The 64,429-nt window shown below is 46.8% G+C and overlaps 1 protein-coding gene across 2 annotated transcripts; it reads right to left on the minus strand.

Moving 5' to 3' along the window:
* Window positions 1-30,127: 30,127 nt before the first annotated feature.
* On the minus strand, window positions 30,128-57,508 carry MZT1 (mitotic spindle organizing protein 1). Of its 2 annotated transcripts, none has more exons than XM_068132375.2 (3): window positions 57,251-57,500; window positions 31,412-31,557; window positions 30,128-30,884 (listed from the first exon to the last, which is right to left on the minus strand). In XM_068132375.2, exons 1-3 carry the CDS (start codon window positions 57,300-57,302, stop codon window positions 30,762-30,764), a joined length of 321 nt encoding a protein of 106 aa, XP_067988476.1. In that variant the 5' UTR covers window positions 57,303-57,500; the 3' UTR covers window positions 30,128-30,761. The 2 variants fall into 2 exon arrangements, with proteins under 2 accessions (XP_067988476.1, XP_067988477.1); XM_068132376.2 differs by lacking the exon at window positions 30,128-30,884 and adding an exon at window positions 30,908-31,305 and having other exon boundaries at window positions 57,251-57,508.
* Window positions 57,509-64,429: the final 6,921 nt, after the last annotated feature.

Genomic DNA, 64,429 nt, shown 5'->3' on the forward strand with positions numbered 1-64,429 from the left:
TCTCAAATGTTGTACTTGTGTGCTTCCCTCTCTCTCCTCATCTTGTCTCCCGCTCCCTTTATCTTATGTTTTGTGTGTCAGTTTGTCTTTTTGTGATTAATGTTAGCTCTTACACGAGCTTACACGATCTTGTATACAAAAATTTGGATTGTGAGAAGAACATAGATTCAAATTTGGGCAAAGATTCGGATGTTGTTCGGGATACTAGAATTTTTTTAAAGTGACAATTCACCATTGAGAGACAAGGCCAAAAACGATAGAAAGCACGATATCTCAAAAAGTTATGGACGGATTTGGACGAAACCTGGTGGACAGGTTGGATGTGTGACAAGGAAGAATTTTTTATAGATTTTTGTTGAAGATCTGCATCCAGATCCGAGAATTTTATAATCTTTAAGTGATTCTTCATAATTGAGAGACAGAGCCCATAACGATATATACCATGATATTTCAAGAAGTTATGGACGGATTCGGACAAAACTGGTGGACATGTTGGTTAAGTGACAATAACAAGTCGATTCGATTTTGGTCCAGGTCCAAATCCAGATCCAGCCTATCAATGGGATCCCAAAACGTAACCTTTTCAGCCGAGCAGGGGTATGCTCTGTCCCGAGTGCTGTTCTACTTTTCTCCTGCTGTTCGGGTAGTCCTAGTTTTTTTTACCTCCAGGTTACCTCCAGGTTTGTCCTCCTCCTCAATCTTATTTTTTTGATTATCCTCCGCTCCAGCTTTGGGCTTCGGTTTCCTTTTATGAATTGTTGTAATTGTCCCGTTTCTTTCCTCAGTTGTTCTCTCTGTGTCATTGGTCTCTGTTTCCATGGTGATGCTTCGTCTATGTTTGTATGGCCAGGTTTGTTCTTCTTACGGCGTTGTTTGCCTGTTACTTTTTCCTGAATGAGTGGTGCCGCTGCAAAGCACACATTATTGATTTCCTTCAAGAGGGATGATTTTCGTATCATTTCTCTGAGTGCTCGGTTTGTTCAACTTCCTAATATTTTTGGCAGTTTGTTGTTTCCTCTTCTATATTGTTGTGGTCTTTCCCTGAGCGGTATCAATCTCATATCCTCTATTTTGTTAGCCAACCCTTCTTCCAGTCTACGCTGCTCACCATTGCCATGTTCTTCCTCTTCTCTGTTCAGTTTTTTGCTCAGATGTTCTCTCTTCTCTTCCTCCTCATTAACATAATATACCATTCTTGCTCTCATTCCTTCTGTCTGTGCAGGTGTCATCTTGTTTGGGATAGTGGGTTGGATTTGTTCCCTTTCCATGTGTGTGTGTGTGTGCGTGTGTGTGTGTGTGTGTGCGCATGTGTGTGTGTGTGCGCGTGTGTGTGTGTGTGTGTGTGTGTGTGTGTGTGTGCACGCGCATGTGTGTGTGTGCGCGCGCATGTGTGTGTTATGGGTTTGGCGTTAGGGTCTCATTCAAGCACTTATTTTGTATGACTGCCATTGTGATGACATTAGTTGTGAATTCAGGAATCCACTTAACAGAGGAATGCACGAGAATGCTGTCATCATACACCCATCTTCAAACGCTGATTTGTTTTTTTACCTCCGCCATCGAAATAAATAATGTTTTCACCCCTGTTTGTTTGTCGATCTGTCTGTTTGTGAGCAGGATATTTCAAAATATTTTGTGCGGATCCGCACGAAAATTGTTGGACAGGTTGGTTGTGTGATAAAGATAAATTGATTCAATTTTGGTGAAGCTCCGGATCCAGACACTATAGTCAGGTTCACCATGTCAATAAATTATATTTCGTTCAAAATCATGGTAGATTAGCAAACCTATACATTTTTGGAAAGGTTATAGCATAAGGAAACTGTTACATATTTATGGGAATGTATGTGAATTCCTATTCAGGTCTTTGCTTATCAATGTGTAGTCGATTAAGGGTTGTTGTGGTTGGAGGGTCAGGAGCCCTTCTGGAAAAAGAGACCGGAAACGGAAGAAGAAAAGACACGAGGTGGAGAGAAGCGACGAGTCTTCTTCCTCGCCCCGCTCCGACGAGAGGTGGGACCGATATTGAGCCGTGTGGAAAAGCGGCGTTCCCGAGCCCGTCTGGCGAGAGGAGTTACCGGGACGGATACCTGCCCGGTGGACACGTCAAGCTACCGTGTGGCCGTGCACCGACCCAGCGTCTGGCACCGTTCGCGGCACCGTCTACAAAGACGCGTACGGGTCGCACGTTGGGGCCTAACCCGCGTTGCAAACGGCGTGTGGCTTTTGCCTGCTGTACAGTACCCGCTTCGCGTGGCCAAGAGGGGGCTGCAACCTTGGTTCCCGGTACGATACATGCCCGGTGGGAAAACGTCCACCCGGGGTTCGTTCAACCGCCCGAGAGCGGCGAAGCCGACCATCATCTTGGTCAGGAGGGGCCCAGAGACATTGTGAGGGACAGAGACCAAAGGGGGTCGTGAGTACGAAAGGGGACACACGTATGTAAGATGGCCATCTTAATCATCTAGGGGATTGATTGATTGTTGAGTGTGAATTGTGGATGGTGGATTGCTCGGGGAATATATCCTTGATTGTATCATTGAAATTGTATGGTATCATTACCCTTGAAATATATCATTGAACATCAGTTTTCTCTTGGGTGGAATTCATAGGGATTGCGTTGCGAAAGCGCATATATAATACTACTTTCTGGCGAAGTTCCTCTCACGGTCCGGGGGTCACCGAGACCAGGTAGTCACCGAGGGGACCATGTAACAGAATTGGGGGCCCGTCCGGGATCTAAAATTGTATAAAATAATAAAATAATATTTTTATTAATAAAAATTTATTAATTAAGTATTAATTGGTAAATTTTGGGGAAATTGGGGGTAAAGTATTGGGTGAAGGTTAACAGGTGTTAACGATAGGCACCATGGCGTTTGTGGCACAGAACTTTGCGGTAACCCCGAGTGAGGCACAGTTCCGAGCGTTACTAAAGTCGGACCTCTTGAAATTGGCCAAACATTTTAACTTGGAGGTCCGAACTAATTTGAGGAAGGCAGAGTTGCAGGCCACGGTGATACAATCTATGGTGGGATTAGGAACATGGGACGAGTTAGCCTGGGAGTGGCTACCCGAAGAACCAGAAGACGTTGAGCTCCGGAAACTGGAGTTGCAATTACGGAGCCAGGAACGGATCAAAGAAGAAGAAAGGAAAGCAGAAAAGGAAAGAGCAGAAGAAGAAAGGAAAGCAGAAAAGGAAAGAGCAGAAGAAGAAAGGAAAGCAGAAAAGGAAAGAGCAGAAGAAGAAAGGAAAGCAGAAAAGGAAAGAGCAGAAGAAGAAAGGAAAGCAGAAAAGGAAAGAGCAGAAGAAGAAAGGAAAGCAGAAAAGGAAAGAGCAGAAGAAGAAAGGAAAGCAGAAAAGGAAAGATTAGAAGAGGAAAGGAAAGCAGAAGAGAGGAGAGAAGAGAAACAAGCAGAGGAAAGGAGAGTGGAACGAGAACTCCAGGAAAGGTTAGAAGGGAGAAAAGCAGAGGAGAGGAGAGCTGCAAGGGACCTCGAAGCAGAGGAGAGAAAAGCGGAAAGGGAATTAAAGGAACGTGACATGGAGCTTCAGCAAGAAATTAAATTCAAGGAGCTGGAGTTAATGAGAGAACGGGGAGAGGCACCACCCTTGCTGACGGGGTCGACACCTAACCAGAAAACCTGGGATGTGGGCAGACATGTGAGGCTGGTTCCACCGTTCAGTGAAAAGGAAGTCGCGAAATTTTTTCCACACTTTGAGAAAGTGGCTCGACAATTAAACTGGCCGGAGGAGGCCTGGACCATACTAGTGCAAAGTGTGCTGGTGGGAAAAGCTCAAGAGATTTATTCGGCGCTACCAATGGACCAATGTGCAGATTATGAGGTACTGAAGAAGCACATCCTCAAAGCCTATGAGTTGGTTCCGGAAGCTTACAGGCAAAAATTCAGGAATGCCAGGAAGAGGGAGAGTGAGACCCATGTGGAGTTTGCCAGAGTGAAAGAAAACATGTTTGATCGGTGGTGTGAGTCAAAAGGAGTCGGGAAAGACTTCGAAACATTGCGTGACTTGATCCTGGTGGAGGAATTTCAGCAGTGTGTCCACGAGGACATCAAAGTGTACCTGCAGGAAAAGAAAGTACCAAAGTTGTGGGACGCAGCCACCATGGCAGATGATTATGCCTTAACCCACCGAATAGGGGTCCACGAACCTAACTCCTCGCCTAGATCTCCGCAGGGGAGGTGGGGAACAGCAGGTGCGGAGAACGACAATACATGGCGGCGGCCTCGAGAGGATTATGGGGACAACGCGGATACCCCACCTGTTCGAAATCAGAGGGATGCGGGCCCAAGACAAACTTATATTTCGGGGGGCCCGAGGCAGACCACGAGTTTTTCCTCCGGGCCTACTTGCGCTTTTTGCAAGAAACCTGGACACTTGATGTCCAGTTGTTACCGCATGAAAAGGGAAGACCCAGAGTGGAGTCCGACTATTACGACTCCAAATGCAATGGCCATTGTGAGAAATCGCCATCAAAAGGGTTACCAACCATTTATTTCAGAGGGGTTTGTGTCACTGGATGGAGCCTCGACTAACCGGAGACCGGTTAGGATATTGAGGGACACAGGAGCACATCAATCTTTAATGCTTGAAGGCATTTTGCCATGGTCCGAGGAGACGGCAACGGGGGATAGTGTTCGTTTACAGGGGATCGGGGGCGGTGTTAGTGCTCCACTTCATGTCATCCATTTGGAGTCCGATTTGGTGTCAGGACCGGTCACCGTCGGTTTACAAGCCACGCTTCCTGTAGAGGGTGTATCTGTGGTTATCGGGAATGATTTGGCCGGGGGTCAAGTTTATGGTAACCTGAGGGTTGGTAAAGAGCCCAGCAGGGAAAATAACACCACACCAGCTCGGGATGGCGACAAAAGTACCAAGTTATTTGTAGGGGGACTGAACTTCAAAACAGAGGAAGAAGTTCTGACCTCTGTCTACAACAGATATGGGCCGCTGGTGGAAGTGCGGTTGGTAAGAGACAGGGAAACGCAACAGTCAAGAGGGTTCGGCTTTGTCACGTTTGCAAGCACAAAAGACGCCAGAGAGGCAGAGAAGAATTGGAATGGCAAGGATTTGGAGGGTCGGACCATAACAGTAGGGAAGGCATTTCGTAGGCGTCGAGAGGTCTACAGGAGAGGACAACTGGGCGGTAGTTTTGGTGGTGGCCGCAATCAATATTATTATGGAGGCTCCCTGAGTTACGGCAGCTCCCGAAGGAAGGATTGTCAAAGTAGTGGCCGAGAAGGAGACCGCTATTCATGGGACTACAGGGACAAGCGGTCCCACCATAATTATTAGGGAAGTTCTGAGAAGTTGAAGCACTGAATGCGGCGGAGCCGCCGAGCCAAGATTCCTACACGGATTAACCGTGAACGCCGTTCCTAAAGGCGTCCATGTAGTGAACTTTCATGCACGGACTAACCGTGAACTCCACGTTCCTCAAGGCGCCCATGTAGAGAACTTTCCTGCACGGACTAACCGTGAACTCCACGTTCCTAAAGGCATCCATGTCGTGAATACTCGGCTTGGCCTCCCGGAAAAAGTGCTATCGAGTTGCTTAACTTTGGATCTTTGATCAACCCCTTAACCTTCATTCACAAGAAACGGACAGTCAAAGTCAGAGGGTCATGAGATGGAGTTTGGCTTGGCAGGAGTCCAACGGGAAATTGAACATGTAAAGGGCAGGGACAATGTCGTTGCTGGTGCTTAGTCCAGAGTGAGTTAATCTGGGGGGGTTGTGGTGAAATTTTGGTTGCTTTATTTTTAAGTGATAACTGTGCCCGGGGGGAACTGATAATGTGGGGGGGGGGTTGAGTTATCTGGTTGGTTTATCCAAGTTGGCCGGCAAAGAAAGTTTTCGCTGGGTTCAAACTTTCTTTCTTGAAGGGGGGGAGTGTTACATATTTATGGGAATGTATGTGAATTCCTATTCAGGTCTTTGCTTATCAATGTGTAGTCGATTAAGGGTTGTTGTGGTTGGAGGGTCAGGAGCCCTTCTGGAAAAAGAGACCGGAAACGGAAGAAGAAAAGACACGAGGTGGAGAGAAGCGACGAGTCTTCTTCCTCGCCCCGCTCCGACGAGAGGTGGGACCGATATTGAGCCGTGTGGAAAAGCGGCGTTCCCGAGCCCGTCTGGCGAGAGGAGTTACCGGGACGGATACCTGCCCGGTGGACACGTCAAGCTACCGTGTGGCCGTGCACCGACCCAGCATCTGGCACCGTTCGCGGCACCGTCTACAAAGACGCGTACGGGTCGCACGTTGGGGCCTAACCCGCGTTGCAAATGGCGTGTGGCTTTTGCCTGCTGTACAGTACCCGCTTCGCGTGGCCAAGAGGGGGCTGCAACCTTGGTTCCCGGTACGATACATGCCCGGTGGGAAAACGTCCACCCGGGTTTCGTTCAACCGCCCGAGAGCGGCGAAGCCGACCATCATCTTGGTCAGGAGGGGCCCAGAGACATTGTGAGGGACAGAGACCAAAGGGGGTCGTGAGTACGAAAGGGGACACACGTATGTAAGATGGCCATCTTAATCATCTAGGGGATTGATTGATTGTTGAGTGTGAATTGTGGATGGTGGATTGCTCGGGGAATATATCCTTGATTGTATCATTGAAATTGTATGGTATCATTACCCTTGAAATATATCATTGAACATCAGTTTTCTCTTGGGTGGAATTCATAGGGATTGCGTTGCGAAAGCGCATATATAATACTACTTTCTGGCGAAGTTCCTCTCACGGTCCGGGGGTCACCGAGACCAGGTAGTCACCGAGGGGACCACGTAACAGAATTAAAAATCAACGTTTACATTTGGAGAGATACCTGTATGGCGGCCATTTTGGATTTTCAAAATGGCCACTGTAAAATACATATTTTGTTCTATTTCTGCCTCTAATTACCCTAAAAACTTTTTAAAATATACTAAACCTATATTTTCAGGGACAACGAATCCAATGAAAGTATCAAATTAGTGCTATGGGGAATGGTAAGACACGAAGCAAAGGTTTTGAATTGCAAAATACTGTCTTTATATTCGCGATAAGTTGCATAATCAAATACATGTTATCATTTTGTACAGGCAGTTAATAACATCAAAATGTGTCACAATAATTCATATCACCAAACATACACAGGCAGTCAGCAAAATCATATATACACATGCAGTCAGTATAACTTCACATCTACACAGGCAGTCAATGACAAAATATACACAGGCAGTCAATGGCATCAAACATACACGATTACAGAATATGCCATTTAGAGATCGTCATCACTGTCCTGTGTGTCGTATCCGACAATATAGTCCGCATCGTTTTCACAGTCCGTTCCACACAAGCAAAGGTCGGTCAAATTGATTGGCAAATCGAATTGGTCGAATGGTCGATCGAATCGAATTGGTCGAATGGTCGATCGAATCGAATTCGATGAATCGAATCGAATCGATCGAATTGGTCGATCGAAGCGATTGGTCGAATGGTCGAATTGGTCGAATGGAATTGGTCGATTGGTCGAATCGAATTGGTCGGAATTGGCAAATGTAAACATTGATTTTCAGATTTTCCATGTAATAACGTTTCCAAAAATGTATAGGTTTGCTAATCTACCATGAATTTGAACGAAAAAACATGGTGAACCTGACTACTAGAATTTTTAAGTGATTCTTCACCATTGAGAGATAGGGCTAAAAACGATACATAGCACGATATCTCAAAAAGTTGTGAATGACTGATGACAAAACTAATTGGATGAGTTGGTTAGGCGACAATAACAAGGTGATGAGATTTTGGAGTTCTGAATCCAGATCCATATCAGATCCGACCTATAATTGTGAAACAAAACGTATAAACTGTTCAGCCTGGCCTCTCCTTGATAGGTTGTTGATAGCCTACATCTTCCCCAACAGAGTAGTATCATCAGCATACCTTAGGATGTTGATTCATCTTCCTCCAATCCTGACTCTCCAGCCTTCATGTCATCAAAGTTTGATTTCCTCATGATGTACTCATTATACAGATTGAACAAGTAAGGGGACAGAATGCATCCCTGTCTGACCCCTGTCTCTCCATTCTTACAGTAGATTCTTATTTAGTATACATGATTCTTATCTGACGTATCAGGTGGTCCTCATATCAAACATATCAGGTGGTCCCCATATCAGACATATCAGGTGGTCCTCATATCAGACATATCAGGTGGTCCTCATATCAGACATATCAGGTGGTCCTCATATCAGACATATCAGGTGGTCCTCATATCAAACACATCAGGTGGTCCTCATATCAGACATATCAGGTGGTCCTCATATCAGACATATCAGGTGGTCCCCATATCAGACATATCAGGTGGTCCTCATATCAGACATATCAGGTGGTCCTCATATCAAACATATCAGGTGGTCTCCATATCAGACGCATCAGGTGGTCCTTATATCAGACATATCAGGTGGTCCCCATATCAGACATACCAGATGGTGCCCATACCAGGTGGTCCTCATATCAGACATACCGGATGGTCCCCATATCAGGTCGTCCTCATATCAGACATATCAGGTGGTCCCCATATCAGGTGGTCCTCATATCAGACATATCGGGTGGTCCCTATATCAGGTGGTCCCCATATCAGACATATCAGGTGGTCCTCATATCAGACATATCGGGTGGTCCCTATATCAGGTGGTCCCCATATCAGACATATCAGGTGGTCCTCATATCAGACATATCGGGTGGTCCCTATATCAGGTGATCCTCATATCAGACATATCAGGTGGTCCCCATATCAGACACATCAGGTGGTCCTCATATCAGACATATCAAGTGGTCCCCATATCAGACATATCCCCATTTCACTCAGCATAATCCACATCAATTTTTGATCAACACAATCAAAAGCTTTGCTATAATCTATAAAACAGAGATACCGTACACCTTCCTTTCACATTCCCTTTTTCCAAGATCGACCTCAGATTTGCTATTTGATCTCTAGTACCTCTTCTTCTTCTGCAACTTGCCTGCTCAACGGGCATTCCTCGTTTAATTAAGTTTTCTATTCTGTGTTGAATGATCTTTAGTATTGTGTTGTGTGTGTATATATGTGTGTGTATTTGTGTGTATATTTGTATATGTGTATGTGTGTATGTATGTATATGTGCATGTGTATATTTGTATATGTGTATGTGTGTATATGTGCATGTGTATGTGTGTATATGTGCATGTGTATGTGTGTATATGTGCATGTGTATATGTGTGTGTATGTGTATGTGTGTATGTTTGTATATGTGCATGTGTATGTGTGTATATATGTGTATAAGTGTATGTGTATGTGTGTATATGTGTATGTGTATGTGTGTATATGTGCATGTGTATGTGTAATGTGTATATGTGTATATATGTGCATGTGCATGTGTATATGTGTGTATATTTGCATATGTGTATGTGTATGTGTGTATGTGTGTATATTTGTATATGACTATATGTGTATGTTCGTATGTGTATGTGTATATGTGTATGTGTATATATGTGCATGTGTATATACGTGTATGTGTATGTGTGTATATGTGTATGTGTGTATATGTGTAAGTGTATATATGTGCATGTGTATATATGTGTATGTGTATATATGTGTAAGTGTATATATGTGCATGTGTATATATGTGCATGTGTATGTGTATATATGTGTATGTGTGTGTATATGTATATGTCTATGTGTATATATGTGCATGTGTATATATGTGTATGTGTATATATGTGTATGTGTGTATATGTGTAAGTGTATATATGTGTATGTGTATATATGTGTATGTGTATATGTGTAAGTGTATATATGTGTAAGTGTATATATGTGTATGTGTATATATGTGTATGTGTATATATGTGTATGTGTGTGTATTTTTGTATATGTGTGTATATTTGTATATGTGTATGTGTATGTGTGTATGTGTGTATATTTGTATATGACTATATGTGTATGTTCGTATGTGTATGTGTATATGTGTATATATGTGCATGTGTAAATACGTGTATGTGTATGTGTGTATATGTGTATATGTGTAAGTGTATATATGTGCATGTGTATATATGTGTATGTGTATATATGTGTAAGTGTATATATGTGCATGTGTATATATGTGCATGTGTATGTGTATATATGTGTATGTGTGTGTATATGTATATGTCTATGTGTATATATGTGCATGTGTATATATGTGTATGTGTATGTGTGTATGTGTGTATATGTGTAAGTGTATATATGTGTATGTGTATATATGTGTATGTGTATATGTGTAAGTGTATATATGTGTAAGTGTATATATGTGTATGTGTATATATGTGTATGTGTATATGTGTAAGTGTATATATGTGTAAGTGTATATATGTGTATGTGTATAAATGTGTATGTGTATATATGTGTATGTGTATGTGTGTGTATTTGTGTATATGTGTGTTTGTGTATATGTATATGTGTATGTGTGTATATGTGTGTATGTGTATGTACATGTGTTACACAGATGTGAATCCAGTCCTTTCCAGGCCTTGTTGAAATGGCCACATTTTGTTTTCCGCAGTAGTTTACGAGTTCAATGAAGCATCCTTTCTAAATGTCATCCCACCTTAAAAGGCATCACCGAATTGTGCGCGGGAGCGCGTTTTGCCGAGAATCTAATTATTTTTGACAGTTAATTTTCTTCCCGGAATTTATTATCATATCTGCATATCCATCTCATTGTAGGATGAGTTATACGCGCGGCATAAATGTCCAAAAACACTCCGGTTGATGTAAAATATTGTAGCAATATTTTTGCGTTTCAATACACCTTCCTAATAAATTGCTTGCTGTTGGTGGTTGCGAAAGTGACTTGTATTGATGCACTCGGCGGAAAGTACCATTGATTAGTATAATCGTAAATCAACGTCCAGGTAAAGGGAAAGTTTGGATTAAGTTGCCACACTCTCAACTTGTCTTCTGTCGTTGCGACGGTTGGCCGAAGACGTTGGTTGGCCGAAGACGTTGGTTGGCCGAAGACGTTGGTTGGCCGAAGACGTTGGTTGGCCGGAGACGTTGGTTGGCCAAAGACGTTGGTTGGCCGGAGACATTGTTTGGCCGAAGACGTTGGTTGGCCAAAGACGTTGGTTGGCCGAAGACGGTGGTTGGCCGAAGACGTTGGTTGGCCGTAGACGGTTGGCCGAAGAGGTTGGTTGGCGGAAGACGTCGGTTGGCCGGAGACGTTGGTTGGCCGGAGACATTGGTTGGCCGTAGACGTTGGTTGGCCAAAGACATTGATTGGCCGAAGACGTTGGTTGGCCAAAGACGTTGGTTGGCCGAAGACGGTGGTTGGCCGAAGACGTTGGTTGGCCGAAGACATTGGTTGGCCGGAGATGTTGGTTGGCCGAAGACGTTGGTTTGCCGAAGACGTTGGTTGGCCGAAGACGTTGGGTGGCCGAAGACGTTGGTTTGCCGAAGACGTTGGTTTGCCGAAGACGTTGGTTGGCCGAAGACGTTGGTTGGCCGAAGACGTTGGTTGGCCGAAGACGTTGTCCGGATGAGTAAACGTCGAGAACATAGCCGATCTTACCGCCGAAGGAACCTGAGTTCAGTCTCCACGAGTTATCCACCGTAAAGGCTTCTGGGAGGAGATCCGTGAGCTGTTTACTGTAAGTATAAGAGTTGATTGCAGGGATGGAAAGGGGATGGGGGATGGGTGGGGGGTAAAGAATGGGTGAGGGGAGGGGGGATGGGTGGGGGGAAAGAATGTGAGAGGGGAGGGTAGGGGGGATGGGTTGCGGAAAATAATGGGAGAGAGGAGTGGGGATGTGTGGGGGGAATGAATGGGAGAGGGAGGGGGGATGGGTGGGGGGAAAGAATGGGAGAGGGGAGGGGGGATGGGTGGGGGGAAAGAATGTGAGAGGGGAGGGGAGATGGGTGGGGGGAATGAATGTGAGAGGGGAGGGGGGATGGATGGGGGAATGAATGGGAGAGGGAGGGGTAGATGGAGGGAAAGATAACTGAGAACAGAGTTGTTTGTTCTTCTTGGATCGAACTCGAGCATGTCGGCATGTGAAGTGTGCTTCCCCAACGACTGAGTGAAGACGCACCTGGGCTGGAAGGGTTCAATTCCCTCCCTTTGCGCCTCGGAGCTGCTTTTATCAGCAACTGATGCATGTGGATGAGCAAAGTGCAAAGAAGTACATAAAACAGGACGACGTATGTGATGCTTCTCTATAACGATGGAACATGTGATGATTAAAAACATGTCGGTGCACAATCAATATGAAGGTGCAATGGCATCCTGGGATCATGTCTCCAGAACAAAGGTTGTTGTCACGCTTTCACAAATAAAGGACAAGGATGTGGAATGACATGTGTTACGGGGTCCTCCCCTATCCCCTGGTCTCGGTAAACCTCCGAACCCCGAGAGGGTCCCCGGCAGAAAAATATGTTATCATTTGTTGAAATTAATCAATAATGAAACTCTCAATGAAACCATCAAATGAAACAATCAAATCAATAATGAAACCACACCAAGGGTTATGAACAAATATAATATTAAAAGCACACCAAAAAGCACCCTACAACAATGGGGGCAATCACCCTTGCAATCCAATCTTAAGATGGTACCCCAGCTCAGACTCACGGCACCAAGGACTGAAGCAGAGCCCTTCTCAATGTCTCTAGCACACAACGGTGCTCCCGGCGTAGAGGCAATGGCGATGAGGTGGGAATGGAGATGTAGGTAAGGCGGGGACCGTCACGTGGTCCCAGCCAACCCCAATTGGCAGTGGAAAGAGGAATCCCCAAAGACGCTATCCAAACGTGCCCCTACACCGTGCAGTCGCGAACCGCACCGTATTCTTCAAAGGCCGCTGTCGCGCACCCACATCCTCGGCAAACCACCGGAGGATTGGACCAGCAGACGCGACTAATCAAGGGTCCGCGAACGACACGTGAGGTCCCCAAAATGGCGGTATCTTCTTCCTCGGGTCGCAGCCGCTAGGCGAAGATTCTCCGGAATCTCCCACCTGTACCTGGCTTCACAGGCTTTTCCACGACACCAGCGGTATCAACGATCGCACGAGATTCCTTTCCAGGACTCAAAGTTCCCTCTCCGTGGACGCTCGACCAAGCTGGGTGCGGAGCTGTTCCCAAACGCCTCGATTTTTTTCTCCGCCTTACGCGCTCTTCTTCCTCGCTCCCTTTTGCCTTCCGGGTCACCATCCGATTTCCGGCCACATTTTACCAGGAACGCTTTTAAACCTTTCAACCACAATAACCCTTACTGAGAACCAACAATAAGAATAATACCAACAATAATTAGGGCCGAATCCGTAACACTTCCCCCCCTCAAGAAAGAAAGTTTGAACACAGCGAAAACGTTCTTTGTAGGCAAATTGTTGAAACCAACACAAGCAATCAATATTTCCCCAAGAATAAAGCAACAACTTCGAACAACTTACAGAGATTTCCAAAGTTAATTCACTTGGGCCAAAGCATCAGCAACGACATTGTCCCCGCCCTTTACATGTTCAATTTCCAAGTTACCCCTGCAAAGCCAAACTCCATCTCCTCGACCTCTGATTTTTACTTTTAGTTTCTTTTGAATGAAGGTTAAGGGATTGATCAAAAATCCAAAGTCAAGCAACCCGATAGCACTTTCTTTGGGAGGCCGAGCTGAGGGCCAGGTTCCATGGTGGTTGGGTGGTGAGACCTGGACATTTTCACTACATGGACGCCTTTAGGAACATGGAGTTCACGGTTAGTACGTGTAGGAAAGTTCACTACATGGACGCCTTTAGGAACGTGCAGTTCACGGTTAATTCGTGTAGGAAAGTTCACTACATGGACGCCTTTAGGAACGTGGCGTTCACGGTTAATCCGTGTCGGAATATTGGCTCGGCTGCTCCGCAGCATTCAGTGCTTCCACTCTTTCTGACTTTCCTAACAATCACGGTTGGACCACTTGTCACTGTGGTCACATGAATGGCGGTCTCCTTCTCGGCCACTGCTCTGATAATCCTTCCTTCGGGAGCTGCCATAACTCTGGAAGCCTCCATAATAATATCGATTGCGGCCACCACCACCACTACTCCGTGGTCCTCCTCTGTAGCCCCTTTGACCCCTAGGAAAAGCCTTCCCTACTGTGATGGTCCGACCATCCAACTCCTTGCTATTCAGATCCTTTTCTGCAACTCTGGCATCCTTTGAGTTTTCAAACGTGACAAAGCCAAACCCTCTTGACTTTTGTGTTTCCCTGTCTTTTATCAGCAGCACTTCCAAAAGCGGTCCATATTTGCTGAAGGCAGACTCCAGAACCTCTTCCTTTGTTTTGAAGTTCAGTCCCCCTACAAAGAGCTTGCCAATATTGCCTCCATCCCTGACGTGCGTGTGCCGACACTTAGTCTCAGGGTATTTCCTCTTCTCTTCAGGGCGCTTCCTACTAGGCTTTTCAGCAAACATCGGGTTACCAGAAACTTGGCCACCGGCCAAATCATTCCCGATAACAAAAGATACTCCTTCTACAGGAAGAGTGGCTTGTAAACCGACGGTGACCGGTCCTGACACCAAATCGGACTCCAAATGGATGACATGAAGTGGAGCACTAATACAGCCACCAATCCCCTGTAAACGAACACTATCCCCAGTTGCCGTCTCCTCGGACAATGGCAAGATGCCTTCAAGCATTAAAGATTGATGTGCTCCTGGGTCCCTCAATATCCTAACAGGTCTCCGGTTAGTCGAGGCTCCATCCAGTGACAAAAACCCCTCTGAAATAAATGGTTGGTAACCCTTTTGAGGGCGATTTCTCACAATGGCCATTGCATTTTGAGTCGTACTAGTCGAACTCCGCTCCTGATTTTCCTTTCCCAGAGCATAACAGTTGGACATCAAGTGTCCAGGTTTATGGCAAAAAGTGCAAGTAGGCCCGGAGGAGAACCTCGTGGTCTGCCAAGGCATGGGGGCGGTGGTCTGCCTCGAGCCCCCCGGACGATAGGTCTGTCTTGGAACCGCAGTCTTCTGATTTCTAGAAGTCGTGGTGTCAGAGTGGTCCTCATTTTCATCTCGAGGCCGCCCCCATGGATTTTCATTCCCCGCCCCTGATGTACCATAGCTCCCCTGGCTAGGTCTGGGCGAGAAGTTCGGTTTGTGGAACCCCATCCTGTGTGTTAAGGCATAGTCATCTGCCATGGTTGCTGCCTCATACAACTTTGGTACTTTCCTTTCCTCCAGATGTACTTTAATGTCCTCGTGGACAAACTGTTGGAATTCCTCCACCAGGATCAATTGTCGCAATAGTTCGAAGTCTTTCCCCACTCCTTTTGAATCACACCACCTATCAAATATGGTTTCTTTCAATCTGGCAAACTCCACATGGGTCTCACTCTCCCTCCTCCTGGCATTCCGGAATTTTTGCCGGTAAGCTTCCGGGACCAATTCATAGGCTTTGAGAATGTGTTTCTTCAATACCTCGTAATCTGCACATTGGTCAATCGGTAAAGCCGAATAAATCTCTTGAGCTTTACCCACCAGAACACTTTGCACTAGTATGGACCAGTACTCCTCAGGCCAGTTTAACAGTCAAACCACTTTCTCAAAGTGTGGAAAAAACTTGGCTACCTCCTTTTCATTGAAGGGTGGAACCAGCCTCACATGTCTGCCAACATCCCAGGTGTTCTGATTCGGTGTCGAACCAGTCGGCATGGATGGTACCTCTCCCCGTTCTTTCATTACATCCAGCTCCTTGAGTTTAATTTCCTGCTGAAGGGCCATTTCACGATCCCTTAACTCCCTTTCGGCTTTTCTCTCCTCTGTTTTTTTTTTCCTCTAAACTTTCCTGGAGTTCTCTTTCAACTCTCCTTTCCTCTGTATGTTTCTCTTCTCTTCTCTCTTCTGCTTTCCTTTCCTCTGCTTTTAATCTTTCCTGGAGTTCTTGTTCCTCTGCTTTTAATCTTTCCTGGAGTTCTCGTTCCTCTGCTTTTAATCTTTCCTGGAGTTCTCGTTCCACTCTCCTTTCCTCTGCTTTTTTGTCTTCTAACCTTTCCTGGAGTTCTCATTCCTGTTCTGTTCTTTCCTTTTCTGCTTTCCTTTCCTCTGCTTTTTCCCTTTCCTGGCTCTGCAAATGCATCTCCAGTTTCCGGAGCTCCACATTTTCTTGCTCTTCTGGTAACCAATCCCAGGCTACCTCTTCCCATGTTTCTAATTCCACCATAGATTGTATCACCACTGTCTGCAACTCTGCATTCTTCATATTAGTTCGGACCTCCAAGCTAAAATGTTTGGCCAATTTCAAGAGGTCCGATTTTACTAATGCTCTGAACTGTGCTTCACTAGGGGTCACTGTAAACTTCTCTGCATCAAACTCCATGGTGACTACTGTTAACACCTGTTAACCTTCACACAAGAAATTAAAAAACAATTTTTTGGGGGGAAAAATTTGGGAATGTTGGAAAAAGTTCCAAATTTGGGAATTCTGGGAATGTTAGGGAATTCTTTCCCGGACTAAACTTAGGAAATTTTAGATCCCGGACGCAGACCCAATTTCGAGCCCACGAGTCAATTGGACGAGCCCCCAATTTCTGTTACGGGGTCCTCCCCTATCCCCTGGTCTCGGTAAACCTCCGAACCCTGAGAGGGTCCCCGGCAGAAAAATATGTTATCCTTTGTTGAAATTAATCAAAAATGAAACTCTCAATGAAACCATCAAATGAAACAATCAAATCAATAATGAAACCACACCAAGGGTTATGAACAAAATATAACATTAAAAGCACACCAAAAAGCACCCTACAACAATGGGGGCAATCACCCTTGCAATCCAATCTTAAGATGGTACCCCAGCTCAGACTCACAGCACCCCCAGGGACTGAAGCAGAGCCCTTCTCAATGTCTCTAGCACACAACGGTGCTCCCGGCGTAGAGGCGATGGCGATGAGGCGGGAATGGAGATGTAGGTAAGGCGGGGACCGTCACGTGGTCCCAGCCAACCCCAATTGGCGGTGGAAAGAGGAATCCCCAAAGACGCTATCCAAACGTGCCCCGACACCGTGCAGTCGCGAACCGCACCGTATTCTTCAAAGGCCGCTGTCGCGCACCCACATCCTCGGCAAACCACCGGAGGGCTGGACCAGCCGACGCGACTAATCAAGGGTCCGCGAACGACGCGCGAGGTCCCCGAAATGGCGGTATCTTCTTCCTCGGGTCGCAGCCGCTAGGCGAAGATTCTCCGGAATCTCCCACCTGTACCTGGCTTCACAGGCTTTTCCACGACACCAGCGGTATCAACGATCGCACGAGATTCCTTTCCAGGACTCAAAGTTCCCTCTCCATGGACGCTCGACCAAGCTGGGTGCGGAGCTGTTCCCAAACGCCTCGTTTTTTTCTCCGCCTTACGCGCTCTTCTTCCTCGCTCCCTTTTGCCTTCTGGGTCACCATCCGATTTCCGGCCACATTTTACCAGGAGCGCTTTTAAGCCTTTTAACCACAATAACCCTTACTGAGAACCAACAATAAGAATAATACCAACAATAATTAGGGCCGAATCCGTAACACACGTCACGAGGACGGAGGAAAAGGGGGGACACAGAAAAACACTTAAACATGATTTAAACATTATACACACTCATTTTACCAAACACACTCATCTTACGAAACAAACTACAAATCACACTCATCTTACCAAACAAACTACACATCACACTCATCTTACCCAAACTACACAACACACTCATTTAACCCAAAATACACATCACACTCATTTAACCCAAACTACACATCACACTCATTTAACCCAAACTACACAACACACGAATTTAACCCAAACTACATAACACACTCATTTAACCCAAACTTCATAACACACTCATTTAACCCAACTACACAACACCTTCATTTAACCCAAACTACACAACACTCATTTAACCCAAACTTCATAACACACTCATTTAACCCAAACTACACAACACACTCAATTAAACCAAACTACATAACAATCTCATTTAACCCAAACTACACAACACACTCATTTAACCCAAACAACATAACACACTCATTTAACCCAAACTACACATCACACTCATTTAACCCAAACTACACACACTCAATTAACCCAAACTACACAACACACTCATTTAACCAAAACTACACAACCCACTCATTTAACCCAAACTACACATCACACTCATTTAACCCAAACTATACAACACACTCATTTAACGCAAAATACACAACACACTCATTTTACCAAACAAACTACAGAGCACACTAATTTAACCCAAACTACACACACTCATTTAACCCAAACTATACAACACACTCATTTAACCCAAACGACACAACACGCTCATTTAACCCAAACTACACATCACACTCATTTAACCCAAACTACACAAGACACTCATTTAACCCAAACTACACACACTCATTTAACCCAAACTATACAACACACTCATTTAACCCAAACGACACAACACGCTCATTTAACCCAAACTACACATCACACTCATTTAACCCAAACTACACAAGACACTCATTTAACCCAAACTACATAACAATCTCATTTAACCCAAACTTCATAACACGCTCATTTTACCCAAACTACACAACACACTCATTTAACTCAAACGACACAACACACTCATTTCACCCAAACGACACAACACGCTCATTTAACCCAAACTACACAACACACTCATTTTACTCAAACTACACAACACACTCATTTAACCCAAACGACACAACACGCTCATTTAACCCAAACTACACAACACACTCATTTTACTCAAACTACACAACACACTCATTTAACCCAAACGACACAACACGCTCATTTAACCCAAACTACACAACACACTCATTTTACTCAAACTACACAACACACTCATTTTACTCAAACTACACAACACCCTCATTTAACCCAAACTACACAACACACTCATGCAACCCAAACTTTCGAGTGGTAGCCAGTATGTACTTTAAAAGGTGATACTTTGTTATGTTTCTTTTGTATAACTAAGTCGTTACATTTTGTTCACATAATCCTTAATCCAATCGGAGATGTACCTGTACAGCAGGTTCGTTCATGCACAGTCGGTGAACTCAGGTGATGGAAATGTAAACATCGCCTCCCGTGGAGTTATTTATTTATCCGGGGGCACGGGATGTGTGTGTGTGTGTGTGTGTGTGTGTGTGTGTGTGTGTGTGTGTGTGTGTGTGTGTGTGTGTGTGTGTGTGTGTGTGTGTGTGTGTGTGTGTGTGTGTGTGTGTCACTATTACTGGAGTAAAATAATCCATGACAGGTCGCGCTTTTGGAATGCTAATTGAAGCAATAGGTCTTACCTTTGAGATAATGCTTTATTATAACGTCACTAATTTTATCTACGTCATAATCACCAACGAGTGCGACGCAACCACAATCGGCCTAATGAGCGCAAATTACTTCATTTAGTTCGAGCCGTAGAACGTCACGGCAAACATTCTCGGGTGTTTCGCACACTCACCTGGACACCTAGAGCTGTGTTGTCCCTATACATCACCTTCAGTTGTGTTCTCCCTTTGCCCTACCTGAGCTGAATTGCCCCTATACCTCACATGGAGCTGTGTTGTCCCTATACCATACCTGAACTATGTTGTTCTTGTACCACACCTGGAGCCGTGTTGTCCCTGTACCTCACCTGAGATGTGTGCTTCCCTATTTATTCTCCACCTGGAGCTGCCTTGTCCGTTGTCCCTTTACCCTACCTGAGCCTTGTTGTCCATATCGTACGTGTATCTCCCGTTTTCATCCGCATCGACAAGGAACGAACTCTCATCCCAAGAGTGACACCCACTACATGTTCAGGTGTACCAGCGAGGGGACGCGTGTTCCTGTAAACGCTGTTCTCGGGTCTTAATTACAATGATATCGCGTCGAGGAGCCTCAGCGCACGTCGCTGTCAGCGTTTTCCATGAAAGATTATCCGCAAAGCCTCCGAGAAAAGGAACCTTATTAATCCCGAGCTGTTGTCCCACGGCGCGCATCGCGGCCTTCTTAACGGGCCATCGTGGACCATTTCGCGCGGACGACCGCGAAACACGCCGAGCTAGTCCAGCGGGGAGTGGCACAAAATAGAATATAATAAATAAAAAATATAATATAATATAACATAATATAATATAATAAAATAAAATAAAATATATTATAATATAATATAATTAATAAAATATAATATAATATAATAAAATTAATAAAATATATTATAATATAATATAATTAATAAAATATAATATAATATAATATAATATAATTAATAAAATATAATATAATAAAATATCATATAATAAAATTAATGAAATATAATATAATAAAATATCATGTAATAAAATATCATAGAATAAAATAAAATATAATAAAATAAATATAATAGAATATAATATAATAAATAAAATATAATACAATAAAATATCATATAATAAAATTAATATAATATAATATAATATAATATAATAAAATTAATAGAATATAATATAATAAAATATCATATAATAAAATAAATAAAATATAATAAAATATAATACAATATAATATAATAAAATAAATGAAATATAATGTAATAAAATATCATATAATAAAAAATAAAAATAAATAAAATAAAATAAAATATAATATAATATAATAAAATAAATAAAATATAATATAATAAATAAAATATAATAAAATATAATAAAAGAAATAAAATATAATATAATAAAATATAATAAAATATCACAATAAATAAATAAAATATAATAAAAGAAATAAATCTAATATAATAAAATATAATATATAAAATAAACTAAACTAAGTAAAATGAAAAAAATCACATCAAATAAATAAATATAATAAATATAATAAAATATAAAATATAATAAAATAAATAAAATATAATAAATAAAATATAATAAATAAAATACGTATAAAAATAAATAAAATAAAATAAAATATAACAAATAAAGTACGTATAAAAATAAATAAAATAAAATAAAATATGAAATAAATAAAATATAAGAAATATAATATAATAAATAAACGAAACGAAATAAAATATAAAACAATTTATATATATATATATATATATACTGTATATATATATATATATATATATATATATATATATATATATATATATATATATATATATATACATAAATAAAATAATAAAATTAATAAAACATAATAAATAAAATATAATCAAATAAAATAAGTAAAATATATTAAATGAAATAAAATATAATAAATAAAAATATATATAAATGAAATATCATAAAATAAATAAAACATTAAATAAAATAAATAGAGAGACATGGGGATGCGACTTGGTTCGGGGAAAGAGGCTCCTCTGTCCAGTAACACAAGTTGCAGATTCACCGTCACATGGTTCTTTCTGCCTTTGCAGGGATGGGTCTGGGGGGATTGGGGGGGCGGGGGCGGAGGAGGGGTACCGTATACACTGAGTGGGGGGAGGGGAGAGTTCTCCTCCGAACGTAATGCGATCTGAACGACCCCCCGAGGGATAACTCGTCCCGATTGCCTTCCGATCACAATGGCGGTCATTTATCCGATCGTCTCTGTTCCCTATCACCGGAGCGGAGCGCATCCCGCGGCGTGACCACGTCCTCGCTCCACCGCACCGGCTCGTCGGGGAAACACAAAAAGCGCCGCGTTTATTACATCTCCTCGTGCTGACGAGTGAACTTCGCCTCATTTGGCTCCCACGGCCAAAATTCATTACCATTATTCCCATTATTCTTCCTTTTATATAGGAGGTGAGCTATCGTCGGCATCATGGCTAAATTCCTGCCCCAACTACTTAGTCGAACGTCAGGCTTGGCCAGCCGGTTCGTGAAAGACCTGGGCCAAACATCCCCCGCCCGCAATCCCCACAAGAACGTGGGGGTGTGGGAGGACAGACAATCTCGTGCACCGCAACCTCGCGTTCAACTGCTGACACTGGAAAACAGGTCCGAAGATGGCCGGTTAATAGGCGCCAAAAATTACAAAATTAACTTTTTAACCACTTTCCTATTTTCTGGCCTCCCGTCGAGAACCCACGTGACGTGATGTCCGCGCGCGCATTTTCCCACGTCCCTCGGTTGGGCGGACAGCGCCCTCTCGCGTGCGCCGCGGACACATCGCGATCGCACAATTGCTCATCCTCATCCTCAATGTCGAGGAAGTGGAAACGCTGCCAGACCCGAGCTGCTGGTACGAGGCGTTAATGCGTTCACTGTATTCATTACCATAGAACGAGGCAGAACGAAACACGCAATCAGCCGAGGAGTGTGCGGAGATAATTGAACTCGGACTCGCTGTTAATTTTGAAAGACATAACGTGATTGCTTTTTGTTCCCTGCGATATAAAAGTGACTTCAAGGACAATTGATTTATTTTCTTTCACAAAACGCTGCGCGGCCGAAATGGACGATAAATTGAGGTGTTTGCTGCGCGCGAGGCGACGCTGAGTGAATGATACACCTGGACTCGTCTCGGTCTAGTCCGAGAGGGATCACGGGGGATCTCACGAGGCATTCGGGGTTCGACACTTATCTGCCGATAGTGGTATCAATTCAAGACACCGGTGCCGCGCGGTCTGGGGATGAGACCCCCTCGACCTTCACAATGGGCCCGAGTTCACTTTTCAGCAAAGGCTTCGACACTTCGTGTTCCAGGCATTGAGGGTCATGAATGAGTGAGTTTGAGATATTTGGTCCACAATTGGACGAGGTCTGGTGGGATTGCGAAGATTGAGCCTCGAGGGGAACTGGCTTGTGTATTTGAGAAGTTGAGGAATCAAGGGGCACGATCTGGTGTATTTGAGAAGCTGGTTCCTCGATGGACACAATCTAGTGTATTTGAGAAGTTGAGGAATCAAGGGGCACGATCTGGTGTATTTGAGAAGTTGGTGCCTCGATGGACACAATCTAGTGTATTTGAGAAGTTGAGGAATCAAGGGGCACGATCTGGTGTATTTGAGAAGTTGGTGCCTCGATGGACACAATCTAGTGTATTTGAGAAGTTGAGGAATCAAGGGGCACGATCTGGTGTATTTGAGAAGTTGGTGCCTCGATGGACACAATCTAGTGTATTTGAGAAGTTGGAGCCTCGAGGGGCACGATCTAGTGTATTTGAGAAGTTGAGGAATCAAGGGGCACGATCTGGTGGATTTGAGAAGTTGGTGCCTCGATGGACACGATCTCGTGTATTTGAGAAGTTGGAGCCTCGAGGGGCACTATCTACTGTATTTGAGAAGTTGGAGCCTCGAGAAGCACGATCTGCTGCATTTGAGATGTTCAGGCCTCGAGGGGCATGATCTACTGTATTTGAGAATTTGGAGCCTCGAGGGACACGATCTAATGTGATTGAGAATTTGGAGCCGTGAGGAGCACGATCTAGTGTATTTGAGAAGTTCAGGCCTCGATGGACACAATCTAGTGTATTTGAGAAGTTGAGGAATCAAGGGGGCACGATCTGGTGTATTTGAGAAGTTGGTGCCTCGAGGGACACAATCTAGTGCGATTGAGAATTTGGAGCCGTAAGGGGCATGATCTAGTGTATTTGAGAAGTTCAGGCCTCGAGAGGCACGATCTAGTGTATTTGAGAAGTTGGTGCCTCGATGGACACAATCTAGTGTATTTGAGAAGTTGGTGCCTCGATGGACACAATCTAGTGTATTTGAGAAGTTGGTGCCTCGATGGACACAATCTAGTGTATTTGAGAAGTTGATGCCTCGATGGACACAATCTAGTGTATTGGAGAATTTGGAGCCTCGATGGACACGATCTAGTGTGATTGAGAATTTGGAGCCTCGATGGGCACGATCTAGTGTATTTGAGAAGTTGGTGCCTCGATGGACACAATCTAGTGTATTTGAGAAGTTGAGGAATCAAGGGGCACGATCTGGTGTATTTGAGAAGTTGGTGCCTCGATGGACACAATCTAGTGTATTTGAGAAGTTGGTACCTCGATGGGCACGATCTACTGTATTTGAGAATTTGGAGCCTCGAGGGGCGCAATCTACTGTGTTTGAGAAGTTGGAGCCTCGAGGGGCGCAATCTAGTGTGATTGAGAATTTGGAGCCTCGAGGGACACGATCTGGTGTGATTGAGAAGTTCAGGCCTCGAGAGGCACGATCTGGTGTATTTGAGAAGTGAGATCGTGATCACACGATGATTAGGTCCATCCAAAATGGTGATGAACACGGTCACGGTGTCACAAACCACCACAGCATGCGTAGATCCCGACCGCTGGGGTCGTGTCGTGACCTATGAACTCATCCCAATGGAAAATACCGAGTGATCACACGAGACAACCAAAGCATCAGATTAGGCCAACACATTCCGAGAGTGCTACTGTTCTGATGTAAAGTCTCATGGACCGACGATGTTTCACAAAGAAATAAAATACATACCACAAAAACTACAACAGCACAAAAAGTGTGAAAGAGCGGCTCATGGTCTTCGGGTTACTAAAGCCCCGTCTCATGTCCACCTGCACCCCAGTACCATCTGGAATTGTCGTGGTGATGGAAATGCACCACATTGATGTTATTTCTGTTCCCATATTAAATGCATGGACTCAGTTTGTTGTTGTTGTTACCTCATGTCTGTCTACCCATGTCTACCTACCTGTCTCTTTGACTGAGCAGAATATCTTAAACCATTATGGATGGATTCGGACAAAATTTGGTGGACATGTCGGCTGTGGGACAACGACGAATTGATTCGATTTTGGTGAACATCTGCATCCGGATCTTTTGATTTTTAGCTCAACTGGAACAAAATTCTGGCGAGCTTATGCGATGGTGAGTTGTCCATCAGTCAGTCAGTAAACACTTGCAACTTCTTCTCCGAAACCGCTGAAGGGATTGTGACCAAACTTGGCACAAATTATATTTGTTGTGTTGTGACTAAATTTTGTTCACGTCATTAAAAAAAAAAGTCGGGGTCGAAGGGGGTGCACCGGGGTCAAAGTGGATCCAGGGTTGACACTAGGTATTTGCTTTCTTCTCTGAAACTACACACACAATTTCGATGAGACTTGACCACAACCTTCACCACTCGTGCTGTACCAAAGTTTGTTCACGGCATTAAAAAAAATCTGCCCCTTGGTGGTATACGGGGGGGGGGGGGGGGGGGGGAAGGGGGGTGGTGGAAGGTTGAACCCCAAAATAGGTATTTGCTTTCTTCCCTGAAACTACACACACGATTTCGATGAAACTTCACCACAACCTTCATTACCCGTGATGTACCAATACCTTTAGTCAGTGCAGTATACTGTTTATTCTACCAGGTGAGCGCCAAGGGTATTGCCCCTATGTTTTAAATGATTCTTCACCATTGAGAGGTAGTGCCAAAATGATATATGACATTATATCTAAAAAGGTTTTGGCAAGATTATGATAAAACGCGGTGGATGAATTGGGTAGGTGACAAGAACAAGCTGATATAACCGGCCTCTCAGTCACACGTATGGGCACTGCTATGCCGCGAGGAATCACGAGTGCTGGCCCCGCTCTGCCGTGGGGCAGCACGCGTGTGGGCAACACTCCTCTGCGGGGCGGCACGTGTGTGGGCAACACTCCTCTGCGGGGCGGCACGCATGTGGGCAACACCCCTCGGCGGGGCGGCACGTGTGTGGGCAACACTCCTCTGCGGGGCGGCACGCGTGTGGGCAACACTCCTCTGCGGGGCGGCATGCGTGTGGGCAACACTCCTCTGTGGGGCGGCACGCGTGTGGGCAACACTCCTCTGCGGGGCGGCACGCGTGTGGGCAACACTCCTCTGCGGGGCAGCACGCGTGTGGGCAACACTCCTCTGCGGGGCAGCACGCGTGTGGGCAACACTCCTCTGCGGGGCGGCACGCATGTGGGCAACACTCCTCTGCGGGGCGGCACGCGTGTGGATAACACTCCTCTGCGGGTCGGCACGCATGTGGGCAACACTGCTCTGCGGGGTGGCACGCATGTGGGCAACACTCCTCTGTGGGGCGGCACGCGTGTGGGCAACACTCCTCTGCGGGGCAGCACGCGTGTGGGCAAGCCTCCTCTGTGGGGCAGCACATGTGTGGGCAACACTCCTCTGCGGGGCGGCACACGTGTGGGCAACAACTCCTCTGCAGGGTGGCACGCGTGTGGGCAACACTCCTCTGTGGGGCGGCACGCGTACGGACAACACTCCTTTGCGGGGCAGCACGCGTACGGGCAACACTCCTCTGCGGGGCAGCACGCGTACGGGCAACACTCCTCTGCGGGGCGGCACGCGTGTGGGCAATACTCCTATGTGGGGCGGCACGCGTGTGGGCAATACTCCTCTGCGGGGCGGCACGCATGTGGGCAACACTCCTCTGCGGGGCGGCACGCGTGTGGGCAACACTCCTCTGTGGGGCGGCACGCGTGTGGGCAACACTCCTCTGCGGGGCGGCATGCGTGTGGGCAACACTCCTCTGCGGGGCGGCACGCGTGTGGGCAACACTCCTCTGCGGGGCGGCATGCGTGTGGGCAACATTCCTCTGCGGGGCGGCACGCGTGTGGGCAACACTGCTCTTCGGGGCGGCACGCATGTGGGCAACACTCCTCTGCGGGGTGGCACGCGTGTGGGCAACACTCCTCTGCGGGGCAGCACGCGTGTGGGCAAGACTCCTCTGTGGGGCGGCACATGTGTGGGCAACACTCCTCTGCGGGGCGGCACACGTGTGGGCAACAACTCCTCTGCAGGGTGGCACGCGTGTGGGCAACACTCCTCTGTGGGGCGGCACGCGTATGGACAACACTCCTTTGCGGGGCGGCACGCGTACGGGCAACACTCCTCTGCGGGGCAGCACGCGTACGGGCAACACTCCTCTGCGAGGTGGCACGCGTGTGGGCAATACTCCTATGCGGGGTGGCACGCGTGTGGGCAATACTCCTCTGCGGGGCGGCACGCATGTGGGCAACTCCTCTGTGGGGTGGCACGCATGTGGGAAACACTCCTCTGCGGGGCGGCACGCGTGTGGGCAACACTCCTCTGCGGGGCGGCACGTGTGTGGGCACCACTCTGCCATGAGGCGGCACGCGTGCGGGCAACACTTCTGTGGGGCGGCACACGTGCAGGCAACACTCTTCTGTGGGGCAGCACGCGTGTGGGCAACACTCCTCCACGGGGCGGCACACATGTGGGCAATACTCCTCTGCGGGGCGGCACACGTGTGGGCAACTCCTCTGCGGGGCGGCACGCGTACGGGCAACACTCCTCTGCGGGGCGGCACACGTGTGGGCAACACTCCTCTGCGGGGCGGCACGCGTATGGGCAACACTCTTCTGTGGGGCAGCACGCGTGTGGGCAACACTCTTCTGTGGGGCAGCACGCGTGTGGGCAACACTCTTCTGTGGGGCAGCACGCGTGTGGGCAACACTCCTCTGCGGGGTGGCACACGTGTGGGCAACAACTCCTCTGCAGGGTGGCACGCGTGTGGGCAACACTCCTCTGTGGGGCGGCACGCGTATGGACAACACTCCTTTGCGGGGCGGCACGCGTACGGGCAACACTCCTCTGCGGGGCAGCACGAGTACGGGCAACACTCCTCTGCGGGGCGGCATGCGTGTGGGCAATACTCCTATGCGGGGCGGCACGCGTGGGCAATACTCCTCTGCGGGGCGGCACGCGTGTGGGCAACACTCCTCTGCGGGGCGGCACGCGTGTGGGCAACACTCCTCTGTGGGGCGGCACGCGTGTGGGCAACACTCCTCTGCGGGGCGGCACGCGTGTGGGCAACACTCCTCTGCGGGGCGGCATGCGTGTGGGCAACACTCCTCTGCGGGGCGGCACGCGTGTGGGCAACACTCCTCTGCGGGGCGGCACGCGTGTGGGCAACATTCCTCTGTGGGGCGGCACGCGTGTGGGCAACACTGCTCTGCGGGGCGGCACGCATGTGGGCAACACTCCTCTGCGGGGTGGCACGCGTGTGGGCAACACTCCTCTGCGGGGCAGCACGCGTATGGGCAAGACTCCTCTGTGGGGCGGCACATGTGTGGGCAACACTCCTCTGCGGGGCGGCACACGTGTGGGCAACAACTCCTCTGCAGGGTGGCATGCGTGTGGGCAACACTCCTCTGTGGGGCGGCACGCGTATGGACAACACTCCTTTGCGGGGCGGCACGCGTACGGGCAACACTCCTCTGCGGGGCAGCACGCGTACGGGCAACACTCCTCTGCGGGGTGGCACGCGTGTGGGCAATACTCCTATGCGGGGCGGCACGCGTGTGGGCAATACTCCTCTGCGAGGCGGCACGCATGTGGGCAACTCCTCTGTGGGGTGGCACGCGTGTGGGAAACACTCCTCTGCGGGGCGGCACGCGTGTGGGCAACACTCCTCTGCGGGGCGGCACGTGTGTGGGCACCACTCTGCCATGAGGCGGCACGCGTGCGGGCAACACTTCTGTGGGGCGGCACACGTGCAGGCAACACTCTTCTGTGGGGCAGCACACGTGTGGGCAACACTCCTCCACGGGGCGGCACACATGTGGGCAATACTCCTCTGCGGGGTGGCACACGTGTGGGCAACTCCTCTGCGGGGCGGCACGCGTACGGGCAACACTCCTCTGCGGGGCGGCACACGTGTGGGCAACACTCCTCTGCGGGGCGGCACGCGTATGGGCAACACTCTTCTGTGGGGCAGCACGCGTGTGGGCAACACTTTTCTGTGGGGCAGCACGCGTGTGGGCAACACTCCTCTGTGGGGAGGCACGCGTGTGGGCAACACTCCTCTGCGGGGCGGCACGCGTGTGGGAAACTCCTCTGTGGGGCGGCACGCGTGTGGGCAACTCCTCTGTGGGGCGGCACGCGTGTGGGCACCACTCTGCCGTGAGGCAGCACGCGTGCGGGCAACACTCTTCTGTGGGGCGGCACACGTGCGGGCAACACTCTTCTGTGGGGCAGCACGCATGTGGGCAACACTCCTCTGCGGGGCGGCGCACGTGTGGGCAACCCTCCTCTGTGGGGTGGCATGCCTGTGGGCACCACTCTTCTGCGGGACGTCACACACGCAGGCACCACTCTGCTGTGGGACGTCACGCGTGCAGATACTGAACGCCCCCAGTGTCATGTGTGTGAGCACCACTCGGCCATGGGGCATCACACGTGCGGGCATAGCTCAACCATGGGGCATCACGAGCGCAGATACTGCACAAAACCAGTGTCATACGTGCAGGCATCACTTGGCATGACGCGTGCAGGCTCTGTTCGGTCACTAGGGAGGTAACCCATGCCCACGGGACATCACTCCTACGAGCACTCCATGGCCATAGTACATCACAAGTGTCGGCACCGCTCGATCACAGGAATTTACTCATGTGGGTACCTTGTGGCCACACGACGTCATTCGACGCAATATTCCACGGCCACGAGCATCACTCATGTGGGAACCACACAGCCATGTGACGTCACGTGCAGAAACCGCATGACGTCCCGTGTGCAGGTACCGCGCGGCTGCCTGACATCACGCGTGCAGACAGCATGCATGGGTGGCAGGCATCACGCAGCTGTGGTATTTCACATGACATCACATGACTGACTGCCTGACATCACACATGACACAGAAGGAACCGCTTCATAGTTGAGTTTAAGTTGAACCGAGGGCGAAAAGTTTCAGTTTGACTCTGATCCTTCTTACAAATTTTATTAAAGATTGGAAAATAGTTTGGTACAAAATGTTCATAAAAGTGAATTGTTGATGAAGTGAAGTACTATTTATTGATGAAGTAAAGTGCTGTTATCAGCATGCGCTCGTGAAACGAAAAGCAGGGTTACGTGATCGGTTGCATACATGTGGCATGCGTGTCTGCATTTTTTTAATTAATTTTCTCGCCAACTGTTGGTCTGATTGACAAGAAATTTTATCACAGGAGCGCCTACGCCTGTATAATTTTTTATGACAATTATGTCACATGGTACGGGCGCCATCTTGGAAAAAATCAAAAAAACTTGCATCTCTATATCTCCGAAACCACTGCATGGAAAAATTGAACCGTAGCTCACTGTATTGAACAGAACTCCACATAGGGAATAAGTGTTGTTAACGATGACATCAATGGTGCCTTAATTATGAAGTCACAATTCGACAGGGACAACGCTTAGTCTGATCAGTTTGAAATTTATTGAGCGTGATCTATGCAACAATTATATCAGAGAATATAAATTTATGATTTAATCGCTCACGTGGTCTGACAGCCATATTTGATCAAAGAAAAAAAACTCTTCAAAAACAGAAGAGTTAGCTCGGACCACGTTGACTGTGCAGGGTAAATAACCTATGAATACCATCTAGTTGATGAAGTGCATTGTTGTTGAAGTAAAAAAAAAAAAAAAAAAAAGCTCAAGTTATGCTGCATGTAGTGCAAGTTCAAATTTCTTGTATTTTTTAGTTTTGTTTGAATTTTATTAATTCATGTTGGAGGTAAAAGGTCAGATTGATAAATAATTCTTTGGTTTTGTAGGTTAAGAATTGTGTAGTTTATGTGAGGGCTGCAGGTTTGATTCTCACCCTTTATAGTTTATTTAATCACTCTAAAATTTTGATTTTTAAAAAAAAACAATTCCCTGAATGGCATGTCATGGAGTTTTTAAAGACAGGTCTTCACTCGAGTGGTGTTGGTTCGAATCACACAGCTGCTCCTTTGGTGGTGGCCTCTTGACTTTGTAAGTCAGCCGCTTAAGGGGATGACAACGAGGTGGGTCGAGATGGTGCCACATCACTATTCTACTCTTCTATCCCTCCCTTTGCAGGTCGGTCACCTCTGAGCACTCATCCGAACATCGCGGCTTCTCATCCTCAATGAGCCTCAGGTCCGTTGAGCAACTCGTGAAAGAGGCTGCTTTGCTTGCCGCTACCTTGAACGGAGGAAAGGTGCACAGATGTTTCACTCATTTATTGCTAAAAGAGACAGATATTATCTTTGACAGAATGTTATCAAAAGGCATTCGTGGATTGCAACAAATTAATTGCAAGATTATATTTGATAAATACGGTCCATCAAACCGCGTTTATGAACTCGTTCCTTAATCCGTAACTGCTCTCCTCCTCTTGTAAACTCACAAACTGCAAAAGTAATGTCTCAATACAATTTACACTTCTCATGAAAGATTAAACAGAACAAAGTTATAAGTGCTTTCTTAAGGTCTTCAAACGGTTTGAGAAAACATTGTGGATCGATGCTGATCGTTAAAGTTGGACGCCATTAAAATACCGCTATGTTCAGTTAAAGCCGGAGATAATTCAGCAAGGCCTTTTTTCCACAGAAACCTCTTCAGCCTATGGGGTGCGGAGGGGGGCAGCAAAATGGAGGAAACGGGAAATTGCAAATGGTCCTTACATCAATATGACATTAAGATATAGTAAAAACACAATCACACCTTACCTGCAAAGCATGCCGTTCCTGTCGAAGCTGTCTGATGACATTCGCCAAAGCCTCTGGGTTTATCCCTTGCTCACACAGTCGAACACAGATGCAGAGAGTTTCCATGTCCAAGCCAGTGTTAAGCAGGCCAGATATTTCCATAAGAGCTGAAACACACATCGTGTAAAGTGGAGCATCTTGCTTGGGAAGCACGAATCGGTAAAGCTTCGGATGATTTCAAAAAAAAAACGTTTACATTTTACAAACACCTGACGCAGTGTCTGTTCCCTCCTTCCAAGAGGGGCAATTCCATTGCTGTGGAGTCAACGTTAACACTTTAACGACGTGGTGTTCATTGCAATTTGAAGGCATTTCATCCACCTTGTAGCCTTCAAACATTTTCTTCCATATTGTCTGTCCTTGTCCATTGACGATATGATTATTTACACAAACACAGCAGATCTTATCGATGTAATTAACAGCTGATAGGCTAGCTCAGAGGTACCTGGCATGTGTGCTCACCTTTGACCTGCGTGGTCTAGGTTTCATTCCCAACCAGAGGAGAAACAGGCCAGGCGATACCTTTTATATGCTCTGCTGGGTGTCATACTAAAATACGCAATTTGGTGTCTGTGTCTCTGTCTGACTGTAATACATCCTGTCCTTGGACTAACTCCGTGGTGAAGTGCATAAAAAGCTTATTGTGGTGTTTCATTGCACACACACACCGGAAGTAAAATTATTATAACCACAACCTATTCTGTCATATCTGTCCAACGTATGATTACCTTTTTAAACAGTCGCTACACTGTTGTTTCATACGAAAATGAAATACATTTGCAGGAAAACCGACGTCCTTGAAGCATTTTATGCTTTTCACGTCCCCCAAAAACAACCGGAACACAGCTGTCTCGACTGGCTAGACCTCGAGGTAGGCCCCTGGCTAAGCCGCAATGATATTTAGCTAAAAAGGTACTTAAATGAGTCTTTATGCATGAATGATGTCTCCAAATACCTGTCTGATTTTTCTAGCCATCAGTATACATGGATTGTTTATAACTTGTATCTTGGGACCTCATATCTGATTTCTCCCAGCCATGACTTCAAGTGTGATGTGCAATATTGCCCCCAACACCAATCGTGATCTATACTCGATGCATAAGCCCATTCCAAATGGTCGCTGGGGTTGTTTAATAATCGTCCGAAGGAAAGTTGGGGAAAATTGGATGCATATATTATATTTACACATGGGCAGTGTATAGGCTAAGATGCGCTGGTCCGCACACCTACCGGAACGATAATGTATTATAAGCACAAATGAATCAATTCTATCCAATGATAATGGCACAATAATAATGATAATGGCATAATATTAACGTTTTTACAAAATAATAATATTATTAATAACTAGAATGGCACCCGGTAGAGTGCTTACCTTCTCCAGGCTGAACAGTTTACGTTTTGTATCCCAATGATAGGCCGGATCTGGATTAAGACCTGAACAAAAATCTAACTGACTTGTTCTTGTCACCTATCCAACTCATCCACCGAGTTTTATCATAATCCATCCACAACTTTTTGAAATATACTATATGTCATTTTTGGCGCCGGTAACGAATCACTTAAAAGTTAAACAATTCTTGTAACCCGGATCCGAATTTTCACCAAAATGGATTCAATTTCATCTTTGTCACACACCCAACCTGTCCTCAGAGTTTCATCCAAATCCGTCCATAACTTTGAGATATTGTGCTATGTATAGTTTTTGGCCATATCTCTCAATGGAGACGAATCACTTAAATAAATCTAGCATCCGGACCCAGATCTTCACCAAAATCTAATCAACTAATCCTTGTCACACATCAAACCTGTCCAAGTTTCATCCAAATGTCCATAACTGTTTGAGATATTCTGCTCACAAACGGACATACAATAAAGATGTCGTGCACAGCACAGTACTTGCAGAATCCAAAAATATATGTAATAAACAAAAGTAAATAATAAACAATAGATGCCATGGAAACAGCAATTTGGTAACTTGGAAAATTTGACCTATGAAGAAGTGTTTTAAATGATGTAATGTTGCACAGAACAAATATGTTTGGTGCATTTTCTAATTGTCGACTAATAGGTGTTTTACATGTTTTGGATGGTATTGACCTTGACATTGAACTAATTTTGATCAGATTTTGTTTTTGGGAGAGCGAAGTCAAATTCGTTATTATTGCTCTACACTCAAGACATTTGGATTTGAGATCAAAAGATGAATATGAGGCACAGAATGCCGGCTTTTATTTCTTGGTATTTCTATGTATATGTATACATATGTTTTACCATCGTTTTTACTTCTTAGTATTTCTATGTGTATATATGTATTAACATTGTTTTTATTTATTGGTATTTTTATGTGGATATATATGTTTTACCATTGTTTTTATTTCTTGGCATTTCTATGTGTATATATGTATTAACATTGTTTTTATGTCTTGGTATTTTTATGTGGATATATATATATATATATATATATATATATATATATATATATATATATATATATATATATATATATATATATATATATATATTTTTTTTTTGTATACAAGATCGAGGCTCGTGAAAGAGCGAACATTAATCACACAGAAAGACAAACAGACACACAAAACAAATAACATCGGGAGCGGTAGACAAGATGGGGAGAGAGGGGGAAGGACACAAACACAACATTTGAGAGCAGGGACCGAGAGACATGGAGACATCGAGAGAACTGTGGGAGGGAGAGGGCTTTGGGGGGAGGCATGGGAAGGGGGGGGGGGGGGGGATGGGAGAGGTATAAAACATATGGACACTGCCAAGACTTCCAGGAAAGAAGTTGGAATTTCAAACAAGGTGGATCTGGAGTGAATTAGTGGGGGTAGAAAAGATCAAGGTTTTGGATGGGGGAAGATAAGAGATGGTGGTGAACAGCTGTTTTGAAGACCTGGAGGGAGGAGTGTGATTGAAGTGAGTGTGGGAGTTTGTTCCAGAGGCGGGAGAAAAGAGGAATGAAAGAGTGAAGGTGAGCAGAGAGCCGAGATTTCGGCAGTTTAACCATCAGAGGGTGGCTGGCAGATCTTGTGCGACCTGTAGGAATATTTGGGGGACAGAGCACAGAGAGAGCTGGGGGAGCAAGGCCGGAGAGGAGTCGGTAGAAGACAGAAAGACCACCTACCTGCCTGCGGTGAGTGAGTGAAAGGCCCTCAGAGATAGCTTCATCGCGGGAGATTCCAATGATTCTGAAAGCTTTGGATTCAACAGCGTGAAGCCGAGCCAGGTGTGAGGCAGGAGCACCAGCCCATAGGGGAGAACAGTATTCCATTGAGCTGCGGATGAAAGCCTTGTATGTGGTGAGGAGCTCAGGTGTGCCTAGGAAGGACTTCGCACGACGGAGGATGCCCAGTCGGCGACTGGCTTTGGAGGCCAGCTTGGAAATGTGGTTTTCCCAAGAAAGATCATGGCAGATGGTGAGACCCAAAAGCTTGAGCGACAGAACTTCTTGGAGAGGATTGTTGAGAAAGTAGATGGGAGGGTTGTCCAGTCGATCTTTTCGGAGAGACATAGTAAGAGTGTGAGATTTGTCAGGATTGAAAGACATGTTCCACATGTTTGACCAGTCTGTGATTTTGTCCAGGTCTTCAGAGAGTGAGGAGGCTGCAGACTGCCGATCTGAGGGAAGAGGAATGGAGCGGCAGAGAGTGGAGTCATCAGCAAAGAGATACAGAGGATTTTCCAGAGAGTCGGAGAGATCATTGATAAAGACCAGAAAAAGCACAGGGCCCAGCACACTGCCTTGGGGAACTCCAGCCTGAACGGGAAGGGGAGATGAGAGAAATCCATTCAGGGCCACACGTTGACTACGACCAGAGAGGAAGTCCGCAAGCCATGCATGGAGATTTCCATGGATACCATAGGAGGAGAGTTTGGTGAGCAGAGCTGGGTGCCAGACCGTATCGAAGGCACGTGATATGTCAAGGGAGACAGCTCTGATTTCCTGTTTGGCATTGAGGACCTCCATCCATTGTTGAGACAGCAGAAGCAGCATGTCCAGAGTAGAGTGACCTGGTCTGAAACCAAATTGATGATCAGAGATCAAGCCATTGGAGAAGAGGAAAGATTTCATATCCGAAGCAATGTCGGATTCCATGACTTTGCTGATAATTGGGAGCAGGCTGATTGGTCTGTAGTTGCAAGGATCTGTTTTTGCACCTTTTTTGTGTAAAGCGGTAATGTTTGCTGATTTCCAGGATGCTGGCAGATGACCTTGAGCAAAAGATAGGGTGAGATAGAGCGGCAGAGCAGGATTTTAGGACCCGTGGGCTGATGCCATCTGGTCCAGTTGCAGAATCAGAGTCGAGGTTTGACAAAAACTCCTCCACCTTGTCAGGAGAGAAGGTCACGGAGTCCAGGAGCAGTTTGGTTCGACTGGGAAAGGTGGGAACAGAGAGAGATGGGTTTGGGACTAAGGATTTTGAGGCAAACACAGAGTTGAGGCATTCGGCTTTGTCACGTGCGATGTCAACTGTGTGGCCATTTGAGGTAAGGGAGGGGATGGAGGGGGAACAAACACCAGAAACGGATTTGACCAGACGCCACCAGGATTTGGAGGAAGGAGACAGGTTTGAGAGTTCATTCTTGAGTGAGGAGAGATAGTGCTTCCTGGCACTCCTGAGGGTAGACACACACTTGTTCCGAGCTTGGTGGAAGGAACTGAGATTTCCTCCAGTTGGATTAGCCTTCCAAGAGGCAAAGGCAAGTTGTTTCAGGGCAACTGCCTCACCACAAGATTCAGTGTACCATGGACGGGAGGAAGGGTAAGACAACTGAAGGCGAGATGGGATAAATTTGTGCATGAGAGAGATCAGTTTGCTTTGGAAGAATTCCCAGGAAGAATTGATGTCAGAGGCAGTGAAGATGGGAGACCAATCCAGACGATTGATGGCTGCTTGAAGACCGTCCCAGTCGGCCTGAGTGAAATGCCAGACTCGTCAACGCTGAGGAGGCTCTCTGAGAATGGCCAGAGAGATGTCCACTTTGACAAGCACATGATCAGAAGAACCGATTGGAGCAGAAGAAGAGCAGCAGACATTAGCAGGGAAGTTAGTCATAACCAAGTCTAGAAGAGAAGATACTCCATTGGCTGAGATCCGGGTCGGGAAATTGACAGATTGTGTCAATCCCAGTGAGTCACAGAAGTCCTTTGCTGAGGTGCCATGACTGGTGAGAGAGGAACCCACACCCAACCAGGTGGCATGATGACAATTGAAGTCACCACATATGAGGAAGAGAGAGTTGGGATGAGTGGATAGAAGTTGGTCCATGTTGTCAGACAGTGAAATGTAGATGGAGTCATCACTGTTTGGGGGACGGTACAGAACACATATGAACAAAAGGTGGGAGCGGAGAGGAAGCCGTAGCCAGAGGTACTCCTGGGGGTGAGGAGGAGAGAGGGCAGTGCAAGGAGAGTGAGGAAGAGAGTTTTTGATAAAGATAGCCACCCCACCACCAGGCCGAGGCTCAGGTCTATCATACCGGAGGAGGGAGTAACCAGGAAGAGATATTAAGGAATCAGAGACATCTTGAAGGAGGAAAGTCTCTGTTTAGCAGATCAAGTCTGGATTGTCAGAAGCAACCTGTATGGAGAGATCAGTCAGGTTTGAGCGAAGGCCCCGGATGTTTGAGGTCCATACCGTTAATGAAGAGAGAGGGGGAGCATCGGGTACAGGACAGGGGAGGGGAGGAGTAGGGTAAGATGAAGGATGAGAGGGGGAGGTAGGGAGAGCAGTTGTTAGTGTGTCAGCGATTGCAGAAGAGTTCCAAGAAAGGGAAGGATGAGGAGGATGAAAGGTTTGAAGGTTAAGGGATGAGGCACAGAGAGGGGTTGTTTGAGGGGGGGCAGAGGAAAGAAGAAGGTTGGGGGGGGTGGAGGTATGAGATAGAAGGGAGACGAAGTGGGGAGGAGGCAGCTTTGAGGAGGAGGGGGGAGGAGGGAGAATTGGAGAGGAATGGTATGGGGGGAGATTTGAATGGGAGGGGTTGGGGGGGAGTTTTGAAGGGGAGGAGTGAGGGGGGAGTTTAGGAGGGGAAGGGCAAGGGGGGAGTTCAGGAATGGAAGGGCAAGGGGGGAGTTCAGGAGTGGAGGGGTAGGGGGGGAGTTTAAGAGTGGCGGGGCAAGGGGGGAGTTTAGGAGTGTAGGTGCAAGGGGAGGGATTTGGATGGGAGGGGCAAGAGGGGAGTTTAGAAAGTGGATGATTAATGAAAGACGAACATTGAAAACAAATTGGGTTTGTTGTGATTTTCAAGTTAGCAATCCGGTTCAGAATGATGGAGGAGGGATGGAATGAATGTGAATTTAGACCATGTAGTGAGGGAGACGTATAAGATATTGAATTTCTTTTTTTTGAGGTGGAATGAGTTGGAGAGGAAATTGAGAAAAGCCTTTTAAATAGGAAGAAAAACAGCGTGTTGTAAAATACCACTGAGTAAAACACTGAAGGGGAAAGGTTATACATATTTAAATAATATTTAAACAGAACCGTGAACAATCTTATGTGCACAAAAATACCAACGGGGGGGGGGAGAGCCGAGAGGGACCACCACGAGTCACGTGAAGGGCAAACGGTGGATGGCAAGGAGTTAATGGGGGCGGGGCGAACAGCACACCTGGACAGAAAATACAGGATGAGTCAACAGTACACGTGGAGAAAGGAAAATAAATGTTTTTGGTTTTTTTTTTGTTTGTTTGGTTTTTGGGGGTGGGGGGGGGGGGAGGTGGGGATTTAGAACGTTAGACAGAGTATTATGTTCGGGGTAGAAGGGAAAAAAACTAAGAGCCAAGCAAAACACGATTAAGATAACAAACACCGAAGGGGGTACAACTACAAGGCCGCACACGAGGAGCAGAACACGATTAAATAATTACAAGTTACAGGAAATTCAAACCAAAAGTAACTATAATCAAAACAATAACGCATGGACGATAAAATAACGAGTTGAAATTGGACAATCTATCTGGGGAAATGGGGGAGAAACACGTGGTCGAAGAACGAACGACCGAACGAATAAGAATGAATAAACGAATGAGAACAGAGAAGGAAATGTTTTTTTTTTTGGATTTTTTTGAGTTGTGATTTACACAAGGAAGAGGGCTATGGGGTGAAAAGATTGGGAAAACAGAGAACGAAAGTTATTGGATCACAAAAACACGGACCGCTGAGAGAAAAACAAAGCCTCAAGGTTGTACAGTGTTCACTGTACAACTACAAGGCCTCAAAACACGACCCGAATTCTTTTTCTTGTGACGTCATCGGAGCACGCGCGCAGGGCACCCTGGGACACCTCGGCCATTTTGATACCCTCTCGAACAACGTCGTCAGCGGATTCACATTAAATAGTTTTTGTTCACGACCAGTCATGCCAATTTGCGGCGTATTTCGTTGTTCAAACAGGCCAGGCGTTAGGCCAGGAGTTAAGTTTTACAAAACGCCCAAACTTCTCCTGAATCAGGGTGAGGAAACAAGAAATTTAAGTGAAGAGAGGCGGCGTTTGTGGAAGGCTGCCATCAATCGCAGTGACATCCAAACAGAATCACAGTGGGATCGCACACCTGTCTGCTCCGAGCATTTTGTTAACAGTAAGTAAGAACATGTTTCATTGTATAACCATACAATTACTATAATCATTAATGATATTGAATTATTACTATTTATTTATTTGAATTAATATTTAATTAATTTATACTTCTTCAACTCATCTTTGGTATAGGCCGATTTGCGGAACAACAGGTAGTTGATCACGTCGATGTGGGTCACCTGAGGCCACTTGCTCACATTCTTCTCAAATTGATCATTTGATAGACCATAAGGGTCACACCCAATGACAGAAATCTTCTCTTTGTAACGAACAAGAACGTCCGGGGGGAGCGTCTCTTGGTAGCCAAGGTTGGCACTCGCACTGCTAGCCATACTCAAGCCTGGATCTACCGTATCCTTACGTACACTCCAAGTCTGTTCTACAGGTAGTTGGTTGCAGGTTGACCCACTGCCCAGGTGTTCACCAGTTCACTGGTCCACGGCAAACTTAAACTGAATGTTCTGTGTTTGTTGGGCAGCAATACGTAATATAAACTAGATGGCACCACACTCCACATGAACGTGACAAAACAAACAAAATTACTTTATAAAACAGACTTTTTGCGATCCGCATTCACCATAAACCAACGCAACAAATCAATATCAGCGCACACGGACAGATTAGCTTGGGTATCAAAATGGCCGCCGCGCAATGCGAGATGGATAAATTTGTGACGTCAGTGAAAACAAAGGATTAACACGATTTTCAATACAGGTATGAAAGATTTGCACCGAAAATCTTCGTCGGGAGACAATATATACACCATAAAATAAATAGTTATAACGAAAATACAAATGGGAACAATTACTTAACTTCGATTTCGATGGATAGCATGGAGAGCTGAGAATAAACGAACCCTCGCCAGCAAGACCGGAAACGGAAGTCAAAGTATGTTTTACCATTGTTTTTATTTCTTGGTATTTCTATGTATATGTATACATGTGGTTTACCATTGTTCTTTCTCGGTATTTCTATGTGCATATATGTATTACCATTGTTTTTATTTCTTGGTATTTTTATGTGGATATATATGTTTTACCATTGTTTTTATTTCTTGGCATTTCTGTGTATATATGTATTAACATTGTTTTTATGTCTTGGTATTTTTATGTGGATATATATGTTTTACCATTGTTTTTATTTCTTGGTATTTCTATGTATATGTATACATATGGTTTACCATTGTTCTTTCTCGGTATTTCTATGTGTATATATGTATTACCATTGTTTTTATTTCTTGGTATTTTTATGTGGATATGTTTTACCATTGTTTTTATTTCTTGGTATTTATATGTGTATATATGTATTAACATTGTTTTTATTTCTTGGTATTTTTATGTGGATATATATGTTTTACCATTGTTTTTATTTCTTGGTATTTTTATGTGGATATATGTTTTACCATTGTTTTTATGTATTGGTATTCTTATGTGGATATATATGTACTAACATTGTTTTTATTTCTTGGTATTTTTATGTGGATATATATGTTTTACCATTGTTTTTATTTCTTGGTATTCCTGTGTATAAAATATATAAGTTTTACCATTGTTTTTATTTCTTGGTATTTCTATGTACATATATGTTTAACCATTGCAGGATGTTACGGATTCGTCACTTCCGTTGTGGTGGTTTGCATCCACTGTAAATATTTCTGATTCCATGTACTATTATTGTGTTCAAAAGGTTTATTGTTCATGAACTGTTTTCAAAAGGTAAAAAAAGTTAATGTTAAAAGAAACAGGAAACCGGATCGGGAACCGGACAACGAAGAGGAAGAGGAGAAAGAAAAAGGGGCGGAGCGAGTGAGTCGGACAAGAAAGCCGAGTCGCTCCGAGTTCTGAAGCGAATGTTGGCTTGCAAGAGTCACTAGCGAACTTTCGGGTTTCCGGGAAAGGGATTCCTACAACAGAGTTGTCATCGCTGTGACCGATCAACCTGCGTGTCAGGTTTTGCTATCGATTCAGGAGAGAATCATCGCCGTGCTGCTGCGCCACGAGACCGGGCTGTCGGCCATTTTGACTCGCGCAGGACTTGTGCTTCGCTCAAGGTTTCGTCTCTTTTCGACCATCTACACCGCATTCAGACGTCGATCTGCGGCGTGTGTGCGACGTGGCTTTTTGAAGGTTAATTCGTCCATACCCGAGGGTGTGATCTCTCAGTCGCATGTAGGGCGCCTTTGGATTTCCCAGGCGCCTTGAGGGCGCCTTTGTGCAGCTTCGGCTGTGTGACTGTATTTGCCATCCGCACGGGATTCTGGTCTCTATTGGATCTCGTTCTGGCGATCGCTGGGGCGAATCAATTTCGTCTCGAAGCCGGGAATAAGAGACATTGGGGAATGTTCGTGTTTCACTCACTTGGAGCACAGTGAGTTAAATATTACAAAACTGATGGTACCATCATAGGACATATTGATTGTACTTTTGAATACTATCATTGTTGTACTGTTATTCTTGTGTGATCTTAATACAATATTTGTTTGTGAGCAACAATTGGGGTGGCTTCTCCCTTGATCTTTGACATACAGAATAACACATTTTTCTGCCGTGACTCCTCTCGGGGCTCGGAGGTACACCGTGACCAGGGGGTCGGGGAGGAGCACGTAACAAGAACAATAACACTTTTTATGTTCAGTCCCCCCATTTTACGTAATCACAAGTGTTGGAATATATGACTGGTAGGTGTTTCTTATTGCATCGACTGTTCACACATATACTGAAACGCAAAAGAAACTTACCACCTTTGAAACCTTAAAATATCAACAATAACACTGCGTGTAGTAAATGTGTGAACTTATTTGTGGACAATAGTGTCCTCACTGTCAGACAAAACGGTCACGGATGGTCACTTGAACCTTCAATGGTCACTTCATAGCACAGCTGTTGAACAGCTGTTTTGACTGTCAGTGATTAGCCATGGGGTACGGGATGATTTTAATGAGCTGCACGTGATGTCTTGATATTGGCTTTAAAAAGGCCAGTGCAAAATGGGCATTTCAATCAACATGCCACGATTGTCAAGGGATCAACGGCAGCGTGCCCTGGGCATGCTGCAAGGCGGACTGAGCTACCGTGAGGTGGCACGTCGCCTTGGCTGTTCACACCAGACGATATCGGCCCTGGTGGACAGAGACACCCTCCACAACTCTGCAGATGACAGACCTCGATCAGGGAGGCCAAGAGTCACCACTGCAAGGCAGGACAGGCAGATGGTCCGAAGTCACCTGCGGGATCGATTCCGTCCAGCATCCCGCACTGCGGCAGAAACTCCGGGGCGTGAAAACCCACGGATCTCCAATGATACTGCATGAAGACGACTGCATGACTATGGTCTGACTGCCAGAAGACCATACAGAGGCCCCGTGATGACGGCTGCCCATCGCCGCAACCGACAGAGATGGTGCCAGCAGCATCAGCGGTGGACCTTGGCGCAGTGGAACGAGGTCGCTTTCAGCGATGAGTCAAGGTTCTGTGTGGAAAGTCCTGATGGGCGTGAGCGTGTCTGGAGAAGAACTGGCGAGCAATATGCCGATTGTTGCGTGCGTCAAGCCAACAGGTGGGGTGGCCCAAGTGTGATGGTGTGGGCCGCCATATCAGGCCGGTACAGGACGCCACTGGTGGTTGTGGATGGGAATCTTAACGCCCAGCGGTATGTGGATAACATCCTGCGACCTCATCTGCTGCCATTCCTGCTAGACCACCCAGAACTGAGAACCTTTCAGCATGACAACGCTCGTCCCCATGCTGCTCGCTTTACCACTGCATTTCTCCAAGGCGAGAACATCAACACCATGCAGTGGCCTGCGCTCTCCCTTGACCTGAATCCCATAGAGCACCTGTGGGATGAGCTTGGGAGACGCGTAGTTGGCAGGGCCAGGACACAGGCAGAGCTGCTTCAGACATTGAGGACTGAGTGGGACAGAATCCAGCAGCAATCCATCCAAAGACTGGTAGGCAGTATATGCCGACGATGCACTGCCTGTATCCAAAACAATGGTGGCCACACACGCTATTGAAAGGGGACTGACATTGCACCCTGTGCTGTTCTGTACTGTAGAACAAACTGATGAGATGGTGTATCTTGGTCAAAAACTTGACATGTCATCAATAAAATGCCAATGTTTCAATTAGCAATTGTTGGTTTGTTTTATTTTTAACTGTTACAATTTTATTACATTTCAAACAAGTGGTAAGTTGTATGGTCTTCTGGCAGTCAGACCATAGTCATGCAGTCGTCTTCATGCAGTATCATTGGAGATCCGTGGGTTTGCACGCCCCGGAATTTCTGCCGCAGTGCGGGATGCTGGACGGAATCGATCCCGCAGGTGACTTCGGACCATCTGCCTGTCCTGCCTTGCAGTGGTGACTCTTGGCCTCCCTGATCGAGGTCTGTCATCTGCAGAGTTGTGGAGGGTGTCTCTGTCCACCAGGGCCGATATCGTCTGGTGTGAACAGCCAAGGCGACGTGCCACCTCACGGTAGCTCACTCCGCCTTGCAGCATGCCCAGGGCACGCTGCCGTTGATCCCTTGACAATCGTGGCATGTTGATTGAAATGCCCATTTTGCACTGGCCTTTTTAAAGTCAATATCAAGACATCACGTGCAGCTCATTAAAATCATCCCGTACCCCTTGGCTAATCACTGACAGTCAAAACGGCTGTTCAACAGCTGTGCTATGAAGTGACCATTGAAGGTTCAAGTGACCATCCGTGACCGTTTTGTCTGACAGTGAGGACACTATTGTCCACAAATAAGTTCACACATTTACTACACGCAGTGTTATTGTTGATATTTAAAGGTTTCAAAGGTGGTAAGTTTCTTTTGCGTTTCAGTATAAAGAGCTGTGAATGTCTAGTCTTGGTTTTCGCCTTTGCTCTTGTGGATGGGAAGGAGAGGAAGAGGTGGAGAGAGAGTGGGAGCGATGGTGGGGAGGAGAGAGAGAGAGAGAGAGAGAGAGAGGAGGACGCAGGTGAGAGAGGGGGGGGGGGGGAGAGAGAAAGGGGAGAGGAGTGGGGGGGGGAGAGGGGTTGGTTAGCAAAGAGAATGATATGTTATGATTAATGACCACACGCACGAGCATGGAAACGCAAGTTTCAAATGAAACCCTTGGATGAGCAGCCTGCTACGGCAGCGGAGGCAATAAGGAAGTGTGATGAGGATATGTTTCCTAATATATTTTTACTCCTCAAATTGTGCTGCACCATTCCTGCCACTAGCTGTGAATGGTAAAGGGGCACCAGTGACTTGCGCTGGCTGCATACCTACATAAGAGCAAGCATGGTCCAAGAGAGGTTGTCTGCGTTGGCCCTCATGCACATTCACTACAACTTCGATGGTGATGAGGAAAGGGTGGTGGATCAGTTTGCCAGGAAGCACCCAAGAAGGCTGGAACTTGGAACCCTGCTGAAAGGCTAAGTGAACAACAAGTACCTGCCTCGATGCATTTTTAAAATTTGATCAGATCATCTGTTTATGCTGCATACAGCCGATGTTTACCTGTGAGATTGCAATTGAAAAATCATGCTTTTGATCTTCCAATTCATGTCCAATACATTGTTCCTCATTTTTGCTTCCCCCCCCCCCCCCCCCCCCCCCCCCCCCACGAACATTGACCACAAAGACTACTTCGATAGACTTCCATGATAAACATACTTGTAATATTATAAAAACAAAAGTATACACATCTGTGTATTCATATTACGTATGTTCCCTTTTCGGACATGGTGTTTCCTGTCACGAGTTACTTGGTAAATTGAACTTAAACTCGAACTGTGATCAGTATTCGAGACTTCAATCAATGAAATAGTACTTTATATGCTGCTTTACTGAATATGGCCTGAAAACACTCCAAAATGATAACCCATTGATTGAGCTCTCTATTTTCGACACTTTCACTTCCTGGAGTAAAGCAATGTGAAGTGCATAGCATCCCATAACGGGCGTGATGGTGTTGCACTATCATGCTCTCAGCGAACCAGCTTTTCAAAACTTTGCAACACCCCATCGAAAATCTTGTGTACGGGCCTGCACTGTCTGTGCAAACAAGCTGTGCAAGTTTCAATCTGATATCCGGAACTAGAACAGCACTCTTTAACGTCACGACATCGACCGATATGCCTAAGCCCACATTATTACATCATTATACATAGTTGTACCAAGTTTGATGTAAATCCATTCAGCTGTTCTCAAGTATCACATTTTTACCTGTCATGACCTCTGACCCTCACGAGAATCACAAAATCACCTCACTTCTCACCTTTGATAATCAGTTCGTCTTTGAATCATAACATATACTTATACCAGTTTGGTCAAAATCCCATCACTGGTTCACTGGTTCACAAGTTGGTGCCATGTGGGACTTTTTCTTTGCCACGTGGGACTTTTCCCGTATGCTACTAACCAAGATGAGCAGAACCTGAAATAAAAGATAAATAATTTAATTAATTAATTATATTTTCCACCCTCTTACCCTGGTACTGAGGTGCTTTATCAATGGGGAGCCTTTTGATTATGACTGGTGAACAAACAACAGACATTTTAAGGCCATTTTCCCCTGCCAGAGCGGGGGTTAGCCTTGCGGTCCCCATGACAATCTTCTCCATTTTGCCCTATTTTCTGCATCTCTCCTTGTTAACCCCCTTGCCCGCATTTCTTCTTCCACCATCTTTAGCCAAGTCTTTCTCGGTCTTCCCCGTCCATTTTGATTATGACTGGTGAACCTCAAGTGTTATTGCAGAAGGCCCTCAAGCTGAAGGTCTTAAGGGTCTATGGTGTCTTAGGGTACTATAGTGTAGCAGCATAGCAAACCTGTTGTGCATTTTGTGATACAAGCACCAAATTTGGCACAAATGTACATTAATATGTTGCGAACATTTTCAGATATTGGGCCACTTGAAATTCCGTAATTTTTTTTTTCAAATTTTTTCAAATTTCGTAATTTCAAATTTTTCGGGTGACACCGTCACAATTTCGGTCTTCGAGGCCGGCCGATATAGTGGGGCGGCTTAGCCCAAATATTCAAAAGAATTGTGCATTTTGTGATACAAGCACCAAATTTGGCACAAATGTACATTAATATGTTGCGAACATTGTGTGGTCAGCAATGAAGACGAGAGTCTGAATTACATGTATGCAAAAGACCTTGTGAACCAGTGAAGGAAATACATGGGTAAGCATGAATTAAATCTAGGGCATGATATAATTTCCATGATGTTTACCTCTACACTCAATGGTGGAAGGAGGTAATGTTTTGATCCCAGCTTGTCTGTATGTCTGTTTGTCTGTTAGTCCACAAAATTCCAGACAAAGCTTGTAGTAGTGGTAGTTGTAGTGGTAGTGGTGATAACAGAAATGTTATATAGAACTGAACTTATATTATTATTATATGCAGAAAATAACTCCATTCTATATGCCCTGCAGTGGACAGGTTAATTGGTTTATGCACTGAAGGGGTCACCCTGGTGTGCACTGCTGTGTTCTGCCTCACTGAGTTGTTCAGGTATGATGTACTCAGCACAAGCTTCCGGTCGGCCCGGAGGTGGGGGTGCGGGGCCTGTCACGGAACGTCAAAACAAACGGCCTGCCGGGGCCGCCCAAAAAGTCGGGCGTGAGGGGCGCGTCCACTAATGGAACGCGCCTCTCGCTTCCCAGATCGAGGGCCACGTGGTCAGGAGAACCTCGTCCCTTCCAGTCACACTTTGCCTATCGGCCGGCCTCGAAGACCGAAATTGTGACGGTGTCACCCGAAAAATTTGAAATTACGAAATTTGAAAAAATTTGAAAAAAAAAATTACGGAATTTCAAGTGGCCCAATATCTGAAAATGTTCGCAACATATTAATGTACATTTGTGCCAGATTTGGTGCTTGTTTCACAAAATGCACAATTCTTTTGAATATTTGGGCTAAGCCGCCCCACTACTAATGGGGTATATAGGGTCTGCAGGGTCTTGGGGTTATAAAGGTTCTAAAGGGTCTTAAAGGTCTAATGGGTCTAAAAAGGGTCTTATGGGGTCTGAGAGTTCTTAAGGGGTATTAGGGTTCTAAAGGGTATTCAGGGTCTTAAGGGTCTAAAATATGTAAGGGCTGCAAATGTCTACATAATGTCTAAAAGGTATGTTTGAATAGTCCATATATTGCGAGAGGTAATTAATGTCCAATAATAAGTAATTAATAGACCTACTCACGGTCCAACTCACGTTCAAACAGGATGCAATTATGAGATGTCATGCATAGTAAGATACTTGCGAAATCCAAATAAACAATATGCTTGCAGTTTTTTGATTGTTGAACCAGTTCAGTTACCCAATATTGCAAATTCTGTCCCACCATGTACAGTAGCCAGCCGCTGGGTAGGTGAAGACTGTGCATTACTTGCTGAAAAAAATAGTTTTTTTTTTTTTGCTAGAAGACTCAATATAGATGTTTGTGTGGTGTGTGTCTAAAGGGGTCCAAGTGGTCCAAATGCTCTATCAGGGTCTAGAATGGCCTAAGTGTTCTATAAGGTCTTAAGGAGTCCAAAGATTTATAGGGTATTTTCCAATAGTAGTTAGTGTCTAAAGGGGTCTAAGCGGTATAAAGGATGTATGTCTTCAAGAATCTAAGAGGTCTAGAGGGTCTTTAAATGTCTTAAGGGGGTCGAAAAGGTCTAAAGGAATCTAAAGTGTCTAAATGGGTCTAAAGCGTCAAGGTATAAAAGCGGTCGAAGTGGATATAAAGAATGTTAAGTGGTCCAAAGAGTATGTTCCAACAGTAGTTACAGGTCTAAGGCATCAAAAGGGTCCAACGTGGTCTATGGGGTCTTCAGGATTTTGAGGGTTATAAAAGGTTCCAAAATATCTTAGTGGTATAATGGGGCCTTATGGATTCTAAAGGTTCGAATAATGTCTATGGGGCCTAATAATTCAAACAGAGTATATAGGGTCTTCGAGTCGAAGGGTTCAAATGGGGACTATAGAGTCTACAATGCTGAATCGTCTTGGGGTTATATAAGGTCTTAAAGGGTTGTTATGGGTTCTATAGGGCATGCAGGGGATCATAGGGGGCTAAAAGGATATATATGTTTTTAGGGGTTTAATGGTCACAACAGGGTCTATATGTTCTACAAGGTCTTCGGGGTCCAAAGGGTCTAGCAGTCCATAAGGTCAATGGATCTAAGTGATCTAAAAGATCTAGAAGGTCTAAACGGATCTTGAGGGGTCTAAAGTATCTGAATAGGGCCAATGGGTCTAAAGGGTCAGGGGATCTAGGAGGTCTAAAGAATGTAAGAATCTAAAGGGTATAAAGGGTCTTAAAAGGTCCAAAAGGTCTTAAAAGGTCCAAAGGGTCTTCAAAGGTCTAACAGATCTGAAGGGGTGTGTTTAAAAGGTCGAATTCCACTGCATGGTTGAGGGCGATGACTCGGTCTCCAAAGAGTTCCCCTCAGTTGATCTCAGACAGCGATAAGACGATGTTGCTGGGGCGCTGTCTTGGGCCCACCAGAGATATCTGAAGACACCATGAACCTGTCGCTCAAAGTTCTCCTCCAGCTGCGGTAAAACTTCATCATTGATCATCTGCAGATACCTGTTACCATTGACATTCCTTTGAAAGAAAAATGGTCCGATCACCGGACCACTTCCACAAAATCCCAACCAAACAGTCCACTTTTGTCGATTCACGTTGGTGTCAAAATTAAATTCCGGGGGTTGTCCTGTCGGTGCATATTCAAGAACATTATGGGTATTGACCTTGCCGTCCATGGCGAAAGCAGCTTCGTCGCCGATAACGAGAGCAGAAAATTGACATCTGCTTCGCAACGTGCTATCAACCATCTGGCAAGCACCAGCCTCCTGGCAAAATCCCCTGGCGTAAGTTGATGCCGGATGTGAATCTGATATGGATGTTGGTGGAGGTCCAGTCTTGTGATTCGGTTGAATGTTGCCGAAGGCAATCCCGTCCCATTTTGTCTTGCACTGGTATCCCTAGGATGCTCCAAAACTTGCTGCCTTACTGCTGCAATGTTCATTTCCGATCGCCCAGTGCGCCTCCTACCAGAATTCTCCTTGTTGCGGTTGAGGCTTGTGCCATGCTCTTGGTATTTTCTAACATTCGCCCAGATGGTTTTGGCTGCTGGAGGCGGCTCCATTCTGGGAAACGTTCCCTGAACGCATCACGAGTTCGCTGCAAACTTCCAGTTTGGTGAAAGGTTGTAACCATGAAGGTCCGCTGTTCAGTCGTAAGTTGAACCATCTTTTCAATGACTCAGACTGTCTCTAAACCCATACACTGTAGGCCCATCCTAAATACCCATCTGAAACAAAGGATGACGCAACCGATGATTACCAGACCAGCTTAACAATTTTACATAATCAACTTGGCAGTCGACAAATAATGCGTCCATTTAAAACTGTCTTGCACCGATTAGCCAAACTTGTAAAAATGCGATTTGAACTTGTCATTTTCAATGAACATGTACTCGGTCATGTGTGACAGCAATGATGCATGAAAGGCATCAACGGAAAGCTGAGGATCTCCTCATAATTGGTATACCACATTTAAATTGTCAAACTAAATAACCTTTGCATATTAACCCCTTGAATTCGGATTACCTTTTTTTTTGATACGCACTATATATATATATATATATATATATATATATATATATATATATATATATATATATATATATATATATATATATATATATATATATATAGTTACGGATCTCAGAGATGGCACTCCCCTTAGCAAGGGGGGGGGGGGGTTAATCCCCTTGGCCTGTTAAGCTGGCCGTCTCTGGTCCTGGTACTTATAACGCTCTTCTGTGGGGTGAAATTGGTCAGGGTTATTGGTCAAGGTGTTCTCCCGAATACCTTTACCAATCCCTCCGCAAAACAGGGAGACAAGTACCGCTCGAACCACAGACAAGATGTATTTGCCGAGCGGTTTAGCAATCCGCAGCTCGAGCCATTAACAACGAACTAACCCGACTCTGAGCGTTGGCCAAAATCGCACCACAGGTATTCAATCAGGGAAAACACTAAAGCGACCGGATGAGAGGAAAACCCAAAGAATAAGAAGGAACAGCTGTAATTTATTAATTATGTACAAAACCAAAGAATAGGAAACGAAAGTAATATACAGAAGAAGAAGAAGAAGACACAGGGCAGCCTTAAGCAGTCTTATGTTACCTACGCCCAGGACAACAGACTTACACGAAAGGGGAATAGCAGGCAGGAATGACTGGAAGGAGGAGAAGGGTCCAAGTGGGACAGCAGGGCTGGAAGGTTCGGGCAAAGGCATAGCAAGGAGGTCCGCTCCAGGTCCATGCTCCGGGCTGGAAGCGAACAGCCAGCGGGCAGCTCCACGTATTCGGTTTCACACATGGTCGGACAATGTCAATTGACTACTGTATTGTTGTCGCCGTCACGGACCCACTCTGCCGCCTCACGATCCAGCGGTATGCTGGCCTCGTACCTCCCTCATCTGCCGGATCCCGTCTCTCTCAAGCAACTCTTGAACCCTCTCACTCAACTGTTCAAGCAGTCTCTTGCAGCCGCTTTTATTGCTCGTGTTGGAATCAATGCGCGCTTCATAGAGCCACACCCGCGATGGTACCTCGCCAGCCCTGGTTGGTCGGTAAGGGCTTGCTGACTCCACCTCCGATGACGAGTCGACTTGCCACACCTTGTTCTGGCGGCTCCGCCCCCTCCTTCCTCGGCTTGACCGCATGGCTAATGGCGGTTTGGGGCCAACAACCGCATCAAGGCAAGGAGCAGCGAACGCTGCTGGCAAACGAAGTACTGGGGCCTATCTTATTTGATTAATGCAACGCAGATTCAACTATTGGGAACAGATCCTTAACTGAAACACATAATAATGAAATAACTAGAGAGAGGTCCTATGGTTCGCTACGTGTTCTACATGGACTAACTAGGGTGCGATCTTTAACAAGCCAATTGATGGGGATATTTACAGGGGAACATTTATAAAGGATGCATTTACTAAAATGTACTAGTGAAGGTTCTAAAAACCATAACAATATATATATATATATTGTTGCGGTTTTGGAAATAAAGGCAACCCCCCTATAGTTAGTTACACCACAACATGTAGCCTCGCTTAGTTAGTTATTTATTATCAAATGTGAAGTATAGTCTCCTTCCCAGTGTTAGTATGCGTTGAGGCAGGTAGAGTAAGTAGGCCTCATTGCAGCCTGAAGTGCCGTGTCATGGGCCTAGGACAAGTCTAGCTGGCCCGAGGGAGGAGCTGGAGGGCATGGCCGGTAAGCAGCGAACAGCCAATGGGAGCTAAAGGGAGTGGCCAGTAAGTTACAGCCAATGAGAGCTAAAGGAAGTGGCCAGTAAGTTACAGCTAATGGAGGCTGAAGGGAGTGGCCGAGGGCAACCAATAAGGGGCTGTCACGACACGTGACCCCCGGCGGCCAGTGGAGGCCCGTGGAACATTTGAGTGGGGCTCCGGGGGGGCTATAAAACCCGGCCTGGACCCCCGTTCTCTCTCTCTCTGGCCCGGGACTCTGAACGCTCTCTCTGCCCTGACGACCTCTCTGTCTGGACTCCCTGCACGTGCGCTCTGCCTCGCTGACCTTGAGATACGCTCCTCCGATTCCTGTTACGTGCACGACTGTGATCAACGCCCCTGCCGTGAACATCCTTGGGGGTATCCGCTAAACGAGCCCGTCTGGGCAAGCTGCACGAGCGCCCGCACTTTGGGCGCGTTCCCCTCTTCCTCCCCTTCCCCGAACGAGTCCGAGGGCCCTTGTCTGGGAACGTAAGTAAGGCCGTTAAGATTCTCCACTGTGTCCCTTTTCTCTGAATATTGTACATTTGTGAATAAATCCTGTGGTTTGTTTCCAACCTGGCCGTCATCGTCTTTTCACCATTGACCTAGCATTGCACGAATTAAAACCGCTCGATTGGGTTCCATAGTGTTAACGGCACGAGTTACGCGACGCACAAACCGCTCGGGCGTTAAATACCAGCGTGACTCTTGCGAGGTTCAGTCCCCGTTCTCACGGCTGCGTGTGTCGAAGGTACTCGGGTCGTGACCGTTAACCCTTCCACACGTTAGCTGTGGGTTCGGCGGCTGAAATTGCCCAGCAATCCGTCCACCACGAGTATAGTGTGGGGGCGGCCTCCTGGACTAGAAGCTCGAGGGGGAGCAGGGCTTAACCCCCCCCCCCCCCCCTCAGTACGTCGACGAGCTCGAGATCCGCAACAATATATAAATCGATCTAAGTGACCTTGACCTTTGTCCTTTGTCCTTTCACCCTATAGACCTCAACAACAATAGGCTTCCAGCTTGGTTAAGCTTGGTTAACCTCTACCAGATGGTTAAGTTTAGTAAAGGTTGGAGTAAAAATGTGACCTGTAGGTGATAGACATACATACATACATTCATACACCAACCAATATACTTGTGAATCTTCTTCGATGTTACAAGAAATATGATGTGCATGGCACGATACTTGGGAAATCTTCATCAATGATTTCACTGACTCTCTGAAAGTCTTCTTCATCTCTTTGCTGAAGACTCCACCCTCTGCCATGACATCTGTCATCCTTCTAACATACCGTCATGCAGCAGCCTCTTCCGTCTTTTCAGACTTTGAAAAAAAATAAATCACAAACTGGTCAAACACTAGGAACATGTATGTCATTTCTTTCAATCCTGATAAATCCCATTCATATATTCATTCACTTTCTTTCACTTTCTTTCACTTTCTTTCACTTTCTTTCACTTTCTTTCACTTTCTTTCACTTTCTTTCACTTTCTTTCACTTTCTTTCACTTTCTTTCACTTTCTTTCTTTCTTTCTCTCTCTCTCTCTCTCTCTCTCTCTGTCTCTGTCTCTGTCTCTGTCTCTCTCTCTCTCTCTCTCTCTCTCTCTCTCTCTCTCTCTCTCTCTCAAAGAATCATTCCGCAAACCCTCCTATCTAGTTTCACAACAACCCTCAAGAAACAAGACTGGAAGTCTAACAGCGGCATAGCTGGGCTTGTAAAATATTATACACCACAAACACATAGGATTAGCTTTTAAACAAACAGTCGCTAATGCTGTTTGTAACACTAAACAAAGAAATTTGGAGGAATCCTGACATCCGTGAGGTAGATTTTATTTACAGAACTGAGCGAAGATCTACTGTAATCTATATACCCCACAAGGGTTGGGTAAACAACATGGCCCTTCCTGCCTCTAAAGTGGCATTTTTCATCGCGGCCTTTTGAAACCCACCAATTACGGTTTTGTTTTGAAAACCACCAATGAAACCACTTTTCCTGCTGTTTAACACGAAACTGAAAGGGAGGAAGCCCAGGTTGTGCTCATTTACCAAGCTGCTAGCTTGCGCTTGCCAAGCCAGCCGTTCGTTTATGGTTTTGAATGGAGTGCTTGCTCAAATGCTTAAACCACTTGGCGATCTCTCCACAAGAAACTTGGTAAATGAACACACATCCAATGATCTTGACCCCCGCCCAGAGATCGACTGTAATATTAACGTCACGTTATCATTATTATGAAAACTAGGGCATGCCCGTACTATATATATATCTAAAATTATATCCCCCCCCCCCTCTATTTACATGAAATGGTTTGGTCCAAAGCGAACGGCTTGCGAGTACGGTGACAATCCCCCCCCTCTATTTACATGGAATGGTTTGGTCCAAAGCGAACGGCTTGCGAGTACGGTGACAATCCCCCCCCCTCTATTTACATGAAATGGTTTGGTCCAAAGCGAACGGCTTGCGGAGTTTGGTAAAGAAATCGCCATAGCGTGCACAAACGCGCAGGAAAGCGAAAGAATCGCAAATTAGTTTTTATTAGTTTTAAAACATAGTTTAACGCCAACATAGCGCCAACATAGTTGTGAAATAAATGAATACGCTCTCAAATGTGCCGTCCGAGGCACAGTCTGTTCGCCACGTTCGGCACACGTGATAGCTCGCTGCTCTCTGATTGGTTGAATCGTTTTTTGGACATAGCTCGGTAACTACTTGTCCGATTAATTTCAAACCTTGAAAAGGCACATCCTCGGGTCCCCAGCAATATACCTGGCAAGTTGCAAGTATATCGGACCCGTGGTTGTCGAGAAACAGCGGTCACAGACAAACAAACAAACACACACACAGACACACACACACACACACACACACACACACACAGAGATTACTGGAATTATAGATAGATGATATTACTCAAAAAAACCGAGACTAATTCCTTACTTCCATGTTATTAGTACCGTACACCGCTTATCGTTGATTCATGAACCATACACCACTTCAATCTAGAAACTTTGTAATAACGACAAAGGGCTTTCAGCGTTACATTATATTTTCTATATTATTAGTATTAACGCAATTATTATTATTACGAAAACAACCCTACTGTATTAAGAAACCTGGGCTAATTTGTCCGAAGCGGCCTGAAGGTGAGGCATGAAGGCATGAAGGCATGAAGCCTTAGGCTCCTAAGCATGCACTGTGTTGTTGGAAGAGACGTAACGCCGATGCTTTCAATATTTGATGGTCATTTTAACAATCGGTTTGTTTGCGTTTCACACCAAATGAAAAACGTAAAGGTAGAGCATGGCGATTGTGATATATGACAGGTTTGACGATTCGGCTTGAAGGAAATTGGAATCAAAATGCCAGAGTGTGGAGTCAGCCATTGTATGCGATAATAACATCAGACGTAATCACATCACCCTGTCACGTGACCAGATCCTCAGCTCTTATTCATATAAGTTTGAGTAGACAGACATACATACATACATGCGGACGGACAAACACTGTTCTAGACTGCTTTGCCCTATGGGCCATGCTGTAAAAATTCAATCAGGCAAACTCTTGGGTCTCACTTTCAGCCATAATCTCTCTTGGGCAAGTCACGTCTCAAAGTTGGCCTCCAAAGCTAGACACCGACTGGGAATTCTCTGTTGTGCAAGGTCATTCCTTGGCACAACTGAGCTCCGATCCACCTACAAGGCTTTTATTCGCAGCTTGATGGAGTCCTGCTTTCCTCTCTTAGCTGGCGCTCCTACCTCTCACCTTACTCAGCTTGACACCGTGGAAACCAAGCTTTCAAGATCATTGGAATCTCGCACAATGAAGCTGAGTCTATGGGACTATCACTCCGCCATCGCTGACAGGTCGCTGGTCTCTATGTCTTCTTCCGCCTCCTTTCTGGTCTTGCGCCCTCTACCCTCTCCGTGCTTTATAGCCGGCGAAGCCGGTGTTGTGAATAAACGCGTACGTATTATGTTGAAAACCAGATTATGCTGGATCCCTTGGCTTGAGAATTCCGAAGCTGTGACGCACCAAATCGCTCAATGGAGGCCGCCATCTTGCGGATGGGGAAGTATGCATAACAAATTGAAAAACGTTCAATAGGAGTTTGTTTCACCCGTCTTTTTTTGATTCACAATCTTATGCACCTCTAATTTGTAATTAAAATACTTTAAGACCAACCTCGGCCCGCACGGGCCTGGTTATCTTCAACGAAAATCGTCACCAAACACCGGAACCAATGAGATGCGAGCATTTGAAAAAATATTTCAGAAACCAAATCACTCAATGAAGGCCGCCATCTTCCGGATGCGGAAGTATGCATAAAAAAATTGCGAAAAAGTTCAATAGGAGTTTGTTTCACCCGTCTTTGTTTGATTCACAATCTTATGCACCTCTAATTTGTAATTAAAATACTTTAAGACCAACCTCGTTATCTTCAACGAAAATCGTCACCAAACACCGGAACCAATGAGATTCGAGCATTTGCAAAAATATTTTTTTAAAGCTTATTACGCATTTCGGAGGGTGAAAACGGCGTCAAATATTCTAAAATTGACGAAGAATTCTTTTTTAGAAATCTTGCGGCCGTAGGGGATAGTTTTTCACGGCCGGAAATATCCGAAGTTGAGACGGAATTCACCGAATTAATCAAGAAGTAAATTTTATCAACTTTAATCTCATCCAGAATGCAAATGGTGTCATTTTAGGTCTGCATTTGCAAAATTTTGTGAACTGACCAATCAGCGATCAGCTTAGGTCAGCCAATCAGCGCCATCGACACGTTTGATTAACGACAGTCACACATTGCCGTTGAAACGACGCTATCGTCTGACCTGTCGGCACTGATCTTACTGCAAGCTAACTTCTTCTGGTGGGGGAAGCCGCAGTGCCCGGAGAGAACCAGTCCTTCCAGCGACTGAAGTTAGAAGACTACACACATACTGTGAAAACGTATGTTAAGCCCAGTTAAAATTTCTTAAAATAGGCCCTAAGCTAGCACATCGTATAGTTACTTCCTTAAGCTTCTTGTGACATTTATTGTATGTAGGTATTGGGGAGGACTGTCTGCTCTTCTCTTTTACCAAGTCTTACCAGGTACGGTACCTACTACACCTACCTACTACCTAACCTACTGATGCCATAGTGATGGGTATAATAGTGGCAAGAGGCTTTGGCTTCGCCGGCTTATTGCGGCTTTGCAGTCGGGTACTAGTACCACCAGGTGTCTACAGGAAGCACACAGTCCACCAGCAACCCTCCTGGTGACCCTACCTAAATACAGAACCACTGCTCACTTCCACTCATTTGTTCCTCTTTTTCCCCCACCTGTGGAACCAACTTTCACTCCCGTGTATGTCATTCTTCCAGCCAGGTATTGATGACAGCTGTTCACCACCGTCTCAGATCATCCCCCATCCAAAACCATGATCATTTCTATACCCATTAAACCACCCCACCTTCCCAAACAATTTGGTTATGTTAATATGTATCCACCGTGACCTTGTCCACCCCTTGCGTTCTCCCTTACCCCTCATCATTTGCATTCCTCATTTGGCCGTTTACAGCAATCCTTTAAATTATTATACCATGTTTGAGAGTGTGTACGTTATTTAGGTCATTCATTCAAGCTGAAGAAGTTTGATTTTAAGACGAAAATCGGAGTGCCTCTTGTGTCCGTTATATAAATAATTGCAATTCTCTTCCTCGTCAGACGTCAGGTGATTGAGTCGGGCACTCTAAACCAGTTTAAGTCTGCGATTGGGCAGCATTGGTCCCATCATCGCTTGACGTGAGGAAGAGCACGTCAGATACGCTCACGTCTCGAAATCCAATCAGAACCTCTATATAACGCGCGAAGATCGCAGGGTGCGGCTCAAATAATCATTTCATTCTTATTATTTTCCAACTTACTGTCAAGTGTCTCCCTCTCTGCACCACCAAGCCTGCTTGCTTCATTCGCCATGGTTTCCTTCAATTACCGATTTACCTTTGCCTTGACGAAATGACGTAACAACTAACATTCTTCCACAGACGGTAATCTTTACACCGAAAGAGTAACGTTCGTATGTGGAGCACTGATATTGCTTAAGCACTAAGAGCAATGTTCAACTGGTTGAGGACTGAGGAGAAACACAAAATAAATAAAATATCGCATGCATCTGCGACGCCAACACCGCCATGGGACGAAGCAGAGCACAAACGAATCTTATCGGAAGTATCGTTTCACTTTTATTTAATATACATATCATAATTATAGGGGTAACCAAAATATATTTTACTGTAAATTTATGTCAATATGCACTTCTCAGGAGAAATAATCTGAAAATATGTCGTTCAAGCAGATATGCGCTGGATAGTGAATATGCTTTTTCTCATTGGAGGAGCAGAGAGAGGTTATTGGATCGGGACAACGTTTTAGATCCACAAACACTGCAGTGTAGAAACAGAAATAATTTTGGTTCAGTTCCGACTTGAGCGCAAAAACTCCAACATTTGTGGTGCCAGCAGGGGGCGCTGCATCGTGGATTGCCTCTGCGCTTGAAATGGCGGGATTATCCCAGTGATCCGTTGTCACGGAGTTATAAATATATATACCTCCGTGTCCGTTGTCGGTCATCGCCGGGGTATGTTTTTCCCTGGTTTCCGGTTTACAGGTGGCCCCGCCAGATGGCCCAGACATCACTAACAATTTGTACATAAAATCTTAGTTTGCTATATTTACAGTGAAAACAAACTTTCTGAACAAAAAAGGGATTTTACAGGTAGTCTATTCAACATCCAGCCTCTGATTTCTGTCGGGCCACATGTTCTGTCGTTTGTCGGAATGTTCTCTCTGGCCATACATCTCAGAAATAAGTCCCTTGCATGGTGGAGCCAGCCTTGACTTGCATCTTGAGTGATGTCTTGAAATGACTCCTCCATGACCTGGAGAAGTGTTGCCTGCTCATGAGGATTACGGTCATACATATTCCAATGCCAGGTGGAAAAAAAACTCCTCTATGGGGTTCAGAAAGGGGAGAGTAGGGTGGTAGGAACACCATTGAGAAGTGTGCATGAGCTTCAAAATCACCCTTGGACAAGCACAGAGCGCTGGAAGCTGACATTGTCCCATACAAGGACAAATTGTGCCAGCTCTAGTTCTTCCAGCACTTTCCCTTCTGGGTGGATAAGACTTTCATACATTGAATCAGGAACACCAGCAGGTATGCTGCATTATATGGGCCTATGGTGGCATTATGGGAGATTACACCATTTCTAAAAATGGCAGCACACATGGTTACATTTCCTCCACGCTGACCTGGGACATCAACTCGATGGTTGCTCACATCTCATTTGACAGATTATGTGTTTTTCCTCTTCCTCTTTGAGTTCAAGCTTGTCTTCCCTCTCATACTCCATTTCTCTCCCACATCTGAGCTCACCTGTGGTCCCTTTTATTTATTTTTTAGGTGAAGTACCCAGCATTGCCCTGGGAAATTCAATGAAATATGTATTTAAATATTTCCTGCACGACAAATTGGAAAATGTTGTCCTTATAGTTTCGTATGGATTACCAATCTTGGGCGTTGCAAAATGCACTTGGACCACTTTTCCTTCTTTTAACGTCTTTTTATTCATTTTATTTTTTAAAGCAACAAATCACAACCTTGAAGGAGCTGGGGCTCCCACGTCGATCGGAAGAATGGACGCGACAAAAAGCTGGAATTCATCCGAGTTGCTTTAATCAAACCAAACACTCAGGCACTCTCCAAAAGCCCGTTTATCGGGCAGCAATATATATACATATTATCCCGGAGCGTTTGCCCAGGAAAGGCGAGAGGGGGCGTGGCCCAGCGTCCCGAACGAGGCCTGGCAAGTTGAGCGCGGGCCTGCCTGGGCGTCCTGGACGAGCCCGGCATGGTGATCGCTCCGCGTCCTTGATAGATGCAAGGCGATTGTGAAAACCCAGCGGTAGCCGCTACACACGTCCCCCCAGAATCGACTTGCACCGGCAGGGTCAATTTGAGGGGGGTCCTGATGACCCGGCCGAAGCGACCCCTGGCGGGTCGTGGGAGGGGGTCCGGTGTGGTGGTGGGCGGTCGAGTGGGGGGCACCGTGGACGGGGGGGTGGCCTCGCCGCGGCGGAAGGGCCACCCGTGGTGGGTGGTCGACGTCCACGTGCGCCGGCTTGAGGCGGTCCACCGCAATCCGGTCCGACCTGCCGCCGATGTCGATGACGAACGACTTGTCGTCCCGTCGCAGCACCCGGAAGGGCCCGTCGTACGGCGGCCGGAGTGGCCCCCGATGTGCTTCGTGACGCACAAAAACATACTCCGCTGTGCGAAGTGCTGGGGGGACGTAGGACTGGGGGTCACCGTGGTGGGATGTTGGCACGGGGGCAAACCGTCGGGCGGCCTCCTGGAGGTCCGAGCGCTGGTGAGCTGCGGACCAGGGACTGGTAGCGTCGGGCACGAATTCGCCCGGGACGCGTAGCGCCTGGCCATAGAAAAGCTCGGCGGTGGATGCCTGGAGGTCCTCCTTGGGGGCCGTGCGGAGGCCCAAAAGGACCCACGGCAGCCGGTCGGCCCAACCGCCGTCTTGAAGGCCGGCCATGAGCGCGGCCTTCATGGAGCGGTGGAATCGCTCGCACAACCCGTTTGCTTGGGGGTGGTAGGCCGTAGTACGGTGGAGCTTGACCCCCAGGTTGCGGGCGACCGCGCCCCACAGCTCGGAGGTGAACTGTGGTCCGCGGTCTGACGTGATGTCCGCCGGTGCGCCGAAGCGGGCGACCCAGGTGGCGATGAAAGCCTGCGCCACGTCGGTGGTGGTGGTGGAGACGAGGGGAACGGCCTCCGGCCACCTGGTGGTCCTGTCCACCATGGTGAGCAGGTGTGTGAACCCCTGTGACGGGGGGAGGGGGCCCACCAGATCCACGTTGACGTGGTCGAAACGTCGTTCGGGCACGGTGAAAGGTGCCAGCGGGGCCTGGGTGTGTCGGTGGACCTTGGCCCGTTGGCAGGCCGTGCAGGTGCTGGTCCAATCGCGGGCGTCCCGACGAAGGCCATGCCAGACGAATCGCGCCGACACCAGCTTCTGGGAAGCTTTCCGGCCCGGGTGGGAAAGGCCGTGGAGGGAGGCGAAGATGCGGCGTTGCCAGGTGACGGGCACGATGGGGCGAGGCTGGCCTTGGGAGACGTCGCAGAGCAGGACAGTGTCCGCGAAGGGGATGTCGGCCAGGCGGAGGCCCGTGTCCGCCGCCCGGAGGGCTTGCACCGTGGTGTCGGTGGTTTGGTCCGCCGCCATAAGCGCAAAGTCCACGCCCAGGTGGACCGCGTTCGCGCTGGCCCGGGAAAGACAGTCGGCCACGGCATTGTTTTTGCCGGCGACGTGCCGGATGTCCGTGGTAAACTCCGACACGGCGGAGAGGTGGCGCTGTTGGCGGGCCGACCACGGCTCCGTGACCTTGGCCATGGCGTAAACCAATGGCTTGTGGTCGACGAACGCCGTGAAAGGTCGGCCCTCCAGGAGGTGGCGTTAATGGCGGACGGCCAGGTGTAGACCGAGGAACTCCCGGTCAAACGTGCTGTATTTGAGCTCGTTCGGCCGGAGCTGCCGGCTGAAAAAAGCGAGTGGCTGCCAAACCCCGTTCACCCATTGCTCATGTACGGCGCCCACCGCGTAGTCGGAGGCATCCGTGGTGAGGGCGATGGGAGCGTTGAGCACCGGGTGAGCGAGCAGTGTTGCGTCGGCGAGGGCCCGCTTTGAGCTTTGGAAGGCCGCATCCATTGCTGCGGACCAGGCGATGTCGTGCTTGGCCGGCTTGCCCCGGAGGGCTTCGTAGAGGGGCCGCATGAGTTGAGCAGCGCGGGGCACGAAGCGGTGATAAAAATTCACCATTCCCAGGAATTCCTGCAGGGCCTTTATGGTGCGGGGACGCGGGAACGTGGTGATGGCCTCGACCTTGGTTGGCAGCGGCACGGCCCCGTTCTTGGTGATGTGGTGGCCCAAAAAATCAACGGCCGTCGTGCCGAAGTGGCATTTGGCCGGGTTGACGATGAGGCCGTGCTTGATGAGGCGCCCGAACAGTGTTCGGAGGTGGAGGAGGTGCTCGGCCCGGGACGTGCTGGCGACGAGGATGTCGTCCAGGTAAAGGAAAAGGAACGGCAGGTCACGCAGCACGCCGTCCATCAAGCGCTGGAACGCCTGAGCCGCGTTCTTGAGACCAAACGGCATCCGCAAGAATTCGAATAAGCCGAACGGCGTGATGACTGCCGTTTTAGGGACGTCGGCCGCCCTGACAGGTACCTGGTGATATCCCCGTATGAGATCAATTTTCGAAAAAATGACCCGTCCCGCCAGACGGGCGGAGAAGTCTTGGATATGCGGGATCGGGTACCTGTCGGGGGTGGTAGCGTCATTGAGACGGCGGTAGTCGCCACACGGGCGCCATCCACCCCCCGGCTTTGGCACGATGTGCAGTGGCGAGGCCCACGCGCTATCGGAGCGCCGCACGATGCCGAGGTGCTCCAACGCGTCGAATTCGGCCTTCGCCACGGCGAGCTTGGCTGGGTCGAGGCGGCGGGCCCTGGCGTAGACCGGCGGGCCCGTGGTTGGTATGTGGTGCTCGATCCCATGCCGTACTGCGACGGCCGATAACGTCGGCCGCGTGAGGGCCGGGAACTCCGTGAGCAGGCGAGCAAACTCGTTCGCCGCCGGGACGGCGCATGCCAGCTCGGTCGGCGCGGAGCTGCTCAATGTGCATACCAGGGAGCTGAAGGTTTCGGCGTTGATTAAACGACGCCGTTGGACGTCCACCAGCAGTCCGTGTGCGCAGAGGAAGTCGGCGCCTAGCAGAGCCATGGGCACGTTTGCGGTTACAAACGTCCAAGCAAAGCGTTGGCCGCCGAAGCAGAGGGTGACGTTGCGCGGGCCGAAGGTGCGGATGGTCGATCCGTTGGCCGCAACCAAGGAGGGGCCGCAAACCGCGGATTGCCTGTCCTGGTCAGAGGCGGGTATGACGCTCAGTTGGGCGCCGGTGTCGCACAGGAAGCGCCGTCCGGACGCTTTATCCGTGATGAACAGTAAGTTGCCCGTGTGGCCGGCGCTCATGGCTGGTAATGAACGCCGGCCCGGCCGTTTCCCGGCCTGCCGAAGGTGCACGGGGGTCGGCATGTCCGGGCCTTCTGTCCGAACCTGGCATGATAGTAACACCACGCTTGGTCAGGTGGAGGCCCCGGTCGTCGTGCTGGAGGTGGTCGGCTCGGTGTAGCGGCCGCCAATTGCGTCGGCAGTTCGGTCGTCGACCGTGCCGGGTGCTCGGGCGCCATGGGTGTTGCGTCGGACGGCGGTGGGTCCCATGTCGCCGCTGCGATGCGCTGTCCTGCGGCGGAGATCTTGTCGGCTTCTCTGGCAAGGGCCTGGGGATCTGTGATCGTCGTGCTTGTCAGGGCGAGGCGTACCGGGTTAGGCAGCTGACGGAGGAACAGCTCCCGGAACAGGAATGCCGGAGAGTGCTCGCCGAGCAGTGAAAGCATGTAGTCCATTCGCTCGGAAGGGCGCGTGTCGCCGAGCTCGGGCAGGTCGAGCAGGCGCCGTGCGCGTTCCGCCGATGGGAGGGCGAAAGTGTCGAGGAGAAGCTTCTTAATCGCGCCGTATTTGTCAGCAGCTGGCGGGCTCTCGAGGAGGCTCAGGGCGCGGGCCGCGTTGGCCGAACCGAGCGCTGCTACCACATGGTGGAAGCGGGTGTCGTCGGCCGTGATGCCTCGCAGGGCGAACAGGGAATCCGCCTGTGCGAACCAAACCGCCGCGTGAGCCTCCCAGAAGGTAGGCAGTTTAAGGGCGACTGCCGTGTCCATGTCGGTAGGTCACCAATGAAGGAGCTGGGGCTCCCACGTCGATCGGAAGAATGGACGCGACAAAAAGCTGGAATTCATCCGAGTTGCTTTAATCAAACCAAACACTCAAGCACTCTCCAAAAGCCCGTTTATCGGGCAGCAATATATATACATATTATCCCGGAGCGTTTGCCCAGGAAAGGCGAGAGGGGGCATGCCCGGGCGTCCCGACCGAGGCCTGGCAAGTTGAGCGCGGGCCTGCCCAGGCGTCCTGGACGAGCCCGGCATGGTGATCGCTCCGCGTCCTTGATAGGTGCAAGGCGATTGTGAAAACCCAGCGGTAGCCGCTACAACCTCAACATATGATCTGCACAATACATATCACTCAATCATCCCAGGAAAACCCCAGGCAGTGTATAAGCAACATACTCACTCGAGGCCTAAACACAGAGGGGTTATAATAAACCTGTGTAAATAAATCTTTTTTTAAATAACAGGTGCACGTGTGAACTCTGAAATAATTCGCTTCTGCAATAATTTGCAATAATTAGTGCTCGTGTGAATTTGTGTGATAAATGTTAGCTCTTTCACGAGCCTCGATCTTGTATACAAATAATTACCCTCGCAAGAGGAGAGGGCATTGCATTTTGGGTCCGTTTGTCTGTTTGTTTGTCTGATTGTCCGCACAGAATAAATATGATTTTCTTGGCAACCGTTGGTCGATTGACAGGAAATTTCCACCATAGGTCCAACTCCACCTGTATAAATTTTTTTAAAGGATAATTATGACGTCATGGGTCACGTGGTATGGGCGCCAGCTTGGAAAACCGAAAAATTTTGCACCTCTATATCTCCGAAAGCGCCGCATAGAAAAAATTTAGACATGGCTTATTGTAAAGAAATCTCCAATCTCCATGGGGAGTAAAATATTGTTGCGGATATGGGATTTGGCCTCCATATCCGCTTGTAAATATTCCCCCATTTCCCCAATACTCCCCAACTATCCCCAATCCCCCATTCCCTAGTCCCATTGTCTGTAAACAACACTCTGTAGAACCGACCTTCCCCTTTTTCCCCCATTAAATGTCGTGCCCAGGTCCACCGCATCTCACGTAGACAACTTTCGGACATCTTGCTAGTTATTCTTAGTCTATGTCAGTTAAGGACTCGTTTCCATTAATTCTGACTCTTCGTTGCACCAGAATGTGATTGTATGGCACCAGTAGTGAGTTTAGGACCTCCCCATACCTCCTCCCATCTTCCTCATGAAACCACA

The sequence above is a fragment of the Myxine glutinosa genome, chromosome 12 (assembly GCF_964187855.1).
Source record: "Myxine glutinosa chromosome 12, kmMyxGlut1.1, whole genome shotgun sequence".
Lineage (NCBI taxonomy): Eukaryota > Metazoa > Chordata > Myxini > Myxiniformes > Myxinidae > Myxine > Myxine glutinosa.

Coding starts and splice junctions, on each gene's coding strand:
- MZT1 (XM_068132375.2), bottom strand. CDS start 57,302: ATGGCGAATGAAGCAAGCAGGCTTGGTGGTGCAGAGAGGGAGACACTT. Junction 31,558..57,250: donor AGAGAGGGAGACACTTGACA/GTAAGTTGGAAA, acceptor TGTGTGTTTCAG/CTCTTATGGAAATATCTGGC. Junction 30,885..31,411: donor AGGAACGGCATGCTTTGCAG/GTAAGGTGTGAT, acceptor CCTCCGTTCAAG/GTAGCGGCAAGCAAAGCAGC.